Source organism: Trachemys scripta, chromosome 14 (genome assembly GCF_013100865.1).
Source record: "Trachemys scripta elegans isolate TJP31775 chromosome 14, CAS_Tse_1.0, whole genome shotgun sequence".
Lineage (NCBI taxonomy): Eukaryota > Metazoa > Chordata > Testudines > Emydidae > Trachemys > Trachemys scripta.
In genome coordinates this window covers 34,906,086-34,962,577 of record NC_048311.1, presented here as the reverse complement: position 1 = coordinate 34,962,577, position 56,492 = coordinate 34,906,086, and the positions used below count along the sequence as shown (strand labels likewise).

The following is a 56,492-nucleotide window of genomic DNA, read 5'->3' as shown; positions in this document are numbered from 1 at the left end:
ACCCCTTGCTAGGGTCTCCCTGGCCACACCCAGCACCACGGGGCCAACCCTGCCCCCAGTGCCCTCCCCGCCCCGTGCTAGGGTCTCCCTGGCCTCATTCAGCACCATGGGGCCCAGCCCCGCCCCACCCCGCCCTCCCAGCTCCGCCCCCGCTGTCCAGGGCAGCTCCAGCCCAGCTCTGGTCCCTGTGCGCTGAACACAGGGCAGAGGGGGACACCCCACCCAGGGCCACTCACCCTCTATCATGTGGCAATGAGTTCTACAGGCCAAATTTACAAAAAATCTGCAATAAGGACAGTGTTGGGACATCAGCCCAAACCTCCACAGCCAGAAACATCCCTCCCCAGTTAGGTGCACACAGGCTCCTTGGGCCCGATGCAGCTCTCCAGCCAAAGGGCAGGAGGAGGGACATGCACTAGCTCCTGTGGATAGTGCAGGGGTGGGGATGTGCAACGATGCTGGGGCCAAACTCAAGCCACTCAGTGGAGTTCAGGTGCTAACACAGAACCAGGCCTCAGTCATCCAGTGAAAGTGGATCCTTTCAGAATCCAGTGCAAACTCTACCTCTGTGCCTTCCTGGATCAGGGTCAGGACCTGGGGCTGGCTCAAGGGGAGGTAGAGCAACCGGTACCTCCTCAGCACCCCGAGGGGTGGGGCAACTGGCTGACCCCTCCGGCACCCACGGTTCAGACGTTGCCGAATGGGAACTTTTGGGTTGGGTGCCCTGGGCCTCATGGTATGCCCCTAGGGTCCAAAATGGCCACTGCGCTGGTCCCTGCCACTGTGAAGGCTATGGCCCTGCCCCCACCTCAGGCCTTCCAGGGCTCGACCGGTGCTAGCCCCCCTCTGGAGTATCTAGACCCCATCTCTGAGTCCAAAGACAGGGACCGGGACCACTATGGCCAGGGCGGTGCCGCGCAGAACTGGACTACGGAGCAGTGCCGCGGTGCTGGGGAACGGTGTTGCGAGGCTGGGGCACGGTGCCATGATCTGGAGCGGTACCAAGATCAGGATCTGTGTGGGGACGCTGACTGGTGCAGGAATGACTAGTGCCAGGAACAGGACCTGCTGCGAGACGGAGATCGGTGTGACAATCGACGGTGGAAGCGGGAGCTCTGGCACGACCTGGTGCCTTAATTCCACTGATGGTGCTGAGTGACGGAACATTGCTGGTTTGCCTCGAGAGGGGGGGCATGATCAAATAAGTTTGAGAATCGCTGCTCTACAGGCATGAGAGAGCAATACAAGAGATCACTTTGTTAGGAGGCTAGTGGCCTGAGGCCAGGATACGAGAACCATTCACACAGGATTTTGAAAGAGAAAGTCAGAATGTAGAGGCTGGATTAGTTTTGCCCTGCCCTTTAGCCCCAACACTCCAGTCCTCTCCAACACACCAATCGCCTCAAGGTTTCCATTGCCCACCAATCACTACTAGTAATTTAGGACAAACAGATAATGAAGAGAAAGTTACCTCTAATTCTGCTTGGGAGGACAGTGTAGGGGTGTTGCGCCACAGCTGGCCTGGTTCATTCTCTGTTTTGCTACTAATGGCCTCAAGGGTCAGGCAACCTTAAAAGATAGTGACAATGTAACCTCCAGTGTGGAGCTGCTACTGCAGTTTCCCCCTAATGTGCATGGCTGGAGAAGTTCCAGCCATCTTGTGCTCAGCAGCGAAGACGCAGGAGTGAGAATCTGCCACAGATGAGACTTTTAGATTCCTCTAAATCCAACAATATTCTGCCAAGAACTTAGGGTACATCTGCACTTCAATAAAAAACCCACGGCACGGAGTTTCAGAGCCCAGGTCAATTGACTTGGGCTCACAGGGCTTGGGCTGTGAGGCTAAAAACGACAGTGTAGACATTCAGGTTCATGCTGGAGCCTGGGCTCTAACCGCCCCCTCCCCCCCAACCACAGGGTTTCACAACCCAGGTGGCAGCCGGAACCTGAGCATCTACACTGAAATGTTTAACCTCGCAGCCCGAGTCCCATGAGCCCAAGTCAGCTGAGTTGGCCAGCCGTGGCCATGGGTCTTTTATTACAGAGTAGACATACCCTGAGAAGCATCATGTGGGGAGGCCACCCCCAATACAAAGGGCTTCTCCTTTAATCTGCTCATCTACGAGAACTCTCAGAAACCAGTTTTTCCATTTTGAGCAGCTGAGGCTCTGGCCTCTCACTCAATTACAGCTATTGTACAGCTACAGTCCATGGGCCTCTCCTGGGTCTCAAGGAAAGACTTGGAGCTGAGCAACCACCCTGGTGGTTTAATTCCAGGCCCCTTCTGTTTTTAGCTGTGCTCAAAATCTCTAACCTCTTGCTGCTCTCAACTAGTTCTCCATACAGCTGCCCCGTTTATTGGCCAGCCCCAGAGGGTCTCCCTGCAGAAAGCACATCACAGAGATCAACACAACAGTTAAAAACAAACATTAGGGTTCCCAAATTTGTTAAAGCATGCAACTGATGATTGCTCAGTATTATAACAAAATGCAAAAGCTCTTTATTTTAAAATAAACCCTGCGAAACAAACCATGAAAACAAATCAACCCCTAGGCCCAGAGAGAAGGGCACATATTTCACTTTCATCTTCGTTTAAAAAATGTGCATTAAAATTAATATAAAATCATTCGCCGTCTCCTACACATTCTTTTCTGAAATTCTATAGCCAGGGAAAGAAAACAACTCACACCCTCTCCACCAGTTCAAAGCCAAGGAAATAGGCACTGCACAGGTCAGGGACCTTGGGGAGCCAGGAGATCATTCTTTGCAGCTTGTCACTTTAGTAGGATCCAGTGTGACCCTCTCCCGCAACATGGAATTAAATGCTGTTCTCTGCCACTGTCTTGTTAAAGAGGCTCCAGTTTAGGGCACTGGTTCATACTGAGCAAGGACAGGATCTTCCGGATTTTTCAATATCAACTAAGGACTGTAGGGCTTCAGCCACAGCTAACAATTCATTATCCAGCCTGGTTCTGCAGTCACCTGCCAGCATAGCTGATTTTATTTATTACAAGTATGTCTGTGTTACCCATCACCGTAGTATCTGGGCTCACTGTACTTTGCCTAGAGTGACACAGATGGCTCCCAAGCATGGAAGCTGTTTTTGATAGTTCCCCTGTCGAGTGTTGACAAGACTTTCTTTGTGAACAGCCATGGCATAAAAATCAGTGCTGCAGTCTCTCCCAGGATCCTACAACATGGTTAGTATCAGTGTGTGGGGCAGACACAGATAGATTTATGTTGTGTGACAGGACATAAAAACAGTTTTAAAGACTGTTACAAGCTCTAGTGTGGACAGGGCCTAACACGGTGAAGTGGGAGAACTCAGTCCTGGCTATCCCGACCCCAGCTTGGCTAGTTGCTTTCTTCAGACCTCATTTCTGTCAGCAGCAGAATTTCTGAATGGCCTGAGGGATTCTGTGTCTGTGACCCCCTTGTGCTTCAGAGAGGAGTAACACCACTCTCCTGAGAAACCAGGCATGTTCTGGAAAAAGGAGCTGCACACAGATCACGCCCCCCTATTCCTGACAGCAGGCACCTGGGATTCCTTAGGACATGCTCATTTCCTAGGGCTGAAGGCTCCAAGGGCGGAGCCCTGCACATAGGCCATGATGGCATTTTGCAGGAAACTAGCTCGTTGGGCCTCCTCTTCCCTCATCCTGGAGATCTCAGCCTCTTTCATCCTCAGCTTCTCCTGGAGAGTAGAGATTTCACTCTCTTTATCCAGCAGGGCCTCCCGGTGGTTACTTGATAACACTGTGCAAGAAGAACCATGTTAGCATAGGGAGTGAGTGTGTCCTTTGGCTCATGGGGTCAGTACCAGAGAATAACCTGCTGTAGTGGGAATATGCCTGTGGAGGCAGAGTGGTAACAGACACACACAGCACAGACTGCTGGAGGCCTTTACCTCTAGCTTTACCTAGTGGGCCCAACAAGACCCTGATGGGGGGGGAATGCACATTTGTGTGCAGGTGTGGCATCATGCTCACAGGATTGAGGGTCAAGAGACATGGGTTCTATTCCCCTCCCCCCGCTGTGTGAACTTAAGCAGGGCACTTCACTTCTGAGCCTCAGCCTCCCATCTGTAAAATGGGGATAAGAATCGTAAGGCACTTCCAGGGGCTCCTGTGCAGGTTAATTCATCACTGTCTGTAGAGCAACTGGAAGGCAGGAAAGGAATATGAGGTGGTATAGTCAAGGGTAGTAGCCTGTACCATTCGGCCCCAAACTCTCTAGACCCTGGGGGCGGGACTAAGATGACATGACACCTCATACTACTCCCTTCAGTTTGCAAGGAAGGTGCTGTACATAGTCCCCCAACCCCATGTCCATCACCTTTCAATTGCCTCTCCAGGGCAGCAATCTTCTCTTTCAGCCCTTCCTGTGCTGTCCTTTCAGCCTGCAGGTGTCCAATCTGCTCCTGCAGCTCCACTCTCACTTTGTTCACCTCAGCCACCTTCTCCTGCTCCTTGCCGTTCAGGTCCTAGATACACAGGACATGAGAGACCGGCAACCGCAGCATACAGCTCTGCATCAATGACTAGAATTCCCCCTGCCCTAGTACCTGTTGTAGTTCCTCCACGCGCCTCTTGAACCCTTCGGTTTGCAGGGTCAGCTGGCTGACCTTGGCCTGTGCCTCTCCCACTGCCTGCTTCTGCTGAAGGCAGTAGTTCTGAGCTTCATCTCGTGACTGTGTCATCAGCCGTAGCTTCTCTTCCAAGTGATCCAGGTGCTGTTGCTGTAAAACACAAGCGCGTAGCCCCTCTGCCTCCTGTAAGAGGATTCTCTCCAGCCCAGGGTCACGAGCAGGGACTGGCCTAGCACGTGTTGGATGGGAAGCGGAAATTCTGCATGTGTGGTGGCAGGGAGTCACCAAGGGACACGCCTCCCTTGAATTGAACAGGGACCAGCGCCTCTTTCTGATGATGGAGACAATGTTCTGGTGGAAGGGCTGCCTTTTGGAGGAGATGTAAAAGCAAGGCCCTAACCACCCACTGAAGATCCCAATGGGCATTTCACAGGGGTAGGACCGTTAATGCCAGAGTCCTGGACAAGCCCCAGTCCTGGTATTTACATCCTCCCGCCTGGGTTCATTTCAGTTTGACACAGCATTCTTCCTCACTTCTTGTCCTAAATGGCTGGGCAACACTGCTGTATCTGGTTATTCAGCAGCTGCATCCCACCTCAGACATCACTGCACTTGTGCAGTGGTGAAGTGTGTGTGTGTGGGGGGGTGTATTTATAAGCTCATAAAGCATTTTAGCTTGGGATGTAAGGTGCTAGAAAAGGTCTGGGTCTTGAGGAAGACTCCTCACATGCCACACAAGGGGAACCCCCCAGCCTTGTGCAGGGGGTCTCACTGCAGTTTCCACGCGCTTCAAGTCTAGAAAGTAACATTTCTTGCCCAACAGCAATAGCCATATGGGAAAAATTCTACTGAGCCTAGAGAACTGCAGCAGCACATGAAGTCTGCTGATACATAGCAGCAAAGGGATCCACTTGTCTGCCAGGACCATGAGCATAAGCAGTTAGAATGACACCCTATTACACCATAACCACTAATTCTGTATGTAACAAGTTGGAAAGTGCTGGGCTGCTGGGGACAGGGGTGATGGTTTTGAGACACCTTGGTATGGAAAGTGCTAATATAGCTTGATGCAGACATCTCAGGGTTACTCACCCTCATGAGTCAGTCAATACTTAGGATAACAAGATGAAGAACAAGTTACTGATCAGTTATTGGAGAAAGACACATGCTGGAAAGACAAATCCGTTCCCACCTCCAGAGACAGGCCCAGCAGCTGGGTCACGGTCTTACCTCTTCCAGCCTGGCCTGGCCCCGGACTTTGATTAACTCCTCCTCTGCCTGACCTCGCTCAGCAAATGCTGCTGCTTTGACTCGGCTCAGCTCCTATCACAAACACACACGACACACACATTCCAGCCATGTTACCATGCAGCTTCAGGCCACGGATGGGACAGGGCTAAAAGTGAGGCAGCCACCTCCTTTCCCTTAGGGGCAAGGAACAAAAGGCTTTCCCCACCTAGTGGCTGCCTGGGTCAGTCATTTGATTCACAGACCAAGCTTCAGGTGCAGGTGGGAATGCACCAGACACATAGTTCCAGGGCGACACAGCCAAGAGGGGCATGGGGGCTGAAAAACCTGTTCTCCATGGGCCTTAGCCCATAGGCAAATACATCACTGCTGCAGGCAACATTTAATTCCCCTGACTGCATGCCCAAGCCCTGCTATCTTACCCAGTTTCAGATCCAGGACTGTGTTTGACCTCGCTCCACCACTATCCAGTAGAAAGAGTTTTTGTTTAAATAGGAAATCAAATGAACAGATGACTCAGTCCCCTTGTCTTCTCATCTCTGCCCCAGCCCTCATGCCCCACAGCACACAGGGAATCTCACAGGCCAGCAGTGGAAAATTTTGTAGAAGCCCCTTGTTAAAATATTGGCAGCACGTTCCTGCCACTGCAACTCCACCACAGCCAATGGCTCCCAGACACACAGGCACCCGGACCACTAGCTCTCACCTCCTCCAGCCCAATCCGGATGGCTTCCAGCCTCTGGATTCTCTCCTGCATGGAGCGCTCACTTGCCTCCATGTGATGTGTCATGTGATCCACCTGCAAAGCAGCAGGAGCCATTCCAGTGGGTTTCTGGCACCTTATTATTCCTGAGATACAGCAGTCACCCAGCAATGGGAATAGCACACGCCCCTCTAGCCAGCTACTGGCAAGAGAAAACAAAGCTTCCTCCTTCCCCAACACAACTCTTCTGGGAGGCTCCAACACAACTGAGCAGCAATGCCTTTAAAAAGGAAGCCAGAGCTTTGCATACAAATTCCCCCACATTTTTGAAGAAAGGGGTTGGAGTCAACTCGCAGGAGCTCAGGCCACCTTGTAGTTTGGTCTTGGACCGGAGCCAAACACTGGGAAAGGCCCAGGCTCCAGCTGGGATGTGAAATGAGGTCTTCCTGAAACAGATCTCTCACGAGATTTCCACACACACCCAAGAACAGTTTGGAAGGTTTTGGTTTTGACAGTTTTGAGAGACCCAAATCCAATCCAGATCTGATCTCAGCCTCCTCATCACTGCCTGTGCCAGTGGAGAATCAGTCCCCACATCCCAGGGAGGAACTGCTCATAGAGCTGGGACTCGAAGCACCCTGTATCTGCACTATACACACTACTGCAATAATCTTGGTCCAAAATATATTTTGTGAAGCATCGTCTGAAAATAAATAACTCACTAGTCAATATCATGGTAAAATATATGTAGCCACATTATACATAAAGTTATGAATTCCCCGTTTATGATGTTACTTGTTCAAAACCAGATAGTCCTGCCAGGGCCAAAGTTGTTAAACAGGCCTACCCTAAACAAAGCAATGTGTGCTTACCTCAATTTACATATAGGTAGTAAACAGAACCTTCAAGGGGGGCGGGGAGGATTGGTAAAAATGCAAATTGTTTGGTTTCCTGCAAACAGGAGCAGGGTTTTAAAACAAAACAAAAAACCCAACAACAACAAAACATGGGGTCTCCTTCACCACCAGACTGAATGCTGCATGTCACCTCCTCACCGCTTAAATAAACTTTACTTTGAGGGGTAACCTTCAGAAGATTCCATTTAAAAGGTTCACTGGACTATAAAAGAAAAGGAGCAGAAAATTCAAGTTTTCTCTTGCCAAAGAAATCAGCATCTTTGGGCCTCTGGAAGAGATCCTGACCGAGAAGGTCAGCCACTGTGGAAGACGGTGGGTGAGAAAAGCTTCTTGAACCAAACCTTGCTAGATTCAGTTTTAGACTTGTAGATGTGTATTTTCATTTTTATTTTCTTGTAACCATTTCTAACTTTATCTCTTACACTTGAACTCACTTAAAATCCTGTCTTCTTTTGTTAATAAACTTGTTTTACTATTAATCTAAACCAACTGTGTTTGTACTTCAGTGAATGTGAACTTTGGGTAATTTGGCAAGCTGGTGGGTTTGGTCTCCTTAAAGGAGCAAAAGGATCTTATTATTCCTCTGAATGTTGCAGGAAAGGGCTGGACATTTCAGAGCACACAGGTCTGGGGAAGTTCAGGACTGGGGGTGGTGTTGGGGTCACCTGCTAACATTAAACAAGTCTGATAAAGACAAAAGCATGTCTGCGATAACTGCAGGCAGGCTGTTGGATTCAAAGTGGTTGAATCAGAGCTCCACAGCATATAGAACACCAAGTGCATTCTGGCTGTGTGCATGTCCCAGACAGGGAGCCACAAGTTGCAGAAAATTTTGAGGCCCTCAGGTTATATATAATACAACAGTGATACAACCTCTCACTGGTGTGAACTGCACCCTAGAACGTGACAAGAGCCGAGCCCCAATCACTGGCCCTGAATTGCACAAATGGGTGTTTGAGACATTTTGTTGTTTGCTCCAGCAAAACAGCTTTTTCAGGATAAAATCACGACACCACCTGTTCAGTTACTGCCCTCTGGGGACAGGATCAAAGGACAAATCTCTGACACCCGAGTACGCTGCAAAACCTTGCTGGATGGCCTAGCAGCAGGGTGCCCTGCAATCTCTCCTGCCAGGCTCAGGCCAGCGGGAAAGAGTTTCTATTTTTATAAATGGCCTTTTGTTCCCATGGATGAGCCAGAGGCTGCTGGATCCTCACCTGACATCAACAAACAGTCCCAGTAACTAAACCAAAGGGATCAGTAGCCCAGAGGCCAGTGGGGAGACTTGGTTCAGTTGCTGCTGCGGCCCTGTCCTTACCTCTTTCATTCGAAGGGATTCCACATCTTCCAAGCCCTGTTTGAATCTCCTCTTCTCCATTTCTAGGCGTTCTGGAGGTTAAAGGAGAGCGGATTATCAACCAAGGTCTTGCCCTGGTACTCCACACCCTTCACCTGACACTAAATGTCTCACTATAAATCTTTATGCTCGGACTGCAGGGTCTGGCTCCCCCATAACTCAATTCTCTGATTCCCCCCAGGCCTGGCTGCCCAGCTCCTTCACTCACCCTCTGCCTGCACGGCCCGCAGTTTCAGCTCTGCTGTTGTGTTTGTCAAATCTTGCTTCACCTGGAACAGCTGGTCCTGCTGGGCTTTGCACCTTCTCTCTAGCTCATCCACCTGAACGGAAATCACCACCATGAAGTGAAGACAAACAAAGCTTCTGCTTCCACTAGCACTGGGATGGGTGGCTGGCTGAGCATGGCCACTAGCCAGTGGGAGCATAGGAAAGGGTCTGGAAACCTACACACAGTTAGCAAAGTAAAAAACATGTTGGGAATTCCTCAGGCCCATCCCATGTTTCAGCCTAGGCTTGCTCTCCTACCTGATTTCTTAGAAGCAGGTTTTTCTCATTGGCAGCAGATAGGTCCCGGAGCAGCTTTGTTTCCCGATCAGCAGCTTCCTGCAAACCAAGCCCAGGATTAGGAAAGCCAATCCCAGACCTCCTGACGCCCCACACCCCCATCCAATACCACTTCAAAATAACCCAAGTCCCCAAGACCATAACTTTCTCCCACTCACAGTACAGATCATTCTCCAGTCACTATTCTGTACTTCACAGTTCACAGCAGTTCATATATGGAACCAGCTGACTTCTCATCCCATCCAACATCCCCTGACACCCCAAACCAGAACGCCACCCAGAATCAAATATTGACCAGCCCCGTCCAACCCACAATCCAGCCCACCTGTTTTTGCTGCCGGAGCTCCTTCAACTGGCACTCAGTCATGCTGGCTTGCTCCTGCTTTGTGGCACTCAGCAGCTCTCCCAAGTTGTGCACTTTCTGCTCAGACAGAGCCAATGCAGCTTCAGTCATCTGCAGTCTACACAGCAGAAGGCACAGCTGAGGTTTTAATCTTTGTCCCTCCCAAAAATACATCATAGTCCCAATGAATTCTCTACACTGGACAGCACAGGATATGCAGCAAGACACAACCTCACAGCAACATAGGAAGAGACAGAGGATCAGCTTGGGGTCCTCCCAGCTCCGCCTCTTGTCTCAGACAATGGTCAGTACCAGCTGCTTCAGAGGAAGGTGCAAGAAACTCTGGAATTTCCAATTACAAAATAACTTGCTCATTGGGGCAGTTCCTTCCTACCCCTCATCAGTTAGTGGTTAGCTCAGATCTTGAAGCACAAGGACTTGTATCCCCTAATGTATCTGTATCACATCTAATGTTACTAAGGGTGCTCTCATTATCAAGAGATATTGGATCCTTTTTGGAATCCTACTAAGCTCCTGGCTGTAATGAAAACTTGTGGCAAGAAATTGAGCAGACTAATTTTACATTGTGTAACAAATATTTTTTTATCAGTTATAAATTTGTTGCCTTTCAATTTTGCTCTTGTAAAAAAGGCTGAATAGAAGCATCTGATTGTGATCGCTGAGCTGTTTACAGGACACTTAGAGAACTTTTCCTTCAGTTGTTACAGTTAATTTATACACCAATAAGGGGCCTGAGTAGCTCCACTTATTCCTTCAATGTCCTGCCCCTTATATTGCATTTCTCAACAGTGAATTTAATGTGCCCACTCACCTAGGTGTTGGGTCCCTCTTCATGGTCTGTAAGAATCACACCTCACCACACCCCTGCTCTGCTGGCAGAAGTCTGTAGTATAGAACTGACCTTAAACACACACAGCAAATGGGCCAACTCTCTCCCGCTCTGCAAAGAGAGGCTGCTTGTCCCCAACCCCTGGATAGCCTATCCCATGTCCTCTCTTCCATACCAGCCCTATACAGCCCATCTTTTGCCTTCTGCCGGCTCTGCATTGTCCATCTACTTAACACTCTCCAGTGATACCAGGTCTTGCAGCTCATTTCTCAGTTTCTCCCATAAATGCACAGAATGCCCCTATTGTATCAATCTGTCAGGCCCCAACCCGCCCTCCCTCAAAACCCCGTACAAGATCCACTTCCACAGGGATCAATGCTGATGGGAACTTGCCAATTGACAGCAGTGAGGCAGGTGGCCAGTGTGGATCAGTGACATGATTGTTGGATTCTCCCATCACTTCGACAGCTGAGAGTTCAGCTGACATTGACTTAAGTTTTGGGCTTATTTGTTTTTATGGCTTCTCACGTGGGAAACGAGTCTGATCCCTGATTTGCAAATGCAGTTGCATGCCTTGCAAGTGTAGTCATTGTTGGGCGGAGGGCTTCAGGCATTGGCCTTATGATGTGCTCTCTTTCCTGCAGAGACCTCACACGCCACTCCTTAAGAGTGGACACAGCCTCACGGCACAGACCTCTCCATCTAGGTCTGTCCAGTGCAACAAGTTCCCAGGTGCCCTGGAAACTGACATGATTAGCATCCATTTCTCTCTCCAGCCTGCAAACTGCTGGGAGCCCATCCCCACAATGGTCTGCCTTGTCACTATCCCCTTCAACCCATTCCTAAGCCCACCTGCTTGTCTGTTACTTCTTCTAGTGTGCAAGCTCTTTGGGGCAGTCGCTGTGTTTACGACATTTGTGCAGTAACCAGTACAATGGGCCCTGATCCTGACTGGGACCTCTAGGTGCTAAAAAAACACCGACTGAAATAGTGAGCCAGCTACTCCCTCCTCTCTCCACAGCTCTGAGCAGTACAGCCTACTTCTCAGACAATGGAATGACTGGGCAGATTCTTTCCTCATACTTGGCTTTTAGTGAATTCATGACAGACTGCCGCTCATTCAGGGCTTCCTGTAACTGGCCAACTCGTGCTGCTGATGTCCTGAATTGGGAAAAGAAAAATATTAACAACTCGAAATTAAGACTTCCATCTCAGACTTCCCTCTGAGAACCCGATCTTTCCCCCTATGCGAGGAGGGAGCCAAGAGATTCACTGACCTGCTGCTCCTGGTTATTTCTTCTCTCTGTTTATCAATAGTGTCCATCAAATCCAGGAACTGAGATTGAGATAAACACCAGTGACACCGTGAACTGCATGAGTTTGTGGCATTTAGACTTGCCTCTCCCTACCCTCCCTTTGGGGCTGCATGGGGAGCAGCACCAGCTGATCTCCTGGAAGGAGCCAAACTGGTGTTCTGATGGGCATCTCCACCTGGTTGGTCTATGGTCATTGATCAAAGCTAGTGTTCTGTCTCAGAGACTTTGTACCACAGGGAGGGAGAGGATGTGGAAATCACATGTATTAACAACTTCATAAACTGGAAAGTACTGAACTGTCCCAGTAAGAGAAAGAACAGGATGAATGAAAATGAAACCACTGAAATCCTTTGGTTCCCAGAAACAAGTGTTTCAGCCATGGGATGTTTCCAATGCAACAATCCAACTGGTGGATCTGCTCCCAAGGGCGACCTAGCCCCAATCTGCTGTATGATGCTGTGTGCTACTGCAAGTACGAATGCAGCATGTCAACATGTGCAAGTGGCTCCGTGGGCCAGGACTCCTGGTACTGTGCTACTTTACAAAGACAATTCGCAGGAAAGCCAGTGTTCATGGCTGCCCCACTCAAGCTGCTGAAGCATTAGGAGGCCACTCACCTGCTTAGCCTTCTCCTCCTTCAGATTAAACATCTCCTTACTGAGCACGCGTGTCCAGCTGTGGTTCTCAGCCAGAATGGTCTGGCGATCCTGGTTGTGATCCATGGCTTGTTCTGACACAGAGAGAACTAGAGTAGATACGCACATTTCCATAACAATAGAGCAGAGAGAAGTTCTACAGCAGGATGATACCTAGACCTCTGTGGCCTCCGCATGGACCCATTAGGGAGACTGTTCCCACAATATGGGTGCAATGGATAGAGTGAAGGAAGTGTTCTGTGTTAAAGAAATAGCTTCCAAAACCCACAACAACAATGCAGCTCAGTGGGGGCTGCTTTTGGCAACTTCCAAACTGTACCACAGCCACTATGGGACAATACAAAGCCCCACTGAAGGGGGAGTCCTTCCCTGTTTACATGACACTCCAAGATTGCACTCAAACCCAACCATCTCCTTCCCTAGCTGATCTCTGCAGGGAGGAACTGGGAAAATTCCAACGTATCTCCCCTTAGCACAGTGCAGCTCCCTGCACACCCGAGTTCAGCACAACTCCTCCCTTACCAGCAGGCAGGGCCCTAAATGGCTCCTGTCAGGGAGTGGGAGACATGGGGCTCCTCTGAGATAGCAGCAGCCCCATCACCATCCATGTCCCTGTGGTGAGAAGAAGAATGCACACGTCTTGCCCACACAACATTGGCCACATACCCACAGCCTTCAGGATGTCACTGGGGATGTTGTTCCCAGCCAGCTCCAGTCTCCTCAAGGTCTTGTTGCTGTGCAGACAGCTCAGTAACGCTCGGCCCCCCAGGAGCCCAATGTTATTCCAACGCAAATCTAGAGGGGCAACAAACCATCACCCTGGCAATAGCACCAGCACCATCAGGCCATACTGAATATATTCCTCACACATGGCACCCTTGCACAGTGGGTTAGCTCCCCCCAGGAGCCTCAGCATAAGCCACCAGTGGGTGTGGTTCACCATCTGAGAGTGATGGAACGAGAAAGTGACGGACGGTGCAAACATATAGCAAATGCAGCTTCATCTACCCTCTCAGCATCCTGCAGAAGGACCCGCAATAAACGCTGCACACACTGCAAAGTCTGCGCAAGGAACCATTCCAGCCAGGCAGGCCTGCAGGATGTTCCCATCACGTCATTATTCAACAAACCCAACTTCCTAGGAGAGGCTGCCCAGCCAAGAAGCTTGCTGCTAGTCTGAAAGAAAAAACTCCCTGCAGGGAGACAGCACAGCAGCAACCTCTGCCCAGTTAGGGAGGGGGAGGGAAATTCTATCAAGGCTTCTATTTGGGGCAGCAGGGCATCTGCACAAAGAAACTTCAGGGCCTGGAATGAGATGCACGAGTCTCAAACCAACAGGACAGTCATAAGCTGGGGGATTTGCTCTTCTCATCAACCCCAAGGGTGGTGCTACTGCACCAGGTACCCAGATTTAGATTCTGTGCTTCCGTTCCAGAGTTTCTGGTTAGCCCCTGCTTATCTAAATCAGGAAACCTTTATAGAGTCTGCCAGGGCTGCCACTGGCACAGAGTCTCTGAGCAGCTCTGGAGTGACTGGAAATGGGGAGGCAGTGCAATAGGCAGTGTTCCCTCTAATTTTTCCCATGCATGTGCGGAATGAATTTCATATCACCTCCACATTGGTGCACATAACAAAATTCATGCGGTGGGGCGGAGGGGTTTGGAGTATGTGTGTGTGTGGGGTTCTGGGCTGGGGCAGAGGACTGGGGTGCGGGGGAGGTGAGGGCTCTGGCTGGGGCCAGGGATGAGAGGTTTGGGGTGCACGCTGCCCGGGGGCTACAGCGGGGAGAGGGGACTCCCCCCAGCAGCACCTGGGCTGGGGGGGAGAGGCGCCTCTCCCCTGGCTACAGCAGGGTCCATGCTGGGGCTGGGTTGGGCCCAGGGAAGGAGCGCCTCTCCCCTGGCCGCAGCAAATCCAGGGTAGGTCTGTGCTGGGGCCAGCGGGAAAAGATGCCTCTCCCCGCTGTGGTAGGTTCGTGCTGGGAGAGAGGCATCTCTCCCCGCTGCAGCCCCAAGCAGGGCTTAATAGGCAGCTGCGTGAGACCACGCAGCTTAGAGGGAACTTAGGCCAAAGGTACCACCTGAAAGTGATAACATCCTGACGAAGGGGAGTTGCTCTTACCCAGCTCCTGTAGGCTGGAATTGCATTTCAGGGCCATGGCCAGCTCTCCTGCTCCCTGGTGGTTAATCTGGTTATTGCGCAGATCCAGCCACTGGAGGAAGCGGTTGCCTCCTAGTCCCTGGCAGAAGAGGGAAAAGCCCTCCTCCCACATGCCCAGGCTGTTCCACTCCAAGGTGAGGCTGAGGGGAAAGTTAAACAGGAGTCGCAGGTTAATCTACATCCCTAGGAACAAGGAACAGCAAGAGGCTGAAGAGGCTGCCTCAGCCTAGCTCCTGTGGGGACCCAATCACAGGCCCACCCTAGCCAACAAAGACCAGACTCCAAAGAGAAGGGAGCTCTCCAATGTCCACCCCAGCTCTGGTCCAGCAGAGAAGGAAGCCCCCGAGCCTTGCACCCACTCACCCAGCACATAGTGGACAGACGGGTGGAAGTGACTTTACACCTCACCTTCTGATGGATTTGTTCTGCCTGAGGAGTTTCCCCAAAGCCTCAGCACCCAGAGCTCGCAGGTTATTCCCCTGAAACAAATACTGCAGGTGAGTGGCTTAAGGTGTCCCGTTTCATCCCGCCTGATACACTGGGTGGTGCCAAGGCCGAGTTGTGGTTATGATTTATCACATGTAGGTAACACTGGTCCCAGGCACATTGCCCACTAAACCCAGGCTCTCCAGCCCTCGCGTGGAAATGCACAGCTCCTGCTGGTGACAGTGCCAAACAAACATGCTGCCTGGCCTCACTGTGACGGGAAACACTTTCCACATGGGGGAGCCAAATACCTCCCACATGGAAACAGTGGTGTCAAATATGATCATCATTTATTTGCCTGTGATAAGAAGGGAGCCTCAGACTCTTGGCATCTGGTGGCCATTTCGACTTTTCACCAGGAAGGGCTCATCTGACAGCAGAGCGAGGCATGATGGATGGGTTTGGGAACTAACTCAGAATGATACTATGTCCTAGCAGAAGGCTGTCTTTATGTTTTTGTTTTTTTTAAATAAATATTTTGTTACACTCTCCCCTGAGGATCTGTGGCAAGTGTGACCTATCCAGGGGATCCAGATCCCACTGTACTGCAAACACACACACCCATAACTTGAGCTTGGTTGTCAGTGTTGCAATGTGTATTTTTAGGTAGTATTCAATCAGAACCCAGATTCTGCTTTGCTAGTATTTTTTAAACACAATTTTGGGCTGTATAATAAAGGCAACATATGACAGACTCGGGGCAGATAGTCCTTTCCACATGCAATTCTGGTGTAATAATGTGTTCAGTTCTCCATACCATGTTAACAGAAAGATATTGATAAACTGGAAGGACTTCACAGAAGAGCAATTCAGATAACCAGGGGACTCCCTCACTGATGTTGAAACAGTAAAAGACCTAAATATGTCTAGCTTGACCAAGCAGCAGCTAAGAGGGAGACACACAGTAATAATTGCCCATGAGTAAGTAAAGATGGACTGATCTATATGAGAAAGTTGAACCAGTTGTAGGCAGGGTCTACACGATGAGCACCCGAACTGTAGTGCCATAGTGCACACACTTCCTACATTGATGGAAGGGTTTCTTCGTCAATGTAGTTAATCCACCTCCCAAGAAGCAGTTACTAGGTCAACAGAAGAATTTGCATCTACACTGAGGATTAGGTCGATTTAACTACAATGCTGAGGGGTGTGAATTTCCACTCCCCCTGAGCAACATATCTAGGTGATCTAAATGTTAAGTGTAGATCAGAGTGTAGTTAATGTGTGATTTTAAAGAGATTTAGTTAAACTGGTGCAAAAGGCTACATGGACACACTTCAGATTAAAACAGATGTAATTCATTATAGCTTAAGTCAACTGGAACAGTTTTAAACTAAACTGAACTAAGTCATTATTAAACCAAAATAAGTGTGTCCACAGGAGTTTGCACCAGTTTAAATTAATCAGTTTAAAAAAAGATTTATATTAAAAGTATGCAATTTCTGTACGTAGACAAGGCCTTAGCAACGGATTATTAGGAAAACCTTCCCGCCAGCGAGTTCTACCAAGCAGTGAAGCAGTCTCTTTAAGAGAAGGGCTGGGAGTCCCATCAAGCGAGGCAATTACAATGGACAGGACACCGCATTAGGAAGTGTGCAAAAGGGAACAATCCTGCACTGGTCCCTTCAGCTGGTGGCCTGCATGGGTTCATCGGGTCTTTCCATCCCCAATTCCCATGAGATCTGCACCTCTGTAACCTCCTCAATTGCTTTCTCTGTGTTGAAGGCCAAGACTTGTGCTCAGAGTTGCTCAAGTAAAGTTAAATAAACTCACCTTCAAGTCCAAAGATTTTACTACAGTGTTGGAGCAAAGTCCATTCAGCAGATGTCTGACCCCTGTAAAAGAGAAAAGAAGGATATTTATATTTCACACAGAACTTCAACCCTCTCCTGGACCTGAACATGAGGTGTCGATAAACACCTCTTCACCCCGGCAGCCCGTCAAGGAGAGGTAGCTACCGGGAGAAACTATTTCATTAGCAAGTAACTTTAGTGCTGCTGGAAAATGCCAACCTGACCTGGAGTCCTCTCTTTACACACAGACCAGCTAGAGCCTGGGTAAAGGCTTCTCACAAGCCCTGCCACTATGATCACAGCCTTGGTCTGAGAGCCCTCTTCTAGGAGTAAGGGGGGGACTTCAGACTCTATGGCTTATTCAGCCCTTGGTCTCTGCTGATAGGGTGGTTTGTGTACACACTTCTCCTCTAGGGTTTGGACAGAGATCTCACACAACATTTGGCTGCCACTGACTTGGCCCACACTAAAACTAGTGATCTGTTCATTCCCTCTGGGGCACCTGGCATTGGCCACTGTTGGAAGACAGGACACTGGGCTAGATGGACCTTTGGTCTGACCCAGTGTGGCCGCTCTTATGTATGTTCTCATGTAGAGGGTAAAGGCTCCAAGTCTCATTTCCAGTCCCTTGAGCCACCAGAAAGTAAATTCAGCAACTGCAGCTGCAAATAATTCCTCTTGCTGCTGTAGGGCTAACTTCCAGCTTGGGTAGATGTACACTTGCTAGCTTTGATCAAGCTATACTAAAAATATTAGCAAAGCTGCAGCAGCACTGGGGGCAGCGCAGGCTAGCTGCCCGAGTCCAGTCCTGTCAGAGAACTTAGGTATGAACTCAGGTGGCTAGTCCAAGCCGCTATCCACGCCGCCCCAATTACACTGCTATTTTTAGCACACAAACGCCATCAAAATTACCTCATGTATGTCTACGTGAGCTGGAAATTACGCCACCAGCTGCAGTGGAAACATGCCGTATGAGTGGAAATGTACAACAGACAAGTCCTCCCAGGCAGAGGGAATGTGCTTCTGGCATATGCAGCAGGGCACCAAGGGAATCACCAAAGCACACAATCAGTTTCAAGCAACTCTGTGGCCTCATTAGTCCAGCACAGCTAGAATCACACCTCATGTTCCAACTGCAAACAGCTTCCTTCCAACACCCCCTAGTCCTTCCTCTTACTAATGTGGGCTCCTAAAGATCTCTGATCACTGTATTTTTCTCTCTTATTTTTCTAAAGTAGCTGTACTCTACAGGGACAATGCAGCGGCAGAAACCCTGTTTTAGACTGTTAAGTGGTTGAGGCAGAGTATTCCACGTGGTGAGTCCCCTTTCTGGAGATACCGGATTGAGCCCAAGCCTGACTGTACAGATCTATATTTAAGACATAGTTTTCCGATAAAGCCTTTGCCCAACAGCAACACCCATAAAAATTAAAAGCTCTGCATATGCATTCATACACCCTGGAATGAGGGATTGGAGAGTAAAAATATTGTCTGTTTGAGATATGAAAGTTTCATCCTAATTGTGTTCAGCATGTCCCTTTAACCTTCCCTAAGCATGCAAGCAGTGCAAGGAGTTTCTGGGGCTCAGATCTTTTATTCATGCTCACAAAATAGTTTGTATGTGGTCCCAGTAAGCATCTCAGACCCAGGTCCTGAACAGAACGAGACCCCACCACCCACCTTGGCATCACTGGTTGAAAGGTATGAAGGAGGTTTGCTTTTGTGATAAGATTAGTTCAATAAGAAAATATATCAGCTTTCAAAGCTCAAACAACTTGATGAGGTAAAAAAGTAAAAAATGCAAACAGAATGTGTGGGTTCATTTGGGCTTAGATAATATTCTCTCTGAGACAGATTAGTTTATAGAGTAAATGTAAGGCCAGGAGATTCAAACACTCAAATTCCTATTAGCAAGAATCCTGGATCTAATTCCCTGTGCATGGGGCTGCAGTTTTGCCCATAAGCACACATTTATTCACTCTTCAAAGCAACTCCCTTAAGATTAAGAATTTGACTTTCAGCGTGAGCTTGACTCCCAGATCTCACGGTTCAGACGTATAGCACACATGCGAGTGTCTCCCTGTGGGCAAAGAGAGTCCCACCTTCTTCATTCAGCATGCAGTCACTCAGCAGGATCTCCGTAAACAGGATCTCGTCCTGTAAAAGCTTCCCTAGGACTCTGCATGTATCCACAGAAAGGCTCTGGGTGGCAAAATTCAAGTGGCTTTGTCCTGGCCCCTCCCGGAGCTCATGTAGCTGCTGCAGGACTGTCTCCTGTGGCTGAACACCACTCTCCTTACATAACTGGATATAGGCCCTTCGAAACTCTTCCATTGCCACAGCAGGTGCTAATGTCACTCCCTTCCTGTCCTCCACATGACGAAGGACCAAGCTGGCCTCAGAGAAGAGCAGGAAATGCAGGAAAACCTGGTGGACAGTAAAGGCTGTACTGTGAAAGGCAAGAAGCAGTTATCTCTGGACTATAGTGCATGGTCCTAAGGATAAGCAGGACTGATACAAATAGTGCTCAGAGCCAGAGCCATTCCCACCCCATAAACACCCACTTGGAGCCCTGCAGGACACCAGTCCCAACTCCACTCTCCCAGGATAGGGAGAAACTCACTACAGCCTCTTCTCATGTACCCGTTGACTGTTACTGGGATTCAGTCCCCAGCCCTTACAACAGCCATCCTCTAAACCCTGTAACTAGGAAGAGTAGAGCATGCTGGGGATTGTAGTTCTGCTCTTCCCCTCTCTTTCCCCCTCCCTCTCCGCCCCAGTAACCCGGGGAGGAGGGCATGCTGGGAGCTAGAATACAGAGCCAAATTTAGAAATGTTACATGGTGCAGCCCCATCTCAGAGTAGAGATATTGTCTCCTGCTACACAGGCCCCACTGCTCCTCCCATAACATCAGCGTATGGCCAACCTCAAAAGATCAAAAATCATGACATAGACTAAAAACAAATCAAAAGATTAAAAAAAATATTTAACTCCCCACTACTCCTCTCCAGTGTGTAAATGAGAATTTCAAGTTGAAAAGTCAATGTTTAATGCACGCAAAAATGCACACCTCTCCCTGGCTGCTCTGCCCTCTTCATCCCTAAGACTGGGTAACTCCCCGATCCCCATTGCCTATTATTCTTGATTCTCCCCAGACTCATTTCCTACCTTCCCCCTACATTTCCCTTTTCAACTTCCTCCCTTCGCTGCCCCCCACCCACACACACACATTTTCCTGCCCTCCTGCAGCAACCTCACCTTCACAAAGAATCCGCTGGCTGGGATGATTTAGTTGGGATTAGGTTCTGCTTTGAGCAGGGGGTTGGACTACATACTTCCTGAACTCCCTTCCAACCCTGATATTCTATGGATCATTGTTATTTTAGAATATATTGTACGAGGACTATAAAATGGAGCTGAACAAAGACCACCCAAGAAAAATAAAGCACTCTCCCTATGGATCAGGTTTTCAAATTATTTTTCAGTAAAGATTTATGTGAACTGCAACGAATGTCTTTACAACATCAACCACCTTGCTAATTGCTGGAAAACCATCACCCAAGCAGTGCTTTCTACATCGCAGTGCAGTTTTTATATTTTCAATCTTAAATATTATTTTTAAATAACCAATTCACTCACATTCAAAGCATATAAACCATAATTTTTAATAATTATTTCTTTGTATAATTTTAACTACAGAAATATGTGTTATCCAGTGACTACAATAAATTATTTACCTTTAAAATCTTATAATTGTCCAAATAGCTACAAATATATTTTTATTTTAATTACTCTTCCCTCTCACTGCTTCAGGACTTCTCCTCTGCGGGAACCCAGAAGCACTTCCCCCAACTATCCCCACCCCGCCTCCTGCTGCCTCAGGAAATACAGCTGCTGGTCCCAGGCAAAGCAGTACTGAAAGGGCGGAGAGATGAGTCATCAGAGAACAGCTGTGTCTGGGGCAAAGGAGAAGACCACTGCCCCAGAAGTTCTGTTGCAGGCTCCAAGGCCCTGCTCTGGCCAGGCAGCAGCTGTTCCCCAGCTCCTCCCGCTCACTACCCCAGGACCAATCCATAAAGGAAGAAGGGCACGTCTGTGTCTTCTTTCACAAAGTTCTGGCTGTTTGTCCGGCCCTGAAAATCAAGGGAATGGAGGGCCTTCCTGCTCCATTAGTACAGTTCCTCCTGCTAGAACCACGATCCTGTGATTCACAATTAATTTGCGAGAGTTAGTAATAGAGTTGCATCCATGTGGCAACCACAGCAATTGCTCATGTGGTGAAGCCCCAGGAAGAAAGAATTTATGTATTATTAACTCTCTGACACAATACATGTTTTGGTCTTTGGCAGGAAGTTAGTTGCCCTGTCTCTTTTAGCTCTCCTTTCACCTCCCTGTACAGCTATTCCAATTGCTCAGCTAGAAGCATAGAGAACCAGTGCCAAGTGACCAGCAAGTGTTAGAGGAACCACAGCTTGGGAACTTCTGATGCTGAGCATCCATCAAGCCTGAAAATCTCACACAGGAGCAGAACAGCCACAAACCCCAAAGCAAGGCAGGTGCTTAGCAAAACCTCAAGAAAGATGAACCCAACACAGCCTATCACTGGTACAGCACCACACATGCCCAACACCTACCGTCTGGACTCTTCAGGACAGCTATGTCTCAGAAGCTAACTATCCTGACATAAAGCAACAGAGAGTCTTGTGGCACCTTTAAGACTAACAGATGTATTTTTACAGATCCAGACTAACACGGCTACCCCTCTGATAATATCCTGATATACAGATACACAGGGCTTGAACTGAGGCAACCCGCTCCCAAGATGCCACCTTCACTCTGCAGATTGTCAAGCCTTTTTTTTTTTTTTTTTAAGTCTATCTAATGTGACCGAGTGTAAACTGATGCAGCAACATCTACCTCAGGCCTGGTCGACACATACCGATTTCATATACTTGTAACTATATACATTGGGGGGGGGGGAGGGGACTTTTTTTTTTTTACCAGTTAAATTAGTGAAATCCCTCGTGTGGATGTTATAAAAGTACCTTATACTTTTATTATTTATTCCCCTTCCCAGATGAGAATAAAGTACATTGGTATAAGCACTTGTATACTGCTATCAATGCACCCTCACTAAGGGTGTTGTAGCACTGTAACAACACGGGCATAATTAAAGCAGTATAACTTGAGTGTGCGTAGACAAGGCCTGCCTATGTCTGCAGAGAGCCTGGAACGACAGCTCTGAAGTGAGTTAACTGTCCCTGTTCACCTCAGTGCTGCTGTCTCGGTTACCAGCCATGATGCTTAAAATGCCAATGCTGTGGCCACTGCTCTTCGAGGCAGAAGAGAGGCTCATAAAGGCAGATGGTCTCTATCCTGAGCCACCAGGTGCCACCTGCGGGGAGAGAGCGGGAGACACCGTCTCTCGCCTTTGCCCCCTGGTCAAGGGAACCAGCAGGGCACAAACGGACCGCGGTATCGCCGCCCGCCTGCCCGAGAGAAGGGGCGGGGCAGGGCGGCCCGCGGGCGGTATCGCCGCCCAGGGGAGGGGGCGGGGCAGCGCGGCCCGCGGGCGGTATCGCCGCCCGGGAGAGGGGGCGGGGCAGCGCGGCCCGCGGGCGGTATCGCCGCCCGGGAGAGGGGGCGGGGCAGCGCGGGGCAGAGGCAGGGGGACGGGAGAGACCTTCCCGCGCTCCCCGCACCGGCGCAGTTACCGACCTCGGGCTCTTCCGTGGTGTCCGGTGGGCGGGGCTTGTCCCGTGGGCAGGGCTAGGAGGCGCCCGCTGCCGGTTCGGTCCCGCTAGAGGCGGGCTTGCGCCGGGAGTCCGAGCGTGCAAACGGCCTCCCCGCCTTCGCCCCCTTCCCGTTCCCGCGCCTGCGGCTCCGCCTGAGCCCGGCTACCCGCGAGGGAGAGGCAGCGCGAACTACAGTTCCCAGCATGCACCGCAGATGGGATTTCTCCCCTCCCTCCTCTGCTTTTTACTGACCCGGAAGCCTCAGCGACTCACTTCCGGGTGCGGGTTACTCTATGGGACTACAGCTCCCAGAATGCCGCGCGCCATCGTGGGCCCGCCCGCCCTTTCCACGGGGCCGCTGCAGGATGGAGAGGCGGGAAGAGAGCGCGAGCGCGAGCGGCTTCAGGAAGGTGCGGGGGGCGGGGGCCGCCTCAGGGCTGTACGAGGTGCCCCGCGCTAACCACCGCCCGGCCCGGCCCTGTGGCGCAGCGGGCCCGCGCTCCGGGAGCTGGCGCGCGCTTCCCGCGCTGGGCGGTCGGGGCCGGTCGTGGCGCCGCCGAGGGATGCTCCGTCTCCTGGTCCCCGGGCATCTTGGCGGCGGCCTGCCCCAGCTCGGCCCTGCCCCGCTGCCAACGGACCCCCAGGCCCTACCGCTCCCGGGGGCTGACGGCTTCCCGCCAAACGCCTCCGCCAGCCCCCGGCCACCTGCCCTCCGGCCCGGCCCGGCCCTGCGCCCCGCCCCCACCTCTGTAACCAGCTGAGCGGGTCAGCGCTGCCGTGCCGCGCCCGAGCCTGTCCGCCAAAAGCTCCCCACGCGCAGCCCCCTGCCCTCACCCGTCCCCGCCCCATCTCCCCGGGAACGAACCCGCAGGGGCTGGGAGACCCGGCCCCCATCGCTGCCTCACAGAAGAGCAGTTTCTAGTCTCTCTCCTGGTCAGTGGGCTGCTTTCCCCCACCGCCTTCAACTCGCTAACTTTGGTGCTATCGGCAATGATGCTCTATTGGCCAGTCAAGGCTGCTAGGTTGTGTCTTGCCGGGTAGGCTAGCACCAGGCTCTTGAGCTCTAGGTGTGGCTTCTTGTGCTGCACCTGTAGTTTTATTTTGACCTGCCCACTGACTTTTCACTGGTCATGATAGTCCTCTCTCCTTGCAGCTCCTTCCTTCTTGCTGCCTTTGATCAATTCATTTCTGAGTTCAGTGTTGTTTAATGTGTCTGTGCAGATGATATGCAAATCTCTTTCCCTGGCTCTGCCCTCTAATTCCTTTCTCTCTGCCTCAACCTCATCAACTTCTTGCTCCCCTTTAACTTTCTGTGCCAAAAACTGGTTATCAGATAGGATACCCTGCACCCAGAGTTATTGCCTAAGGTTTGGTGCCTGGTATGTTCAGTCCTGGCCTGGATAACTACAGCCTAGCCCTAAACTTAGACTTTACAACAACTTTTAGCATTTACCTTACACCTAACTGAAAGGGTTGCATTGGAGTTTCTAAATCCTCTGCAGTAGGTGTAAACCAGCCGTGGTAGCATTGAGACTCTGACATTGACTTAACTGACTCACTGTGAAGAATAATGCAGAACTGTTTCCATGCAAGCAGCCTAAGATACAGATAAAGGGGAAAAGTGTTTAAGGTTTTATCAAGATGAAACCTTACAGATAGAAACCACAGTTTTGTGTCATTGGAAGTTGAGAATGGCAGCTTTCAGAGACATGAAGCATTCATGTTGATGTAAGTCTTTACATCTTGCCAACTGTTAGGAGTACAAACACTTGAGGGGATATGTGTGTGTGTATGTCTAAACAAAGGTTTCCAACCACAGATTCTCATGCACTGATCAGAAAAGAAAAGTCCTTCTTTCCAAAAACATAATGTGCGGAAATAAGGGATTTAAATATCTACTTATTTGTATTGTGGTAGCACCTAGCAGCCCAGACAAGGCCTGGGTCCTATCTGCTTGGTACTGTACAGATGCTTAGTGAGAGACAATCCCTGCCCCAAAGAGCTTGCAGCCTAAGTAGTAGACAAGACAAAGGGGTGGGAAGGAAAACACAGATAGAGAGAAGTGCTGCCTCAGAAGTGGCTGGGGGATTTCCTCCAGTTGTGGGGTAGGGGAGGACAGGACTGTTTATACAGTTTTTGGCCAGGAAAGGCAGGAAAAGGAGTTTAATTTGTTTCTCACTCACCAGCTCTATTATCATGTTCCCTTTTCATGCAGGAAACTGTTAACAAAATACTTCATCTCCATTTCAAAGATGACAAAACTCGAGGTAAGTGCTTCTCCTGTACTCCCTCTGTAGAGAACTAAGTTCCTACTGCAAATTACCTAGCTGCCTATAGTACAGAGTGTAGCTGTGTCTGTCCCAGGGTATTAGAGACACAAGGTGGGTGAGGTAATATCTTTTATTGGACCATCTTCTGTTGGTGAGAGAGACAAGGTTTCGAGCCACAAAGTGCTCTTATGAAATTCAGAAATACTAGAGGTGACCAGGAAGCCACCCTGGCTCTGTGTTGATTCTCAGTTTAAATGGGCAAACACTTGTTCCCTAGATGTCTAAGGCAGAGGTTCTCAAACTGTGGTCTGTGAGCTCAATTCAGATGGTCCGCAGATAGTTCCTTCTATGGTGTGCACCTGGGTGGCCGCACAAGAGAGAATGAAGGGCTGCCCACCTAATTAGTGGAGCCGCACAGATGTGGCTCCACTAATTAGGGGCCTGGACCCTGGAGAAGATGCACTTGTAAGGTGAGGTGGTGGCCTTGGGGGGAATAGGAGGTGTGTGTGGGGGGCAGTGGGAATTTGGGATGTGCAAGATTGTGGTGCCGGAAAAAGGCGACTTTCTCCAGCTTCAGGGCTGCATCTGCCGGGGAGAGACACCCCCTCCCCCTTCCCAGCCCCAGCTTGGTGACTGCCACAGCAGTGGAGAAATTACTGTTATTAATATGTGAGTTGCATGCTTTTATTTGTAGAACAAAAACATGTTAATTTTTTTTTATATATAACACTTTATCCAAAGCGCTTTACAATAGTTAGCTAACGGTACAAACAGCATTTGGAAAGATCATTAAGTGGTCTGCCGAGACCTCAGCAATTTTCAAGTGGTCCATGGGAAAAAAAAGTTTGAGGAAAAACTGGTCAAAGGCACTAATCTGGCCCCCTTTGCCATAGAAGGTGAGAATCTTTAATATATTTATCCTCCACGTAAGGAAGTGCTGTTATACAGATAAGGAATTAAGACTCAGAGAGACTAAGGGCTTGTCTAACATGGGAAACACTTAGGAAAATTAAGACTGACTAATGAAAGGTGTGAATTTAAAGTGGATTAGTTAAACTGGATTAAAGCCATAGAATCGTAGGCTTGGAAGTGACCTCAAGAGGTCATCTAGTCCAGTCCCCTGAACTCACGGCAGGACTAATGTATTATCTATACCATCCCTGACAGGTGTTTGTCTAACCTGCTCTTAAAAATCTCCCATGGTAGAAATTCCACATCCTGCCTGGACAATTTATTCCAATGTCACAGGTTAGCCACCCCTGCTCTAGGATGTTTTTAATCAGGCCTTTGTGACTTGAAGACATCTAAGTTGTCTAAGTAATTTGTAACTTGTTCTTTCCCTATTTTTGCCTTTGATTCTACCTTATTTTCACTGGCATTCACTATGTTAGACATCCAATCGCTCCTAACCTTTTTGGTGAAAACAAAAAGTCATTTAACACTTCTGCCATTTCCACATTCTCTTATTGTTTTTCTCCCCTCATTGAGTAACAGGCCTACCCTGTCCTTGCTCTTGCTTCTAATGTACTTATAGAATGTTTTCTTGTTATCCTTTGTCTCTAGCTACAGTAGAACCTCAGAGTTACAAACACCTTCGAATTGGAGACTGACCGTAACTCTGAACAAAAGGTTACGGTGATTCTTTCAAAACTTTACAACTGAAGATTGACTTAATACAACTTTCACACTTTACTATGCAGAAGAAAAATGCTGCTTTTAGCGATCTTAATTTAAATGAAACAACCAGAGAAACAGTTTCCTTACCTTGTAAAATCTTTTTTTTAAACTTTGCCTTATTTTTTTAGTAGTTTACGGTTAACACAGTACTATGCTTGCTTTTATTTTTTTTCTCTGCTGCTGCCTGATTGCATACTTCCAGTTCCAAATGAGGTGTGTGGTTGACTGGTCAATTTGTAACTCTGGTGTTTGTAGCTCTGAGGTTCTACTGTAGTTTAATCTTGTTTTTTGCCTTAGCCTTTCTAATTTTGTCCCTACGTGCTTGTGTTGCTGTTTTATATTCATCCTGTGTAATTTGACCTAGTTTCCACTTTTTGTTGGTCTCTTGAGTTTCAGATCATTGAAGATCTGGTTAAGTCAGGGTGGTCTCTTACCATACTCTATCTTTCCTACACAGTGGGATAGTTTGCTTTTGTGCCCTTAATAACATCTCTTTGAAAACTGCCAACTCTCTTGAACTGTTTTTCCCCTTAGATTTGCTTCCCAGGAGATCTTACGTACCAACTCCCTGACTTTGCTAAAGTCTGCCTTCCTGAAATCCATTATCTTTATTAAGCTGTTTTCCCTCCTACCATTCCTTAGAATCATGAAGTCTACCATTTCATGATCACTTTCACCTACGCTGCCTTGCACTTTCAAATTCTCAACCAGTTCATCCCTGTTTGTCAAAATTAACAGCCTTTCCCCTAGTAGCTTTCTCCATCTTCTGAACTAACAGATTGTCTCCAATACATTCCAAGAACTCGTTGGATAATCTGTGCCCTGCTGAGTTATTTTCCCAATAGATGTCTGGGTAGCTGAAGTCCTGTGCATTGGATGATTTTATTTGTTTAAAAAAAGCCTCATTCACCTCTTCTTCCTGGTTAGGTGGTGGGTCGTAGACCCTTACAATGATATCACCCTTCTTTTTCACCCCCTTAATCCTTACCCAGAGACTTTCAACAAGTCTGTCTCCTATTTCCATCTTAACCATGGTCCAATGTGTACATTTTTAATATATAAGGCAACATCTCCCTTTTTTTCCCCTACCTGTCCTTCCTGAGCAAGCTATACCCTTCTATACCCATACTGTATTCCAGCCATGTGTATTGTCCCACCACTGTGATGCCATCTATGGCATAGTTCTGTTTATTAACTAGCATTTCAATTTCTTCTTGCTTATTCCCCATGTATGTCGCATTAGTATACAGACCTCTAAGATACTGATTTGATTTCCTCCTGGTGTTCTCTTGTCTCTCCCTTATCCCGGTTATGACAGCCCATGTTACCCCCAGATTCTGATCTTTCTCCCAGGTCTCCATATTCTGGACTTAGCTGTGGGCTTTTGTCACCTTCCCCATCAAACCTAGCTTAAAGCCCTCCTCACAAGGTTAGCCAGTCTGTATCCAAAGATGCTTTCCCCCCTCCTCATTAGCAGTCCTTCTTCCCAGAACAGCATCCAGTGGTCAAGGAAGCCGAAGCCCTCCTGGTGACACCATCTTCGCAGCCAGGCATTCATTTCTAGGATGGATCTCTCTGCCTAGGCCCCTACCCTTGACCAGAAGGATTGAAGAGAACACCACCTGCGCTTCCAACTCCTTTATCCTTACTCCCAGAGCCCTATAGTCACTTCTGATCTGCTGAGGGTCATACCTTGCAGTATCATTAGTGCCCACATGGGATAGAAGGCAGAGGGCCAGATGATCCTCAACAATTGCTCCATAATGTCTGATGTGGGCCCCTGGCAGTTAGCATGCCTCCTGGGATGTCATGTCAGGCCAACAGATGGGTGCCTCTGTCCCTCTCACCAACCACCACTACACTGTTTCTTCCTGGGAGTGGTGGCTGAGATCCTCCTAGCCTTGGGGGTACATGGCTTCTCCTCTTTCACATTTGGGGTTGATTCTTCATGGCTCGTTGGCAGAGCAGCAGAACAGTTCATCACTATGGTGGGTGGGCTGGGAATAGGGGTAGAGCACTGCCTGCTGCCAGAAGTAACTAGCAGCCAGTGTGCTCCCTGTGACAGAGCCATATTCTCCTTCCCTGGTGGCATGACAGCAGTCCTCTCTAGCTGGATAGTTTCCTCAGCCTTTGACGTCTCTGTATGAATACTCTCAATGAATTCCTCTTGGGCACGGATGCTCCTAAGCCTAGCCATCTCCTCCTGTAGCTCTCCTACCTGCTTCCTGAAAGATTCCGCCAGCAGATACTTTTCACACTGGATAGTCCCCCCAGCCTGGCTTTCTGAGAGTGGGAAATGCAAGCCATAGTGTCTGCAAACCCGCACCATATGTGGATGCTCTCAGTCAGAATTAAAGTGGGTTAGTTTAATTTACTCAAGGGATTTGGCCAGGAGCAGATGGGAAGTTTGTGGTGGAGCAGGGACTTGAACCCAGGTCTTAAGTTCCAGGAAAATGCCGTAAGCTTGTGCCCATCCTTCCTCCTCCTGTTGCATGTCTTCTGATAACGCCACTTTCCTTTTCCTCTAGTCAGCAGTGATGCTTTGCTGCTAATGGCAGAAATGCTGAATGTGTTTGTTCGAGGTAAGTGCTTAGAAGCTGTCCTTTTATTCTCCATACTTGTGGTCGTAGATTTGGGTCAAGTAGAAAAGTTGTGGCAGTTCTGGCAAGGCACTTTGCTTGTGATTTGATGGAGCTTTTCTAAAACTTCCCTCCAGGAAAGGCAATCTTCCATAGAGCTGCTCTTCCTTGGGGTAGTCCAATTAGCAAATCCAGGCTGCTGTGGCAGGACCGTGTAAGGAAACAAGCCTGTTCTGTCAAGTTGCAGGCACCTCACTGCTAGGCAGTTGTACCCTCTGCCTGTGGAATGGCCTTTCTACCTTGCTAGGTTGCCACTCCTTGGTGCAACAGCACAAGCCAGTGTGAGTGAAGAGGAGCCAGCTATCTTCTCAGCTGTGGTTGTATAATGCCACGAAAGACTCCATTTTACACAAGACTGGGATGCTAAAATCAAGAGGGATCTTGAGAAAGTGCTTCCCTGTGGTGCTGTAGGTGCACCCCAAAATCCAACCCTATTAGCTTAGGACTTCCTTTTCCACACCTACTTGTGATGTTTGTCTTGTCTTGCATGTGTGGTGCAGAAGCTGCAGCTCGCAGCGCACGGCAGGCTCAAGCCGAGGACTTGGACAGGGTGGATATTGAACACGTGGAGAAAGTGCTGCCACAGCTGGTATGTAAAGTGTAGTTCAGCTTCCCCTGCTAACAGGATAAGGATGTGGGCAGAGGCATCTTAATCCCCTTCCTTCAGGGGGATGTTTGACTAGTTAGTAATATCCGTACAGGGCTGCTGGGGACCCCACCGATGTGTTAATGACTAGTTTGGAACGGCCTCTTACTGTTATGAGAACTAAAGCAGCTGCTGCTCTCTCCTTACAGCTTCTGGATTTTTAGAGGCCTGATCAAGCAGAATGGGATGCATCAGCTGCTAAGAGGAGAAAGTCCTGACCTGGGAGTTAATCTGATACCGAATGTCTGGACTGGCATCCTGTTTTACTACGGGGATGGGCATTGTTGTTGCTTCACTATGCCCTGGCCATCTTGCTGCAGTAGCAGCTGCTTCCTCACCCCTCTCATCTGAGCAGAGCAAGCCCTCAGCAACTGCAAAGAGTAAGATGCCATTCTAAAAAGGATGTTGCACATTTTGATTGTTGTAAACCAAATGACTATTGCAGGGCATCTTGCCCTCAAAAGCTGGGTCCCATCCTGCTCCTGCAATAGCAGTTTGCAGTTCACAGCCCAGAATGAATAGCATGGCCAAAGCACTGCTACTTTCTCTACCAGTGAAAGAAACAGGTGCCACTCTGTGGAAAGAGTGAGTGGCTGGAAACCTTCCTCTAGCTGTGGGCTCTCATCACCTCAGCAGGCTGCTATGGCAGGGTTTAAAGCCCAATTCCATGGCTGTCTGAGTAGTTTAACTAAACAGGCGCTCAGCTGAAGGTCTGTGCCAAAAGCAGGTACCTGATCTTTGTTTTATAAATAAACAGTGCGTCTCCCCCACTACTTTCCAGCATTCCTCCAGGGCAGTGACATCAAAGAGTGCTTAGAACCTTTTAACTGTTTGATATTCTTCTCAGAAGCTGCTTCCCTCTGCTATAAATTTGTTCTCACAAAGAAACATCAATAAATCAAAAATAAGTCTCCCTGGCTCAGGCTTTTCACTGCAATTAATCATCGAAAGTCAAGTTGCTTCAAAGACTTGTTCAGCTTCCCCCACCCTCATCTCTAAATCTTCACAGGCGAAAAGGAAAACTCTTAAAAAGGGACAGAATAACAAACAGCATGTGTGAGAATCCCACATCATGGGACAGCGTGTCCCCTTTGCCAGCAGGGGAGAGGGAAGCTATGAAATAAGAAACCTTACACATGTAGGCAGGACCTACACTGCTGAACCTGGCTTTGTTGGGAAATATTAGGCCTGCTGCTGCAGAAGCAGCTGACACCAACATGTCTGAGAACGAGCTTTGCAGTTGCTTATTGTCTTTTATTTGTGGGGTCCATTGTGAAAAGTGGTAGAGATTTCCCAACTGCCCCTGCTAGCAGGCAAGGAGTGGATGGGCCACTAGCACTGCTCTCCCCCATTCAGGCTATGACCACTGGTGATATGATGGGGGAAGCTTTGGTTGCCTCCTTTGTATGTTGATCAAGGTCTGCAGATCATAGTTCTACAAGCACCAGGCAGGTTGAGGCTTTATGAAGAGATTACTAGTAGAGGTCAGGTCAAATGATTATCTAATTCATCACATGCTAAGTAATTCATGTATGACTCTGCTACTGTGTATTAGGAACAAGGACTCCACATTGATTGCCCTGCTGGAAAGCCTGCAGTTGTCAGTGCGTAAGATTGTCTCAGGGCCTAGCTATGTTTTTGTAGAGAGCACTTGCTGTTTCCATGGAAGGAGAAAGGTATGTTAAAGATCCAGCGCACACTGCACTGTGATGTCACTTCCATGAGCCAGCAAGAAACCGACAGCTGTTTAAGTCTACTTCCTTGTGTGAAGCAGGCTAAAGATAACCACAGAAGTGGAGGTGTGTAAGTGGTAAGGCCAATCTTTAATGGTGGCTACCAGCATTAACCAACCACTCTATGAACAGAGGATGAGTTTGTTTGGTGACTGTTGAAGGGGGCAGCCTTTCACCATCCTACTGACCTTGCACAGGCTGTTAGACAGACAAGCTTGGGCAGAGAATTGGCTGAATGAGGTAATGTGCATAATTAGCACTATGAAGGCTGGCTCCTATGACCTAGAAGCCAAATGCCACCTGCTTCCCAGTGGCACAGCCCATTAGTCATAGTGTAATTGGAGGAGCAAGAGTTACCTTGACTCTAGGAATCCAATTAAACCCAACACTTCCTGGGGCTGTTGCTTACCTAAAGTTACACAGAAATTGTGCTAGGACGTTAATGTCCCTAAGCTTGGTAAAGTAGCAGTTAAGCTTCCTTGCTGAAGCGCACACACCATCCCCCAGATTAGGCCAGCAGCTCTAGCCTCTCACCCCAGTCAGTTATTAACCCAGATAATGCCCCAAGACCAGCTCGTTATTGCTGGTAGAAGGGATAATGGAGAAGCCTTTTAGATTTCAATAGGAAGATACAGGACACTCTTACAGAGCAAATGCCCTATCAAAGCACTTTTTAACTAGCAGTAAGGCATGTCTCAAGGAATTGCTGCCACTTGCCAGCCCAACAGTAGCATTTGATCACGGCTGTAGTCTCTAGAAGAGATAAAGGAGGATCAGTGAAATCAAAAGGGACAAGTGGTGATGGGAGCTCTTATCAGCCAAGCTTCTGTTATCCATTCTATGGCTGGTTGTGTCAAGCAACATCGGCTCATACATGCTACCCATGCAGAAATAGCATGAGTTAACTCCCTGGCCCCAGATGTGTGTCATGTGAAGCAGCTCTGTCCCTCAGCCCATCGCACAGTACACCCAGCACATTGATTAAGATGGACTATTCCACAAGCTATGAAAGAGCAACCTTCAGCACAGTCCCAGAGGAAACAGCAACATAGAAGCAGCTCTAGAATAGGGCACAGTTGGAAGGAAACTCACCAAGCACCTGGCCAGAAAGGATGGATTCTGTTATTAAACTGGTTAAGCCTAAAGTAACAATTTTAGAATTAAATTAGTTAGTTTAATCCTTTTCATCTCAGTGGAATCTTGCTATAGTTTCTCCCTTGTGCAACTCCTCCCGTGCCTGGATGAGTGGTTGTTGTCTATATGAGAACATTTACTATTTAGAGCAGCAAATAGTCAATTCCCCAGTGCCAGAGGCTGCAGCACACATCCTGTCTGTTCAAGTTTGGGTATCACATAAGAAATCAATCTTCTCTCCCTTACAGGCTGCTCCCTCAGTTTTAGGTTTCCTTTTTCCTCTTCTACCTTTCTTTCATTGCTCCCCCTCCTTCTGATGTTCATCAAAGCATTTGGGAGCATGTGGAAGTAATTAGACCTGAAGGGAAATGTTGGCCAGTCTGGGAGACAATGACAAGTGCCAGGAACTCTGGGTGCCCCTTTCAGCCACTTTGAAGTTCATTCAGATGGTACAAAACTCAGTTTTGCTTTGTTGAGAAAAAAAAAAAGGGGGGGGGGGGGGGCGCGTCAGGCCCAATGAATAGGGAGCAGGTTCCTGTGAACTGATAAAGAAACAGAACAGTAGGGAAGAAATACATTATCAAAGAGCCCGACAAAAAGCCTCCTATGGCCACTCTGCTTTATTACATCTACAAATTGTGGAGACACACACACAGTTCAATGAAAAACTCTGTACAGGGAAAACAAATGGTGAGAATTATTACCATAACACAGTAGCTCTGTCCAACTGGAATTACTGGACTATGAAAAAACTTCAAATAAAATACAGCAGCCTGGATAGTGTGGCACTACAGATCTCATCTTTGTGGCAGGCACATTTCTAAACCTTAACTTGCATCCCAACCGTGCACATGCATGCAGCAGAGCAGCACTCATACTGCAAACAGCAATTCCATTGCAGGCAACATCAAAGCCAAAGAAATCAGCAGATGGAGAGTCAAATGAAGAGACCTTTCACTGGAGTTTTGCTCTCATTAGAGGAGTAATGAATTATGTTAATTATGTGTAATGGAAATAAAACAGCTCAGTCCAGAGGCATATTCCATGGGCATGCCATTAATAGATACCTACATTCTTTATTAACAAGACTTCACCAGTGGAAAACAGACAAGTACAGTGACGCAGGAAGTTCTCACCAAAAGCCACTCAGTAAATTGTGAGTTATCAAAACAGCTCCTGCAGGACAACCAGCAGCTGCAGCCACTGCCACACCATAGGGACAAGCCAAGCTCTGGGCAACACTTTACAGCTGTAGGTGAAACTGATTTTAGCACTAAGGTCTTGTTCCGGGTAACAGAGCAGCCACACTGCTTTAGGTAACCTCCGAAGACAGAAATTAGAAGACTTGAGTGTCAAACACCTATAGAAGCAAAGTCAAGAGATGGCTAGGAAGAATTCTCTCTGCCTGCTCCTTTCAGATTACATGCATGCAGGACACCTTGAGTTTCTCCTGATCCTGCTTTTATTGCCAGGCAGACAGTGTTACAACACATGGGACTTTGTCTGCTCCCAACAAGGCAGAATTAGCAACATGAAATAGCTATTCTATTTCATTTTTTTAAGAAATAAATCATGTTGTTCAGGTCTCTCCAGGACCACCAATGGTTTATTACAAACTTTGTAGCAGTTCATATGGAAAGAAGTGCAATTGATTCTGCTGCTTCTCAGTCCAGCCAAGTAATCTTGCAGGCCCAGCACCTGGGATGTTTCATCTCTTCCCAGCTGCAAAAAGAAAACATAAGGAGGGGTTTATAGCACTTATCAGAATCCTGTTAGAGAGAAAGGGTGAGGGCTGCGTCTCCAAACCCTACCAGGGTCACAGGGGCCTGTCCTACATCCTCACCCAATAATGTGATGACCTAGCTGAGGCCCTGAGCACACTGGGCTCCACTCTCCAGCTGTACCCAGGTGGTATATTTATAGCACTTTAGCGCAGAGCTTGGTAAGAACTGAACAGTGGAGCCTACAACAACAGTGTGACTTCCAGGGCAGATATGGCTACCCCCTCCATTCCCAGACACACTGCTATCCACTCCTACTTGGCTGCTCACAGCCCTCTCAACACTGCTGATCTCGGGCGGGCAGGCAGGACAGGTGGTTAACATCTTCACTTCTTGCACTACAGACTTTAACCAAATATTCCCTACAGGGAAGAGAAAGGTTCTTCACCCAGCATGGGAATGCATCATGCATATTGCTTCTGCAGACTCCCAGGTACCTGCATCAACAGCCAAGAGTCATTCTAAAGGCGTTCAGCCATATGGGAGCAAACGGACTAAACCACAGATTTGCTATTTCCACAGTTACTTGATGCCCTACTTTAAGCTTGCTGGAGCACCTGCCAGAATCAAATGGTAAAATTTTAATTTCAAAAGCTATCATCAGCTCTCAGCCAGAGATTTTAGCTCTGCTTTGGGTTTTTTGGAAGGAGAGGAGTGGAGGGGGTTGGCTACAAAAATGTTAGATGGTCTTTCTGAACTCTGATGACCCATTGTGTGTGCACATAATTCAAGAACCTCTCTTCCCATTCACTTCATGTCCCAGATCTAACCTATCATTTTGAGACAGAAATTGATACTGTGGATTTTTGATAGAAATTCGGTTGCAATCTTAATTACAGATTTCAGAGCGATGGCCACCGCTCCATAGCAATAAGCACTAACAATGAAGTATTAATGACAGAATTTTAGCAAGACTGCACAATCAAGGCAAAGGGGATGGTTCTGAGATAGATGGTGCCAGCACACGGAAACAGCCCAAATAGCTTTTACGGAGGTCTGGGGCTTTTCCTTATCACAATTGGGACATCAGATCCACATCATGCCCATCAGCAATTCAATTGAATAGTTCTGAGATCACAAGTCATGGCAGTTGACTCCTGCAGTGAGGCTCTGCAGAGCAGGGAGGGAAAGCTCTCCCTCTGATCCCAGATGATACCTGGCAGCTTCAGCCACTTTGGTACTTTTTCAGGGGGGCTTCTCACTGGCTGTGACGTTTCATTGGCTCTTGTTGGTTCTGGGTTCTCTGCAGTTCTTTTCCCATCTGTCTCCTCTGGCCCAACTGGGGGTGGAACAGCTGTTTCTGAAACTGGTGGAGCAGAAGGGACTATTGATTTGGACAAGCCTCTGAGAAGAGAAACAAGAAAGCAGAATGAAAGCAAGATTTTCACACTGGTCTCCACATACCCAGCCCAGTGATTCATCAGGTCCAGGCCTTGAAAGGTTAATCTTCACTCCAGAAGCAAAGGCTTTAGGGCACATACCAGTCGGTAAGCAGAAGATCTTCCAGCTCCTGCCCGATTTAGCAACAGACATGCATCCCCATTTGAGCAGGGTTCACCAAGCTGCAAAGTCGTCAATAAGCCTGAGAGCAGGGGAGGTTTTTTCTGGTGCCTGTAGGTTCTGCCCCTCTCCACCAGGAGAGGTGTTGATTCCACCCTTCCCTTCCCACAAATGCCCACTCACATTAGGTAGCTTTGCTCACAGTCCCTACCTAGCTACTAGCAAGTCAGCCGTGGAAGGGGACACTGCGGACTCCAGCAGTTCTGGTCTCAAGTAACAATCTGTAAAACAAACCCAAGCACATACATTTGTTAAGATAGTAACATCCGCCAACCTGCTGACACTTTTACTGCAGCACCTCAGAACCACGTAGCTCCAGCTAATCCCCTTGTGTTTGCTTCAGTGAGTTTCTTCTGCCTTTTCCCAACACAATAGCCAACATTGTTAGCCACTAGGTGGTAGTGACCCTCTCAAGCCATGCTGATTCCCACCAAACTTCTATCTTCTGAATACTCTTTGCCATTTCTAATCCATTCCTCAAAACTTGTGGTTTTCAGGCACTTGATCTCTGCATCTCAGAGATTATGTTCTCTCCCTTTACACCTCTAAGAGAGACAGACACTAATATTAACAGCATCACAAATACGTCAGAGAATCAGAGATTGTCCATCTCCACAGGAAGCCACAAGAGGTTGGTCCCTTCAGTGCAATTTCTTGTTCTTTGTCTTGTTTAATTTTAAAGCAACGGGATTTCCACACTTCCCTTCAGAGACCACCACTCCATGTTTGTCTACTGTGCCTACTCCATAGCCTAATAAATCTCATAAGAAATGCTTCCTGATTTACATTTACAATTATGTTAGTTAACTTGCATTAAACTGGCAATCAACGTAAGTTGAAACAGAACCAAGCTAGTCTAGACGAGGCCATAGTGATTCACAGTAGAGGCAGAGGCACTGGCAATGCAAGAGTCACATAAACCTCATCCCTTCTCCTACCAATGCCTCTCAACCCTGAGCTGGAAGTACCAACACTGGGGAAGTTCTCTCTCTAGGATACAGGAGTCTCTCTGCTGAGACTGCTAACAAAAGGAGCTAATTAGTGCTAATTGTGGGGAATTGTCTGCTAGGAATAGCACAGAGCTACTGCACCCCAGAGCTACTGCACTCATTTTACCCAGCCAAGGAGATTAATGATTTACACTCATTCCAACCTTAGACTGAACACAAACCAGTGCTGCCCATGCAAGGCTCCATATTCCACCCCCAAATACCTAAGCCATCTAGCCCTCCTGTCCTTCATTCCAGTGTCTCCACTCCTAGCTTTGTTTGGGATCTCTTGTTGGAGCAAAGGAGTTTTCAGGAGCTGGCTGGTGATATGGCTGGGAGGCAGACAGGGCTCTGACCTCCCAAGGGAGCTGGGGTGCCCGAGGACCCCAAGATGCACCTAACTGAGAGGGGATGCTGTTGTCTGTGCCTGCAAGACCTGTCTTGGACTGTATTCCTGTCATCTAAATAAATCTGCTGCTTTACTGGCTGGCTGAGAGTCATGGTGAATCGCAGGAAGTCGGGGGTGCAGGGCCCTGAGTCCCCCCACACTCCGTGACAACTTTCTGAAGCCACGGACACGATTCATTTGGCTAACACACAGCAGCTGTGGAGCCAGCTGAAGAAGAGATGGCAGTAACTCACCTCTGTTCTCCTCAGATCCAAAGTGAATGACAGATGCTGGGAAGAGGTTAGCCTGAAACAAAGGGGAAAGAGATGGATGAAAAGGGGACCGGGCAAGCTGCAGGGTTGTCAGCCAGCCAGCCAGCCAGCCTTGGACATTACATATACCTCTCTAAGGGAAACCCAATCTCTTCCCCAACCCAGGGTAAAGGCACTGCAGCCATGAAAACATGGGTATTTGCTCATCAACCCTCTCCACCCCTGAAGCACCAATCCCTACTGTAGGCAGCAAAGCCCCTTAAAATAAATGCAACTGTCTGAGTTGCAGGAGGGCTGAAACTGAACATGACAGCAGCTCGGACACTTCTTTGCCAGTTATGTCCTGGCTGCATCTTCTGGATCCCAGTTTAAAATAAAAGCAAATGCAAGCAGGATGGGCAAGCCAGTTTTCAGTGTACTGAGTACCATCTACACAGACTTATTTGAGGAACCTAGGTGGCGTTCAGTGACAGCCCCTGGAATCTGCTACTCTCAGTGATTTTCAGCTTAATTTAGAGACTTACTGACTCCCTGTGGGAAGCAGTCTCCCCAGGGGCCGTGCTCCACCCCATGTTTATACTGTCCCATTGGCATATGCAGAACAGACACCTTGTGGGCAAGCCTGCATCATGCCTCACTTTCTCTCTCTGTCTGCATTACCAGGGTCACCTGCTCTTCCTTCCCCTCCTTGAGAACCCTAGAACATCTCTGGCTTCAGATTCTGGTTTCACTGTTGCTAACAGCTGCCCCTTTCCTCTCCTGGAGGGAGCCTGAAGAGGCTGGGGATCAATGTTCCATTAATGCAAGTCAAAGAAGTTGTTTTACAGTCTGCCACAGAGACCAGCAACTATGAAACTAAGGAAATAGCAGTGCTGATTTGAGCTAGTCAGTGCAGGGGCTAGTCGCCACCACAGTGCACCCCAATCCTAACCTTCAAGTCTCCCTTGCTATTCTAGTCCTGCTCCACAAGCCAGGCCTACAGTCCTCCACTCTGCTATTCTAGGTTTGCATCTCATTTAGAGAAGCTGCCAATCATACTAGAGAATGCTTAGCCCTTATTGAATTTTACCTACAGAGTGTTGTACAAACTTCGGCTTTTTTTTTTTTTTTTTTTTAAACAAGTTGGGGGGTGATGTGGAAATAATGCATCCAGGTCAAGTTGTGGGGAGTAAGTGATTATAGTACTGTCCTATTAGCCACAGATAAACAAGGAGCAATGTTTTCAGTTCATAGATATTAAGGCCAGAAGGGACCTTTGGCGCATCTAGTCTGACATGCTGTATATCATAGGCCAGAGAATTTCACCCAGTTACCCCTGTAGCAAACCAAATAACTTGTCTGACTAAAATGTATCTTCCAGAAAGGCATCCAGTCTTCATTTGAAGACTGCAAGAGAGGAAGAATCCATCACTTCTCTTGGTAGTATGTTCCAGTAGTTAATCATTTGCTGTTAAAAATCTGTTTTATTTCTAATTTAATCTGGCTTCGGCTTCCAGCCATTGTTCTACCTTTCTTTGGTACATGAAGGAGCTCTTTGGCACCTAGTATTTTCTCCCGGAGATGGTATTCTTTCTACTAACCAAGTCACCTCTCAATCTTCTTTTTGATAAACTAAAGAGATTGAGCTCTAAGTCTCTCCCTGTAAGACATTTTCTCCAACCCTCAAATTATTTGTGGCTCTTTTTTGTACTCTCTCCAGAGTTTCTGTGCCCTTTTAAAAAGTGGACAGTCTCAGCAATGCCATATGTAGAGGTAAAATCACTTCTCCCTCCCGCTCACTACTCCACAGTTTATACACCTAAGCCTGCATTAGCCCTTTTTGTCACAGCATCGCGTAGGGAGTTCATGTTCAGTTTTTAGTTCACTATGACTCCTAAATCCTTTTCTGTAGGCATGGCCTGCATTCTTTATTCCTAGGATGTCTGACCTTGCATGTAGCTGTATTACAATACATTTTGCTTGAATGGGCCCAGCTTACAAAGTGATCCAGATACATTTGTATGATGGGCCTGTCATTTACCATTCTGTCAATTTTTGTGTCATCCGCAAATTTTAATCAGCAGTGATTTTATAATTATTTTCAGATTGTCAATGAAAATGTTGAATAGCATTGGGCAGAGAACTGATCCCTACAGAACCCCACTAGAAACTCCCCCATTCAATGAGCTACTTTTTGATACGTCAGTTAGCCAGTTCTTAATCCATTTAACATGTGCTTTATTGATACTGTATGGTGCTAATTTTTTCACGGGACTGTTGTGCGGTAATATGTCAAATGCTTTACAAAAGTCTAAGTATACTACATCTATGCAGTTACCTTTACCAACCCATTTGTAATCTCATCATATAATGAAATATCTTTGTGTAAAGAGCCATGATGGAAGGACGCTACTGCAATGCAAAGTCTGGCCACAGGAATGGGGAGATAGGTAGATTCCGACTACCTCTACTGAGAATGGCCCACAGATCGGAGGCTGAATCCCCTCTGCCTTCTCTCTTGCCTCCTCCCGTCCCTTACTCTCAAGTAATTTCTGCTGCAGTGTAAAGACATTCAGTTGAATCCCCTGGATCTCACAAGACAGGAGACCCTAGAGGGCTCCAGAGAATGAAACCACATCTCAGCCACCTAGAAATGCCACAAAGGGTGAACTACTGCCAGAACTTAACTAACCAACATCCATCGTCAGGCAAAAGACCCTCTGCGGAAGAGAAAAGTGGAAACGTTGTCTGGTGATTACAGCACAAGACTGAGCCATGAGTTCTAGCCCTAGCTGTGACTAACAACTATTTGTACCTCAGTTTTCCCCATCTTTAAAGTGGAAATTATTGTACCATCCCCAAGGAGGCAGAGACTGTTATTAGTGTGTGTAAAGCTCTTGGCGATCCTCAGCTGTAAGGTGCTAGAGATCAAGGGTTAGTAGAACGGCCATACTGGGTCACACCAAAGGTTCACCTAGCCCAGTATCCTGTCTTCTGATAGTGGCCAGTGCCAGGTGCCCCAGAGGGAATGAACAGAACAGGGCAATTATCGAGTGATCCATCCTCTGTTGTTCAGTCCCAGCTTCTGGTCAAATGTCTAGGGACACCCACAGCATAGGGTTGTGTCTCTGATCATCTTGGTTAATAGCCATCGATGGACCTATCCTCCATGAATTTACATAATTCTTTAATCCAGTTATACTTTTGGCCTTCACAGCATCCCCTGGCAATAAGTTCCACAAGTTGACTGTGCATTGTGTGAAGAATTTCCTTTTGTTTGTTTTAAACCTGCCACCTCTTTATTTCATTGAGTGACCCCTGGTTTGTGTGTATTGTGAAGGGGTAAACAACACTTCCCTATTCACTTTCTCTGCACCATACAGAATTTCATTAATTACTGACCTGTTAGTAATTTATTCATCGCCTCTTTTTTTTTTTTTTTTTTTTTAAATAAAAACAACCTGTATAGCCTGCAAAGTATACATTCAGATAATATCTTCAACTTTGTTTTCCTCCTCCCCGCCTTCCACTGTCTTTAATGCTCAACTCGTGTCATGTCATTTAGACAGCAAACTCTTTCGGGCGAGAATTATATTTACTGTATGTTCAACTACCTGGTCAAATGTCACAATAGGACAAACTGTAGAGAAGCAATTTCACTACATCTCAAAGGAAAGCTTCTTGGAACAGCTAGTTCTAAAGCACACAAGAGGAAAAGCTATTTTCCACTTAGGCCTAGGCCTAAGTAACATGCAGCATCTGGTTCAGTTAGTAACAGAGGGTGAGGCTCTCGGTAACAGTGACCATGATATAATTAAATTCAACATTGGGCAGTGGGGGGGAGAGATAAGGTACCAAAAACTAAAACAATGACACTAAAATTTCAGAAAGAAAGATCTCAATAAAATCATGGCATTGATCAAAAAGGCCCTAAACTTAAAAGCAAAGGAAGTAAAAAAAAATCACTAGATTTGGCATGTTTCAGAGAAACAGCCGTGTTAGTCTGTATCCGCAAAAAGAAGAACGGGAGTACTTGTGGCACCTTAGAGACTAACAAATTTATTAGAGCATAAGCTTTCGTGGACTACAGCCCACTTCTTCGGATGCATATAGAATGGAACATATAATGAGGAGATATATATACACACATACAGAGAGCATAAACAGGTGGGAGTTGTCTTACCAACTCTGAGAGGCCAATTAATTAAGAGAAAAAAAACTTTTGAAGTGATAATCAAGCTAGCCATACCGACAGTGTGATAAGAAGTGTGAGAGTACTTACAAGGGGAGATAGAGTCAACGTTTGTAATGGCTCAGCCATTCCCAGTCCTTATTCAAACCGGAGTTGATTGTGTCTAGTTTGCATATCAATTCTAGCTCTGCAGTCTCTCTTTGCAGTCTGTTTTTGAAGTTTTTCTGTTGTAATATAGCCACCCGCAGGTCTGTCACTGAATGACCAGACAGGTTAAAGTGTTCTCCCACTGGTTTTTGAGTATTTTGATTCCTGATGTCAGATTTGTGTCCATTAATTCTTTTGCGTAGAGACTGTCCGGTTTGGCCAATGTACATGGCAGAGGGGCATTGCTGGCACATGATGGCATATATCACATTGGTAGATGTGCAGGTGAACGAGCCCCTGATGGTATGGCTGATGTGATTAGGTCCTATGATGATGTCACTTGAATAGATATGTGGACAGAGTTGGCATCGGGGTTTGTTACAAGGATAGGTTCCTGGGTTAGTGGTTTTGTTCAGTGATGTGTGGTTGCTGGTGAGTATTTGCTTTAGGTTGGGGGGTTGTCTGTAAGCGAGGACAGGTCTGTCTCCCAAGATCTGTGAGAGTAAAGGATCATCTTTCAGGATAGGTTGTAGATCTCTGATGATGCGCTGGAGAGGTTTTAGTTGGGGGCTGAAGGTGACAGCTAGTGGTGTTCTGTTATTTTCTTTGTTGGGCCTGTCTTGTAGGAGGTGACTTCTGGGTACTCGTCTGGCTCTGTCAATCTGTTTTTTCACTTCAGCAGGTGGGTATTGTAGTTTTAAGAATGCTTGATAGAGATCTTGTAGGTGCTTGTCTCTATCCGAGGGATTGGAGCAAATGCGGTTATATCTTAGAGCTTGGCTGTAGACAATGGATCGTGTGGTGTGTCCTGGATGGAAGCTGGAGGCATGTAGGTAAGTGTAGCGGTCAGTAGGTTTACGGTATAGGGTGGTATTGATGTGACCATCGCTTATTAGCACAGTAGTGTCCAGGAAATGGACCGCTTGTGTGGATTGATCTAGGCTAAGGTTGATGGTGGGATGGAAATTATTGAAATCATGGTGAAATTCCTCAAGGGCTTCTTTTCCATGGGTCCAGAGGACTGGGAATGGCTGAGCCATTACAAACGTTGACTCTATCTCCCCTTGTAAGTACTCTCACACTTCTTATCACACTGTCGGTAGGGCTAGCTTGATTATCACTTCAAAAGTTTTTTTTCTCTTAATTAATTGGCCTCTCAGAGTTGGTAAGACAACTCCCACCTGTTTATGCTCTCTGTATGTGTGTATATATATCTCCTCATTATATGTTCCATTCTATATGCATCCGAAGAAGTGGGCTGTAGTCCACGAAAGCTTATGCTCTAATAAATTTGTTAGTCTCTAAGGTGCCACAAGTACTCCCGTTCTTCTTTTTGTAGATTTGGCATGGATGTCACTTAAGAAAACAACGGAGTCTCAGAAGGCATACGTGCCACTGAACAGAAAGGGAAGCAGGAAGGCAAGAGTCAGTCAGTCAGTCTCGTAAATAGTAAGAGGTTATTCAAGCCAAACAGTGATCCTTCAGAATTTGGAAAACTAATCTTTAGTGAAGCCAATAACAGGGATGTGTGAAGTAAATTTGAAGGACTAGACTTGAATTATAAGAGCAAACAGCTAAAGGAACAAAAATAAGCATCAAGAAATTACATGAAGTATATCAGAAGCAGGAAACTTCCAAAAGAAATGGTGAGTCTGGTAGATCACCAAGGGTTAGAGAGAGCAATTAAGAAAAATAAAAACATTGGCTGAGAAGCAAAATTATTTATTTGCGTCAGTCTTCACCACAAAGGATGTTGATGAAGTACTTATCCTAACCCTGATTTTTTCTGGTAATATACATGAAGTGCTCTCAGAATTGAGATGGAAGAATAGGTGCTGGAGAAAAATTAAAAAGCAATGAATCATCAGGCACAGGTGGTCCATCCAGGAGTTCTCAAGGAAGTTTTCAAGTTCTCATTCTGAAGAATGAGCTACTATCAAAAATATTAACTGGTCTATTAAATATAGCTACTACTGCAATATTGTACCTTTATTTAAAAAAGGCTCTGGGGTCATCTGGGGAATTACAGACCAGTAAAGACTTCCCTCTGTTTCTGGCAAATTGGTCAAAATGCTCATTACAAATAGAAACATAAAACACCTGGAAGATCACATGATATGGTCTAACAAGCATGGATTCTTCAAAAGAAAATCCTGTTTTACTAATCCATTAGAATTCTTTGCTGTGAATAAAGGAGAACTGATTGACATAATTTAGTCAAACTTTCAAAAGACCTTTGACAAAGTCCATCATAAAAGGCTAATAAAGAAACCAAGTTGTTGCGGAGTGAGAGGCAAGGTATTGTCATGGATCAAAACTGGCTAAGAGATGGGAAACAGAGTAGGATTAAATGGTCAGTTTCCATCATGGCAAAAGGTGAATAGCAGGACCTGAAGGGTCTGTATCAGGACTGTGGTGTTTAAAATATTTAGTAATGATCTGGAAAGAGAAGGGATTATCCCACATCTGCCTGCTGTGGGATTTCTTGAACCTTCCTTTGAAGCCTCAAATGCTGGCCATTATCAGAGATGAGATGTAGGCTAGATGGACTAGGGGTCTAATCAAATGTGGCAATTCCTGTATTCCTATGCATGTACAGCATGGAGCACAAAGGGCCCCCGATCCTGACTGGAACATCTGAATGCTACTTAGTATAAATATTTATTAAATAAAATTATTAACTTCTGGGAAAATGAAACAGCATCACCTATTTTCCTGTCCACAAACTTGAAATGAGAATGTGACCTTACAGCTCTCTGGACTGGGAGACATGAGCACACAGTGATGGTACTGGTGCCAGCATATAACACCAGGAAAGAGAGACACCCATCCACTAAGTCTGAGCTCTCTCCTAGCAGCCACGAATTTGTACAGCCTCAAATAGACATTTTAGCAGCAGGAAACATTTATTAGACCTTTTAACATTTCCTTTGCCAATCAGCAAGACCGAAGCTTGCCTGCTCCAGTCACAAAGGCAGCTCTCCGTAAATGTTGTAATTAAAAAGTACCAGACATGGTTAAGAAACCCCAGAGAAAACTCTTGTGAGAGCTTTGATGTCTCCGCTGCATTCGTCTGAAGGGATCCCACTATTTGGAAGGGGTGGCTTAGAAAGGAGTCCCCCGTCCGGCCCCTCCTCACACACAAGCCCCTTTACACACAACATCCTTTTCATGGCAGCTGTGACTTGGAAAATGAGGTTTTTGTAGCGTGTTAGTGTTGGAATTTTTTAATAACCTCCCCTCTCTCTTTTTCCCCTCCCGCCCAATTATCGTGGTGAATAATTAACATTCTGAAGGAGATAACTAAGCACATCTCAGAGCTCAAAGCCCTTTTAGTTCAAAGCCCTGCCCTTTTCTCTTCGTTTCCCGTTGCCACCACTAAAACTTCCTTGTCATTCAAGCTCTGGGCACACACATCAAAGCAGCATGTGGGAATGGCCCCAAGGGGTCAGAGAAAATTCATGGCAGGGCCTGTGAGTGAGGCACAAAGAGAGAGGGAGAAACAGACAGACACACTCAAACACACAAACACACAGAGTCAGAGCATGCCCCAGTAGGAACCAATACCCTATTTACTCACAAGCTGATAAATAACCCCAGCTCTAGATTTCAGGCTCCACCTCCACAACCACTTCCCACCACTGGCAAAACATCAGTCCAAACCCTTTTTATTGGAAGAGAAAAAGGAACTCGATAGCAGTTCACACGTGCAAAAAAATGTAGCCTCCTCCCCATGGCTTATTTTACCCCACACATCTTTTTCCTTCCTCTGGCTCACCCATTACAGATTTCCCTCCCAATTCTTATCCCTAATATATCCCTCTCCCTTCAATCTAGGTACAATATTAGGTCACTGATATAACCCTTTACTTTGCTTCCTACATGGTTCTCAGGTATCAGACCAATTTAATTTGAACCCTCAAGGTTGAGTACGATTCGTGGGTTAGAAGGCAGCATCCCACTAGCACACGAATCCTCCAGTCACCACAGGCAGGGCACATTCCATTGGCAGGGACCACGCTCTTTCAGTTATGTAATAGTCTTTAAGTCAGACTCAGATTTAACCACAGGAAAAATCCAGGTGCTTTGACATTGGCCATGGAATGTTTTAGCATAAAGATGGGGTGGTTTTAGTATTTGCTCAGTCTAGGAAGGTGAGGGAAATCGAACAGTCCCAAAGTCACAGAACTTAGCAGGTCTCTCTCACTGCTAAGTGCTGCACCAATCAACAGTGTCAATACTTGAGTTTCACTCTTATCTCACTGGGCCGAATGTTTTCAGTGAACATTCTTGGGTCAACTCTCATTTTTTCATTTGAAAAGATGGAGCAGCTGTTTCGACTGCTTGAATCATTGTCTCCATGACTGGCTCCCTTCAATGAGTGCTTCGCTCTGCTCTTTCCTGAGTAATGCATCAAGAGAACAAGAATTCTCCAGACCTGCTGAGATCACAGTCTCCTTTAAGGTCTATGTTATATTAATAGGAATAGAGTCTCAATGGATCAGAAAAGATTAAAGCTCTTACAGTCACAGACCAGACTACATAGCAAGTAGAATCGAAAGCTATTTGAAACAAAATTTTAGAAACCTGCAATCAGTTGAATGAAAGGAATTATATTATGAGTTAGTCATCTGCCATTTGCTGTTTTCCATATTCAAATATTACTATCCAGCAGCCCCATTTCTTTGCTGTGACTTCTGTCCGGAAGTAGAGTGCCAATGTGACTTGGGAAAGGGATTCTCTAATCCCCCAGATTGAGAATGCTGAAAATCCTTTACACAAGTTACGTTTCCAGGATACAGACTTGTTATTAGTTGTACTGCAGCAGCACCTAGAAGCCCCAACTAAAATCAAGGCTCCCACTGTGATACATGTTATGTATACATACAGTAAGAGACATCTTACAATATAAATAAAGACAGACAACAGGTTCTATTATTCCCATTTTAGAGACGAGGAACTGAGGCAAAAAGATTAAATTACCTACCCACAGAAAGTGTGTGGCAGAACTAGGAATTAAACCCAGATCTCCTAAATTCCAGCCCAGGGCTTTAACCAAAGAACCAGCCTTCCTCTCCAGAAGAATCCTGGACAGTCCAATCCAGAAGCTAAAGAAAACCCTAGTCCTTGGATCAATTCAGCAAGTGAAGCCATTGGGGCAGTGTCTCTAGGCAGGTTACATCTTAAAATCATAGAATCATAGAATATCAGGGTTGGAAGGGACCTCAGGAGGTCATCAAGTCTAACCCCCTGCTCAAAGCGGGACCAACCCCAACTAAATCATCCCAGCCAGGGCTTTGTCAACCCGGGCCTTAAAAACCTCAAAGGAAGGAGATTCCACCACCTCCCTAGGTAACCCATTCCAGTGCTTCACCACCCTCCTAGTGAAATAGCTTTTCCTAATATCCAATCTAGACTTCCCCCACTGCAACTTGAGACCATTAGTCCTTGTTCTGTCATCTGCCACCACTGAGAACAGCTGAGCTCCATCCTCTTTGGAACCCCCTTCTGGTAGCTGAAAGCAGCTATCAAAATCCCCCCTCATTCTTCTCTTCTGGAGACTAAATAAGCCCAGTTCCCTCAGCCTCTCCTCATAAGTCATGTGCCCCAGCCCTTAATCATTTTCATTGCCCTCTGCTGGACTTTCTCCAATTTGTCCATATCCTTTCTGTAGTGGGGGGCCCAAACCTGGACGCAATACTCCAGGTGTGGCCTCACCAGTGCCGAATAGAGGGGAATAATCACTTCCCTCGACCTGCTTGCAATGCTCCTACTAATACAGCCCAATATGCCTTTAGCCTTCTTGGCAACAAGGGCATACTGTTGACTCATATCTAGCTTCTCGTCCACTGTAATCCCCTGGTCTTTTTCTGCAGAACTGCCGCTTAGCTAATCAGTCCTCAGCCTGTAACAATGCATAGGATTCTTACATCCTAAGTGCAGGACTCTGCATTTGTCCTTTTTGAACCTCATCAGATTTCTTTTGGCCCAATCCTCCAATTTGTCTAGGTCACTCTGCCTATCCCTACCTTCCAGTGTATCTACTTCTCTCCCCCACCACCCCCAGCTTCATGATGAAGTATGAGACACAAATAAGACCAGCTCTCAGGATCATTAAGAATTCTCTCGTGTGAGAGTTGGCAATGGCTGATGGGAGCAGAGCTAGAGAACTTCTGCAGTTGGAAAAGCATGGATGACATAGATAAGGGGTGGCTAGTAAGTACAATACATCAGGCTTACATCTGACTGTTTGCATAGTAATCCAAATTCCATGCCCTTCCCAAGTCCTGATGCCCCAGGAATCACGAAAAACAGCCGTGATTAAAATGAGCACCTTCCATAGACACAATGTGCATACAGCAGCTTCAAAATACATAACTTCAGCATGTATAGCACACTCTAGTTTGAGTCATTTAAGAAATGATCCTCAGAGAGGCTGCTCTTCTCGACATCAAAATGGAAGGAAAAACATCCTGACACAGAGGGAGTGGCTGTGCTGCAATCTGCATGGTTCACAAAACTGGTTGAGAAGAAGGTCCTAAGAGGCTGCTATAACCACATGCAGTCCACGTACTTCTTGTGTTGAAGGGGAATTTGCACATTCGCCATTGTTCAGTTCTCAAAGTTCAGGTGTTAATTTACATTCCAAGATGACTTGGCAAATTCTTTAGTGATTATCAACTGAAGTTAGATACAGAGAAGTCTTCGTTGTTCATCCACAAAATTAGTGCCACAGCTGCCACCACAGTATTCACATCCCCCACTATGGCAGGTTGTTCCCAACAGTCCGTTCTCTAAGCTTTACTAGTGTCTCAAAAAAAGATACATCATCAAGTCTCTTGGCATTATTTTTTCCCATAAAATTTAAAGCCAGAAGAGACTACCAGATCTTCTAGTTTGACCTAATCTATCACAGGCCACTACCCGACTCCCATGCAATAAACTCAACAACCAAAATACTACAGCCCACAGGAGACTAAACAATTATATTCCACAGGCAGAGGTGGTGATCCAGTGCCTAAGCTTACATCTAGGAAAACTTCACATTTTGGGCCATCAGTCTAAGGATCCACCCATTACTGACGGCGCAGCCTTTGACTTAGAACTTCAGATCACTAATCACTCAATTTCACATGTTTAAATGTGAAGGCACTCAAACCACGGTGGTGAGTGTGGTACACAACATCCAGAAAGCCTTGGAACAGGGGGAGTCGGGTGTGACACTGCACCCCATATTCTTCAGTGATATGATTATGACATAATTGTAATGTAATTGTAATTGTGAAGTGTCATTGGGAAAGTTATGATTTGCTGAATATGAGTATCCTATTTGTATTCCTGTATCATTTTTGTGTCTGAAGTTATGAATGTTGACTATGTAACTGTATTTCAAATGTAGTTACACCTGGGTAATGCCCACTAGACAAAATGCTTTGGGTAGCAACCTATGGCACGTGTGCCGAAGGCGGCACGCGAGCTGATTTTCAGTGGCACTCACACTGCCTGGGTCCTGGCCACTGGTCCGGAGGGCTCTGCATTTTAATTTAATTTTAAATGAAGCTTCTTAAACATTTTAAAAACCTTATTTACTTTACATACAACAATAGTTTAGTTATATATTATAGACTTATAGAAAGATACCTTCTAAAAACGTTAAAATGTATTACTGGCACGCGAAACCTTAAATTAGAGTGAATAAATGAAGACTTGGCACACCACTTCTGAAAGGTTGCCAAGCCCTAGTCTAGATAGTGGGTGGGGAAGGGCCTATTCAAGGCAATGAGCCATTAGGAAAAAACAATAGGCCTTAGGAGAAGCTTATCTCCCAGCTAGTGATCCTTCCTGTGATGGCTACAGACAGCCTCCAAGTAATGGTTGCTATGACTCTACAAGGACATGTGATCAGACCACATGACTCTAGACTCCATTTTAGCATGTCAGTATTTTTCCACAGACAGGTCTGGGAACCAAGCTTTTAAACAAAGGGTTCCTGCCCTATGCAAAAGCTATATAAGGCAGGGACTGACATCTTGGGTGGGGAGTAGGGTGACCAGACAGCAAGTGTGAAAAATCAGGACAGGGGGTGGGGGATAATAGGAGCCTATATAAGAAAAAGACTCCAAGAATTAGGACTCTCCCTATAAAATCAGGACATCTGGTCACCCTAGTGGGGAGTGAAGAATACCAAATGAAGACTCCTGGAAACATGCAAGGAACAAAGACTGAACTGGGAGAAGTGCTGGACGCAGGCTAAAGGGATCTCTAGCCTATGAAAGAAACTCCTGGGGATTCCAAGTTATAAAGCAAGTGCAGCTTGTGTCTGCTTCTATCATCTCTTAGGGTCAGAATCTGCTACTCATATCCAATCTATTTAGTATGTTAAGCTTAGTTTGCATTTTTTATTTGCTAGGTAATCTGCTTTGATCTGATTGCTATAACTTAATCACTTAAAATCTCTCTTTTGTAGTTAATAAATTTGTTTTTGCTTTATCTAAATGAGTGAGTTGGAGTGAAGTGTGTGGGAATCATAACTCGGGCAAAGGCTGTTGCATATTCCTCTCCACATTGAGGGAGGGGGTGAATGTTATGACCTTCTGCTGTACAGTTCCCTGTGCAGTGCAAGACAGTATTGGGTTTATACTCCAGAGGGGGTGAGCACCTGGGGAGCTGGGAGTTGCCTTAACTGTAGCCTTTCTGTGCAGGGGCTTGTCAGAGAGCCTGTATGTAACTGCAGCTGGGTGTGTCCGTATCTGTATTATGCTGGTGAAAGTGCAGGCTGGAGGGCTTTGCAGCTTCTCACAGCAGTACAGTGTGAGAGGGAGCCCAGGCTGGTGGGTCAGGGGGCTCAGTGATATCCCAGTTCCAGGTGGCACCCCGGGGGGAACCAGTCACATCAGGGTGTATGGGGCATTGCATATTATGGTATAAATGCCTAATTTAGAGGGATTTTTCCCAGTTAGACCAGCAGCAATGACCCATGAGGACACATTTTTGACTTGGTTTTTATTGCATATTTTAGTAGTTTGTACTCTGGAACACAGAAAGGATTTCAGGCAGTGTTCTCTATCCAGTACTTCTACTGCACATCCCCACCCTCCTTCCCCGCATCACAAACAAACCCTAAAATGAATGAAAGAATGCTGCAAAAATATGCCCATTATAACTATATTGTTATTAGGTTTACTGCAGAGGTTCTCAAACTGTGGTCCGCGAGCTCCGTTCAGGTGGCTCGCAGATAGTTCCTTCTATGGTGTGCACCTGGGCGGCCGCACATGAGAGAATGAAGGGCTGCCCACCTAATTAGTGGAGGCGCACAGGCGTGGCTCCACTAATTAGGGGCCTGGACCCTAGAGAAAATGCACATGTAAGGTGAGGTGGTGGCCTTGGGGGGAATAGGAGGTGGGGGGGGGGCAGTGGAGTGAGAAGAGGGGGTAGAGGAAATTTGGGACGTGCAGGACTAGGGCGCCACAGAAAGAGGCAACCTTCTCCAGATTCAGGGCTGCGGCTGCCGGGGAGAGAACCCCCTCCTTCCTAGCCCCAGCTTGGGGGCTGCCGCAGTGGGGGAGAGAGGGAGAGATTTCCCCTCCTTACCAGCCCAGCTCAGTGATATTAAAACATGAGTTGTGTGCTTTTATTTGTAGAACAAAAACACGTTTATTATTATTTAGGTTTTTTATATAAAACTTCTATCCAAAGTGCTTTACAATAGGTTTCAGAGTAGCAGCCGTGTTAGTCTGTATCCGCAAAAAGAACAGGAGTACTTGTGGCACCTTAGAGACTAGCATATGCATCCGAAGAAGTGGGCTGTAGTCCACAAAAGCTTATGCTCTAATAAATTTGTTAGTTAGTCTCTAAGGTGCCACAAGTACTCCTGTTCTTTTTGCTTTACAATAGTTAGCTAATGGTACAAACATTTGGAAAGATCATTAAGTGGTCCACCGAGACACTCAGCAATTTTCAAGTTGTCCACGGGAAAAAAAAAAAAGTTTTGAGAACCACTGGTTTACTGAATGAATTCAGAAGCTCTAGGATCAGTCAGAGACTCCTGTCTGAGGGGGAACTTGCAGCTGCTAGGATGAGCAGCATTCTTTCCATTATATGATCTGACATTATTAGAGTGCCACAGGTCTGCTGGTAGTCTGATGTTAAAAGATTAATAAGAAAATGAGTGCTTCAAAGGGACACCATATAGATGCAGGAATCAAAGCGACCAGCATGAAATACTGCACAACACACCCCACCCCCAAACACAGAAACCAGTGCTTGGGGAAGCCAATGGATCAAAAGCTTCTCTCACAAGAGAGCAAAGAGCATCTCCAGAAAGGAAATAAACAGAGCCACAGCCAAAGGGACATTCGCCTAAATAGCTCTTTCTTGTTTAATACCCAAGAATAAAGTTTCCCAACTGGAGGGCTGCAACCGCTGAGATGATACACTGAGACAAATATCGGCTGGCAGAGAGGTTTGAGGCCTATTAAACTTTATCAGATAAGGTTTGAATGTGCTATCTTGACAAGGCTGATAAGAAAGGGGATCCCAGTAGAAGGAGCATTCAGTGACCCCCTGCGCGGAGATCAGAAGGACATGGCCCCTGAAAATTAACCATAGAGCTGGACAGAAACATTTTTTTAGCAGAATTTCTGTGCTAAATCATCTAGTCTGAGGAAGTCCTTAATGCTGCCCACAATGCCTATTTCCACATTCCACCTTCTGGGTGCTGTCATCAGCTCCACAAAATCAGTGTAAATGACCGGCAGGCACAAAGCTTTATGGGTAAGGCTACATTTATGTCATGGAGGTCATGGAATCTGTCAAGTATCAGAGGGGTAGCCGTGTTAGTCTGAATCTGTAAAAAGTAACAGAGGGTCCTGTGGCACCTTTGAGACTAACAGAAGTACTGGGAGCATAAGCTTTCGTGGGTAAGAACCTCACTTCTTCAGATGCAAGTCTGATGGAATCTGTGACTTCCAGAGACCTCTGTGACATTCTCTGCTTCATCCCCAGGGGCTGTGGGACTCCAGAGCCAGCGGGGCTCTGGCAGGGTTCCGGTGACAGACTCCAGGGAGAGCGGGGATGGGGGGGAAGGGAAGGAGACACCTCGGGCGAGCGGCTGGGGGTATCCCGTTTTCTCTTTGGGAAATATGGTCACCCGGCAGCTCCCAGCTCTCAGCTGTCATGGGCAGAGGAGGAACCCCACAGCTCCCAGCCACCACAGTGGTGGGGGAAACCATGGAGACGCATCAGCAAAAATCACAGACAGGTCACTGCTTCCATGAATTTTTGCTTATTGCCAGTGATGTGTCCGTGACTTTTACTAAAAATAACCATGACAAAATCTTAGTCTTATTTATGGGTATGATTTGCAGCATCCAACAGGACAAGAGGTAGGTAAGAAGTAAGGATTTTGGGTAGTAATCTATCTGCCCAGAACATCCTGAACAGACAAGAAATGGGCTAAGACCCCAAACAATGAAGGTGTGCGCCAGGTTCCAGGCTGTACTAAGAAGGCTGAATTCCAGTGTCTGCCTCACCAGACCAGCCATTAGAAATGCCTCTAAGATGGGCTGACCCTGAATGGGGTAGATTTTCTTCTGAACTTATTTTCAAAGTCTTGTCAGAATTGCAAGCCCAACAGTGGAGGCGGCTTCACACAGCCCAGGGACATTGTCAGCATCGCTAAAGAACAGAAATGCAAATGACACTAATGAAGAAATGGAACCAGAACAGAAGGAACAGAAAAGAAACAAACAGCTCCTCTGGAGTCCCTCCCCAGGGTAAAGGCCAGTGGGAGCCTTTCCCGACACTCAGAGAATTCTAAGATCTGATTAGAAAAATTGGGTATTTATATGGAAGTGTGGGGGTTCCTTCAGTTCCTTTGAAGGTGGGACCCTGGCCATCTGCTCCCTTTACTGCCTCGGCTTTTACAGAGTCTGGGATTCATACCTTCTGCTCACTGTTTCTCAGCACTAGTCATGCCAGTGTCTGTCCCTGGGATGAGGAGGGAGGGAGAGAACGGAAAAAGCATCTTTGAGACGTTCAGCTCATCTAGAATAGCCCAAACAAGCCGCTGGGGCTGAGTGCTGCTGCAAAGAGCCGGCAGACGATCCAGTTCTGCCCTTGAGAAAGCTATGAAGTAATTCAAGGGACATGGGGATAATGCAGCCAGGAAAAACAGCAATAACAAAATATCAAAGCAATGCCTTGAAGTCTTTATAGGTTCCAAAACCTCCATGTTGTTGCCAGTCTGTGCGCTCACTATACTGTAAACACACACACTCACTCCAAGACATTCACTTCAGAAACAATTCCTTCTACCAGGCTTCTTGGCAAATAAGTTGACAACATTTGTTTTCCTGGTTTTGCTTGCACACTTTAAAGGTTTCCCCCTTTACTGTGGCTATCAAGTTTAATAAATTATTGTGACTCCAACAGCCTTATCAGCTTGGGTGGGTGAAAGAAGCGTCAATAAGACTGTATTCCACCTCTTCCGCTGGCTCCCAATTCAATACCAAATCCATTGCAAGGCTCTGGCTCTGATCTACAAATCTCTCAATAGCATAGGTCCACTCTCTCTCAGAAATCATTCCATCAAGGCAGTTCAGTGCAGAGGGAAGATGGTCCAGTGACTAGGGCGCTAGTCCAGGATTTGGGTTCAAGTCTCTGCTCTGCTACCGACTTCCTGTGTGACCTTGGGCAAGTCCCTTAATTTCTCTTTTCTTCAGTTCACCATCTGTACAATGGGGATAACAGCCCTGCTGCACAGGGGTGTTGTGAGGATACTACATTAACGAGTGTGAGATGCTCAGATACTGCAGTAATGGGGATCAGATAGACAGTCAGATGTATTTATCCAGCATATCACATGTTCAAACCAGAAGCAAAGCCTTTTTTACAGCTGACAGAAGGCTCTAGAACAGTGGTTCCCAAACTTTAACAACCTTTGAACCCCTTTCAGTAAAATGTCAAGTCTTGCGAACCCCCTCCTAAAAATGAATATTTCCAGGGATTTTCTCATTTACCTGAGTATAAATTATAAAAGCAGTGATCTTGGAAATATAAAATTAGTTTTTATGACATGCTTATTACACACTGTTTATTATTAAGTGTCCCTGGCCTCTGTTTGCCAGAAGCTGGGAATGAACGAAAGGGGATGGATCATTCGATGATTACCTGATCTGTTCATTCCCTCTGGGGCACCTCGCACTGGCCACTCTCGGAAGACAGGATACTGGGCTAGATGGACCCTTGGTCTGACCTAGTAGGGCCTTTCTTATGTTCTTATTTATCACTACAGTATTTTTATTACATTATGAAAATGGCAACACTCTTCCAAGATCTCACTTTTGTAACTTGTATCACTTTGAATAAGCCCATTATAAGACAAGGCTCCTATGTTTCATCAAGGAATATCAGATGTGAAACAGCATGAAGGTATTTAAGAAGCTAACTCGAAGAATTCCTCCTACACAAGCATTCAGGTCTTGAGCAGGCCAGGCAAACAACGCACATTACAATAAAGCTTAAACGTGTTCATCATCATAATTTTAAAAACAATACTAGCTGCCTATTTAATTTAAAAAACAGCAAAAAATAGCCACCTTCCTTTCCATTTCTTATAAGGAGTCTTGAAGTTTAAATCTCCTCAGTGTGATAGATCGACTTGCTTTGATCCTCTTAGTTCTTGGAAGTCCAGGGGCTCCGGGCTGCTGACCCCGTGCTGCCCGGGGTTCTTAGGGACAGCTCTGTCCGCCATTAGGGAATTTTTTTCCCCCCCAAGAACCCCCTGTAACATTTCAAGTATCAGAGGGGTAGCTGTGTTAGTCTGAATCTGTAAAAAGCAACAGAGGGTCCTGTGGCACCTTAGAGACCAACAGAAGTATTGGGAGCATAAGCTTTCCTGGGTAAGAACCTCACTCCTTCAGATGCAAGAAGTGCATCTGAAGAAGTGAGATTCTTACCCAGGAAAGCTTATGCTCCCAATACTTCTGTTAGTCTCTAAGGTGCCACAGGACCCTCTGTTGCCTGTAACATTTCGTGAACCCCCAGGGGTTCACGAACCCCAGTTTGGGAACCACTGCTCTAGAAACCCCTCTGAAAGCTGATCAGAAAGAGCCTCACCATTTTCAGGTCACACTGTCAGACTCCCCTCTGTAGCAGTGCATTTCTCAAAGAACAGAAGCTGAAGAAACTGAACCAAAAGGACGTTGGAGGACTGGCTGCTCTTTCGCATCCTCATCCCATTTTCTATAATCCACCTATAGAATTTAGACACTATGGTACAAGGTGCTTTAGAAAGAGAGAAGACAAAAATCTGAAGCTGGTTTGTACATGAGCCAACATGCAACAAACCAGTCCCTGCTCCTCTACT

General features: G+C 46.9%; 2 protein-coding genes and 1 long non-coding RNA gene across 7 annotated transcripts; 1 reads left to right on the top strand and 2 right to left on the bottom strand.

Moving 5' to 3' along the window:
• Positions 1–2,475: 2,475 nt before the first annotated feature.
• On the bottom strand, positions 2,476–22,905 carry LRRC45 (leucine rich repeat containing 45). 5 transcript variants are annotated; one of them, XM_034789656.1, is made up of 18 exons: positions 22,701–22,905; positions 19,084–19,408; positions 16,962–17,023; positions 15,111–15,181; positions 14,664–14,842; positions 13,209–13,337; positions 12,504–12,616; positions 11,848–11,906; positions 11,654–11,731; positions 9,703–9,838; positions 9,339–9,416; positions 9,022–9,133; positions 8,775–8,845; positions 6,543–6,635; positions 5,819–5,911; positions 4,565–4,738; positions 4,336–4,483; positions 2,476–3,756 (listed from the first exon to the last, which is right to left on the bottom strand). In XM_034789656.1, exons 2-18 carry the CDS (start codon positions 19,313–19,315, stop codon positions 3,560–3,562), a joined length of 2,025 nt encoding a protein of 674 aa, XP_034645547.1. In that variant the 5' UTR covers positions 19,316–19,408; positions 22,701–22,905; the 3' UTR covers positions 2,476–3,559. The 5 variants fall into 5 exon arrangements, with proteins under 5 accessions (XP_034645547.1, XP_034645546.1, XP_034645548.1 ...); XM_034789655.1 differs by lacking the exon at positions 22,701–22,905 and adding an exon at positions 22,252–22,274; XM_034789657.1 differs by lacking the exon at positions 22,701–22,905 and adding an exon at positions 19,605–19,627.
• An 83-nt stretch (positions 22,906–22,988) lies between these two features.
• On the top strand, positions 22,989–30,866 carry CENPX (centromere protein X). The gene is made up of 5 exons (XM_034789665.1): positions 22,989–23,127; positions 24,933–24,984; positions 29,193–29,246; positions 29,804–29,892; positions 30,099–30,866. The coding sequence occupies exons 1-5, from the start codon at positions 23,011–23,013 to the stop codon at positions 30,111–30,113; spliced, it is 327 nt and encodes a 108-aa protein (XP_034645556.1). The 5' UTR covers positions 22,989–23,010; the 3' UTR covers positions 30,114–30,866.
• Positions 30,867–33,405: 2,539 nt separating this feature from the next.
• On the bottom strand, positions 33,406–38,899 carry LOC117887268. Its single transcript, XR_004648154.1, has 4 exons — positions 37,789–38,899; positions 36,309–36,378; positions 35,754–35,941; positions 33,406–34,538 (listed from the first exon to the last, which is right to left on the bottom strand). It is a non-coding gene; the product is annotated as an uncharacterized LOC117887268 (long non-coding RNA).
• Between the last annotated feature and the right edge of the window lie 17,593 nt (positions 38,900–56,492).

Coding starts and splice junctions, on each gene's coding strand:
- LRRC45 (XM_034789656.1), bottom strand. CDS start 19,315: ATGGAAGAGTTTCGAAGGGCCTATATCCAGTTATGTAAGGAGAGTGGT. Junction 13,338..14,663: donor TTCCAGCCTACAGGAGCTGG/GTAAGAGCAACT, acceptor TTGCCCCTCTAG/ATTTGCGTTGGAATAACATT. Junction 9,839..11,653: donor ATGAATTCACTAAAAGCCAA/GTATGAGGAAAG, acceptor TCTGCTGTGTAG/ACTGCAGATGACTGAAGCTG.
- CENPX (XM_034789665.1), top strand. CDS start 23,011: ATGGGACTACAGCTCCCAGAATGCCGCGCGCCATCGTGGGCCCGCCCG. Junction 23,128..24,932: donor GCGCGAGCGGCTTCAGGAAG/GTGCGGGGGGCG, acceptor CTTTTCATGCAG/GAAACTGTTAACAAAATACT. Junction 24,985..29,192: donor CAAAGATGACAAAACTCGAG/GTAAGTGCTTCT, acceptor CTTTTCCTCTAG/TCAGCAGTGATGCTTTGCTG.